The sequence below is a fragment of the Caloenas nicobarica genome, chromosome 10 (genome assembly GCF_036013445.1).
Source record: "Caloenas nicobarica isolate bCalNic1 chromosome 10, bCalNic1.hap1, whole genome shotgun sequence".
Lineage (NCBI taxonomy): Eukaryota > Metazoa > Chordata > Aves > Columbiformes > Columbidae > Caloenas > Caloenas nicobarica.
In genome coordinates this window covers 1,748,545-1,818,558 of record NC_088254.1, presented here as the reverse complement: position 1 = coordinate 1,818,558, position 70,014 = coordinate 1,748,545, and the positions used below count along the sequence as shown (strand labels likewise).

The following is a 70,014-nucleotide window of genomic DNA, read 5'->3' as shown; positions in this document are numbered from 1 at the left end:
GTGGCTTGATGTCACAGAAGAAGTGATGAATGTGGTTGTGGCCACAGAAACTCAGTTGAGAGGTCATGACTGAGTGTACCATGGCATGCACAAAACCAATGGACCAGCTGGCCGTGGCCAGCAGCAGACAAGTCCGGGGGCTCATGACAAGGGTGTAGCGCAAAGGATTGCAGATGGCCACATAACGATCGTAGGCCATGGTGGCCAGGAGCACAGCCTCAGTACTGCCCAGGAAGTGGAAGAAGTGGAGCTGGGCCAAGCACCCACCAAAAGAGATGGGCTGATGCCCAAAGAGAAGGCCACTCAACATCTTGGGAACAGTGACTGTGGAGTGGACAATGTCCAGGCAGGACAAGTTCCCCAGGAAGAAGTACATTGGTGTGTGAAGCCGGGCCTCAGCTATCACCATGGTCACAATGGCACCATTTCCCAGAAGACTGGTCAAGTAGAGCAACAGGAAGAAGATGAAGAAAAAATACTGCAGCCCCTGCATGTGGGTGAAGCCCAAAAGGATGAATTCACTGAGCTCCGTCTGGTTCAGCATTGCTAGAACAATAAGAAGCAAAAGCAAAATGTCAAGGTTCCCCAGTTGTGAGCAGCAAGAGATTTACAAAACATCAGACATATAACCAAACAGAAAAGAAACTAACATGGACAAAAATAACTTTAATGTAATCTTCTCCTACTTCCTGTATAGAACCAAGGAAATCTTAAAATAAAGCCTTCCACCTATGCATAAGAGCAGAAGATGTAAGATGTAAAACAGGACTACATCCTCACCTTCAGCCACATTCATATTTCAATTGTCCTCATCTGTTAACTTCCTGCTGCAACCGGTGATCTCATCAATAAAGCTTCTAACTCATCATGTGAATCACTCCTGACGGTTTCTTTCCACTATTGTGCCTACATTTCATTAAGCCAATCTCAACTTTCACATTTGTAATGCTTACCATCTTTCCCAGACAGTTCTGAGATCTGAAAAATTGCACAATTTCCAACTTTGTATCAACAGCCAGCAGAAGGTGCTCCAAGGTACCATACAATCATCAGCATTTCTTCTGGATGCTGATGAGAATAAAGGAAGAGGCTGCCTGAGCTTGTGATCACAAACCGGTTTTGCTATTGGACTGTATACTTTGCCTAAAGAATGTCTCTTGGTTGCTCAGTAGCAGACGAATGGGACAAAAGGCAACATCTCATCTCCCACAATACTGTGATGGAGCAAGACTTGACTTGCAGGAGACGAGTTACCTGGTGCAAGTTCCAGAGAAATGGGCTCATCCCACTGAAAGCCGGTCGTACTGCCCCACTGAGACCACATGGTCAGTTCTGTCAGCATTGTTAGTCTTCTGAAATGCAAATGAGTACACACTTGCTTTCACTTTTTCTCTCTTTCAGGTAAGTTTGTTTATGGCTCTGGGTAATTCCCAGCCCTACAGAACAAAGAACAAACTCCTGACATTATTTTACTAGAGCAAGCAGGCACGGCTATTTCTGGCTTACAATAGAGACTGCAAATCTTACAAGATGAGTAGTCTTCTCTGAACATTCCGTGCAGTGATGATTAAGATGGATGAATCCAACTAATGAAAAATATAATTACTTGCAAAATGTGTCTTGTATAGAGGTTAGAACATATATAGATACATCTCACAGTCTTTTTTGCCCATTTTGTTGTACTATATACTTCTATTGAAAATAGGTGATTTTTGAAAGGCATTATGAGAGGTCTCCAGGTCAATCACTCTTTTTCTCATACTTCCTTAGCTTAGTTTTTCAGCAGGAAAACAGGAAACAAACAGAGAACTTCCAAACTGATTTAACAATAAAAGAACATGAGCATGCAGCACAGATGCGTCCACTCTGGAACACTGATCATATTTCTTGGAAAATACTTTTAGTCTGATCTTTGAGCAAGCTCTATTGGAAACATTAGATTTTATAATATTACAGCCTTATCAACATTTTGATGAGTCACCTGCACTGGAAGAGTTAGAGATGCCATTCTCTGTGCAATACCAGTGCTTCAGTTTCTTATATGTGATTTGCACCTTTAGGCACCAAAGCCCTTCTCAGTGAAATGCATCTGCAGAAAGACAGAACTCCATTAAGTGTGCTCCATAACATCCTCTGGTTCTGCCTGTTTTTCAACCACAGGTGATCTAATCTCTTTCCTCTCTTCTTTCTAAACATTTTTTCTTCTCTTTCTAACACTTCCCTTCTGTTTCCCAGATGCTGACTAATATTTTCTATGATTAACTGATGAACACATCCAGTCAAAAGAAAATAGTTCTCCCAAACGTCTTCTTTTTTATTTACAATTTTATTGTTATTGTTATTTTATTTTTATTCTAACTGAAACACAAATGCAAAGACAAGATTTTTTCATGCTGAAGTTTTCTTATTTTTCCAGCTATATAAATTGCATAATATAGAAAAAGATAATTCTGCACGAACCTCACCTCACTGTCAATCAGCACTTTTCTCATTGCAGTAGGGTCCTCTGATTGAGATCCAGAAAGCAAAGCTGAGGACAAAACAGTGTATTTTGTGGAGTTAAGAGTATTTCTGCTCTCCTTATTTCTGTGGTATCTCCTTGGCATTCTTGTAGCTGAGAGATCACTGCTGCAGCTGTGATGACAATGATTAGTATGAGTTCTCAGGGGCTTGTAGTTATCTGGGTAGGCTACAAGGAGGAAACTTTGCAAATGCTACCAGAAATCTCTGATGACTTAGTTAGAGGAGGAAAAAAGGAGAAAGTCTTTTTCTCATGTCCAGAACATGCAAAATATCAACAACATCATGTGGGAGTTAAATTTCTGATAGCTTTGATCAGTCTCCTGAGATGAGATTTCTGATTCAATGGTGAATTGCACAGCAACATAATGTGTAGATGAGTACCTGCAAAGAAGAAGAGTGAAAATAAAGCAGCCCACAGAGACTAGATAATAACAAAACCTTCTCAAAACTAATCAAGCCAACCAACCTGCCCTCACCCCTGCTTCCAAAAAAACCAAAAACCAGCTTCTCACAATTTTGTGTCATTGGTGAACTTACTTAACATTCCATTAAGCCCTGCATTTAAGTTGTTTATGAAGACATCTGGCCCTAAGACGAATCCCTGCAGAACCCTCTAGTAGCTGCTCACCAGCCCGACAAACCCCTGTTTACTAGAACCCTTTGAGCCCGAACTGTCAGCCCATTTCTTGCCCAATGCACGGTTCTCTGGGTCCCCCAGAGCCTGTCTTTGGTGTTGTAGACCCAGGTGAAGAAAGCATGACATCTCTGCTTGTCTGTGTCCCTGTTTATGAAGTGACCATGCTCATCAAGTCATGAGTATGGGTGTGAGATCCAGAGAGTACATAGACTCATTAAAGGGTAGAGGAAAACACAGGCATGGGATGATAAGACATCAGGTACAGGTTTGACGTGTAAGACCAGACAGCAATAAATTTCTCACCAATGGTCAGATAAAGAAACTCAGACCTAGCTGGACAAGCAGTACTCAAGCAGAACACATACAGAAGATCTAGATGTAACATGGAGCTGCAGATGAGTGAAGAAAGAGCAACACTTAAAAGCATGTTTCCAAACATGCAGAAATTGCTCCAGGTGCATCCTACAGGGAGAAAGGAACTAACAATATCAATATCACTCCTCCTGGAGAAGGATTCCAGATGCTGACCACATGCTGTAACACCCTCACCAAAACCAGCAGAGTTACACCACTGACCTGAGGACCCAGCAGGACAGTGTGAAGGTGACCATAGCCCCAGAAAAAGGATCAGACACTAAGAAATGTGGATATATTTCAACTGTTCTATTACTATTATTGAAACGTTTTCTGTAGAGATAATTTCCTTTTCTGTAATAATTAGATCTGGAATAATAATGATTCTTACATTAGACTGTTAAGATTTTTTATATATATATATACGTAAGTTATGCTCTGCCCATAAAAACAGAGACCAGTTTTCCAAGTCCACTTGCCAGGTGTCCTGGTTTAACCTGAGATAGTGATATAACCATGATAGCTGCTCGCTCATTCCCCCGCCTCCACCACTCAAATACAGGAGAGAATCAAAAGGGAAAGGAGAAACTTGGACTGAGATAAACACAGTTTAATAAAATAGCAAAATATTAATACACTAGGAGTAAATATATGCATATAAAATAGAAACAGGTTATAAAATAAAAGATACTCAGTGTAATTCCTTGCAAACTCCATCCACACTGAGGAACCAGTCCCAGGAAGCAGCAACCTGGTCCAGAAGAGCTGGTTCCGGAGAGAGAAAAGAGAAAAAAGGCAGAAAGGGTCAGAAGCCTTTGCAAAATGGCAGGATGGCAAAAGGCTGAACTAAAGAAAATCCCAAACAGCACTCTCCCCAAGAGGTTTCCATCTGGGCTCTGACAAACAGAGCACGAGAGTGACAGAGAGAGAAAAAACAGCTATGCCCGACTCTCCTTAAATATGAAATATGAGGGTAATGGGATGGAATACTCTTATTGATCAGTCCAGATGTCAGTCAAGGTCTGTCCCATTTATGCCCCCCTTATTAGCCACCTCACACCCGTGGGCAGAGCTCAGAACGTCCTTGGCTCACAGACCAGAACAATTAAAAACTGTAGCTCTGTGCTGGGGTGATTTCTCTTGTTCTCAAACTAAATTCAAACAACGACTGTGCGAGCTATGAAAAAGAAAGGTTTCTAACTGCATGAAGAAAATTAACTCATTTTCAGTCAAACCAGCACACAGATCTTCAAAGACACACTGCAGTATCCCAAAACATTGACAGTGCTGAGAGTCCAAGGGAGCAAGAGGTAAAGGCACAAGTGTCCCCTCCAAACCTACATGGATGTCTTCATGTCTGCCAGCATGGAATCATAGAATCACAGAAGAGTTTGTGTTGAAGGACCTTCCCAGCTCCCCCAGTGCCACCCCTGCCATGAGCAGGGACATCTGCACCAGCTCAGGTTGCTCAGAGCCCCGTCCAGCCTGGCCTGGGATGTCTCCAGGGATGGTTCATCCACCACCTCTCTGGCCAACCTGGGCCAGGCTCTCACCACCCTCACTGTAAATAATTTCTTTCCTGTGTCCAGCCTGAATTTCTCCTCCTCTAGTTTGAAACCATCACCCCTTGTCCTATTGCAACGGGTCCTGCTAAAAAGTCTGTCCTCATCTATCTTATTGGCCCCTTTAGGTACCGAAAGACCACAATAAGGTCTCCCTGGAGCCTTCTCTTCTCCAGGCTGAACAATCCAAATTGTCTCAGCCTTTCCTCATAGGAGAGGTGCTCCATCCCTCAGATCATTTCTGTGGCTCCTCTGGCCCCTCTCCAACACATCCACAACTTTTCTGTGCTGAGGGCTCCAGAGCTGGACGCAGGACTGCAGGGAGATCTCACCAGAGCAGAGCAAAGGGGCAGAGTCACCTCCCTTGACCCGCTGGACACAGTGATTTTGATGCAATTGGTACGATTGTTCTTCCGGGCTGCAAGTGCACATTGCTGTTTCATGTATCATCTTTCATACCCCAGCACCCCCAAGTCCTTTTCCTCAGGGCTGCTCTCAATGCCTTCATCCCCAGCCTGTAGCGATGCCGGGGGTTTCTGCAACCCAGACGCAGGATCTTGCACTTGGCCTTGTTGAACCTCATGAGGTTCACATGGGCCCACTTCTCAAGCTTGTCCAGGTCCCTCTGGATGGCATCCCATCCCTCAGGCATGTCAAGTGCACCCCTCAGCTTGGTGTCATCTGCAAACGTGTTGAGGGTGCACTCGACCCCACTGTCTATGTCATTACATCAGCAACTGGAAGAGATGGGGTAATCCTGTTCCTGTCAAGAGAGAGAAAATCAGGGTTGAGAGGATGAAGGTGGGTGGGTTATATGCATGCGGTAGGTACACAGGCCATTTGTGAACAGTGGGCCAGGTCTTTATGGTCCTTTGCCACTTAGAATCCCACTAGCAGTGGGATCCAGAGGGGCTGCATGCCGCTGAAAATAGCTGAGCCTGACAGACAGGCCTTAGAGGTGAGACTGAGTGCTGAGACTTGAACTTCACTGGTAAGACCTGAGAGGACAAGAGAGGTAAGGGGGAGAGGAGGGGAAAGGAGGTGAAAGGAGAGAAAGTAATTTACTCAAGAAATTAGAAGATTTCCAGAATTTTACAAATATTATAGGACGCAGCTGTTAGCGAAAGATGGTATCAACAAAAATATTTAATTTTGCATGTGGTTAGGTATAAAAGGTCAATGTTAAAAGCCTCAGAAACGGTACACAGATTGCAACTGGATACTCTATTTGTTTACCAAAAAGCAGTGCTATGATTGCAGGGCTGAGGGGAAAGAACTCTCTCTATTCCACCAGTCTTTCAGAAGAGGGATATTCCAGTCAGAATACATAATTCATCCCCCAACCTTTGTACAGCTAAGAGTATGTGCAAGGTAGAACATACGCATCACCTACCACTTTGCCAAAGGAAAAAAAAAAGTGTAAAAAAGATGAGAAAACTAAATGACAGGATCACGATAAATGGATAGAAGAGCTGAATTAAATTCTTCATACCATGCTAAACTAATCCATAGTGAAGCAGTCAGGAACATGGATGCCAAACTTCTTATATGTGAATCTTGGTCCATAGATGTAGATACCTTTGCTGCCAACTGAAAAGTCCCAATTTATGACTTGTTGCCACGTATAAATTCTAAAAAGAAAACAGAGGTTGTCCAGTGTATCTTTCTGCTTAGTGAAAGCTCCACAGTTTGTATTCAGCTCCACAGAGACCTCCAAACTTACCTGTCTTCAGCACAGGGACTGGATTCAGTTGCCTAAACGTAGATCTGTAGTGCAATTCTTCACAAGATAAGGTATCTTAGGATGATGGATGTGACCCAGAACTTAAGATAATCCCTTATCCTTCTGTGATGATATTTAGAGCCCAGGTGGCACACTCCATAGGGTCTAAACCATTTCTCTACACCTGTGTACACATTTCTGAATACGAGTCCAAGAATGCCTCTATAAAAGACAGAAAACCAGAGGCACTTCCCAGTGCCATCCCAGTTGTCTTGATAACTACTTTGTACAGGATGATTGGTGTCTGGAGGTGCTTGTAATTTATCATTTTCTTGGGGCATTTTAAAGTGATGTCAGTTCTTCATAAATTATGTCAAAGTTGCATGACATTCAGGAATTACTATGTTAGGCTGGGATTTGCTTGGAGTTCTATATCACTAATGCTTTTTTTCCTTTTTCTTCTTCTCTCTTGAGTCTTCTTTCTTGATGAAATATGGTTCTTAATGGGCCAGATATGACTTCTCCACAAAGTATGCCAGCAGGTGTAAGTAACTCACATGCTTGTGCTTTGAAGCTGTGCAGAAACAACACTTTGTCATGCACAGGCTGCCTTCCCTTCCAACAGCAAGATAAAGGGCATCAGCATGGAGTCTTCCTCTGGCTAGAGGGTCCTTCATTTCTATTCACTGAAGAATCAGCTGAAGAACAACTCACAGAGGATTTCCATTTTATTTTTATTTTAGACACATTATAATTAGTAGCTGTAGGAGTATACTAGTTTATTTTGTTATTTTATTAAGCTGTTTTTATGTCAATCCGTGAATTTCCGCCTTCCATTTTGCTTCTCTCCCCTGCTTGGAGAGGGAGGACAGGCGGACTGAGTGAGCGTCTGTCATGGCTTTGATCACTCGCTGGGGTTAAACCACAACAGCTTGGAAAAGGTTCACAGCATGAGTTGCTCCGTCGCCTTCCCAGGGACCAAGGTGAAGCTGGGCAGCCTGTAGTTCTCCATGTCCTCCTTCTTCTCCTTTTCAAAGACAAGAGTGACATTTCCATTCCTTCCTTCCTCAGACATCTCTCCCAGTCACAGTGAGCATTCAAAGATTATGGAGTGTGGCTCATGATGCCATTGGCCAGCTCCCTCAGCACTCATGGGAGCATCCCGTCAGGGTTCATGGACTTATGTATGTCTGGTATTCCCTGACGTGATCTTCTTTCACCAAGGATATGCTGTCCATGCCCCAGACTCTCCCCCTGATCTCTAGGGCCTGGGATTCCTGAAGCCTGGTCTTGCTAGTAAAGACCAAGGCCAAGGCGGCATTCAGTACTTCAACCTTTTCTGTGTCCTGTGTCACCAGGTTCCCCAACTCATTCAGCAATGGGCCCACATTTTCCCTAGTCTGCCTTTTGTCACCTATGTACTTACAGAAGCCTTGCTTGCTGTCTTTGGCATCCCTGGCCAGATTCAATTCAATTTCAGCTTTGGCTTTCATAACCGTGTCTATTGCATGCTCAGACAGAGCATGAACATCTGAAAAAAAAGAATTCTTAATTATCTCATGCACTTTCACCACGCAAAGAGGCAGATAGATGACTTAGAGAATATACCTGTGTGGCTGATGAAAAATCCCTTCAGCCATGCACAGGCATGCACGCACATGCACCACACACTGGAGGAATGCTCTGAAGAGGCAGGCGGAGCCCAGGAACCCTTGAGGCTCAGAGGAGGAGGATGGAGCAAGCGTTCACAGCTGTTGCAAAAGAAACCAAGCTGGAGGATTTATTTGTTTGGTTTTGGTTTTTTTGACAAACGAGCAAAAACTATAACAACCAGTTGTACTTAAGGAAATGCAGACATAGAGCAGGGCAAAAGTCATTTTAGGATTATGTTAAAGTAACATATCTTGAGCATTTATGAGGGTCAGTCTGAATTGCCCGTGATGCCAATTTGAAAGTGATCTCCCTGAGTTGGAAGCTTTTCATCTTCTTTTCTCCCCTGTCCTGTCTGTCCTGTTGAGGAGGGGGAGTGAGAGAGTGGCTGGGTGTGAGCCTGGCAGCTGCTCAAAGCCAGGTCACCACACACGGATAAAGACATTTGCATTCACACGGATGAGAGAATGAGAGAATTCACAGAAATGAGAAAGCCACATAGCTCATGACAGACCAGCAGCAGGATGAGATCCTGCTGTACATGGTGCACGCTCAGGGAGTTGGGGCTCAACTCAACCCTCTTTGCAACGGGAGAATATTAATGGCTCCTCTGTGATGTTTCCCAGCTGCACTGGTACAACTTCTTCCACTTGCTTGACTTGTCTTCCTAGATTTTTCAGGATGCAAACCCAGGCTTTACAGAGTTGATTGAGTGTCAAATGCCTCAGTCTTGAATTCACATCACCTAATTTTTCACCTGTCTTACATGGAGTTACCACACCCTCATGGAGAGTGCTTCAGATGACCAGAAGACATCTACCAAAAGAAATCTACAAGTTCCAGAATAAAGTGGACAAAAGCATTAAAAAAATAAGACGCCTAAAAATAACTGCAAATGTGTGTTATTGTATGGCTTGCTGTAGTTAGGGCCATGTAATACACTGGTATCACATTGCAATGCTCTATATTCATAACACCATTACTACTCAAGTATTTGTTACGATGTCTTAGTATAGCCCACAGACTTAAAAAAAAAATCACTTAACACATGATTTCATCATGCTAAGAAGTTGCTGTCTGGAGATTTGATCCTACTGAGAGCAAAGGAAAATTCAAATACCTCCAGCCATTCGCTGTAGGAGCCTTTGGAATCAGAGGCAAGGTGCAGCTGCCTACAGATGAAATCAAAGTGATTTTTCTTTTCCTTTTTCTCTCTAGTCATAGTTTCTCACCCTCTCTGCCTTGGGAATTATTGCCTCTACTGAAGAGAGAGTGAAAACTCTACCTGTTTTAGTAAGATAAGGTAACATTTAAATTTTTGTTCTTCATTCTTACTTGATTCCTATGGCAGAACCAAGACATAAGTGTGTTTCCATGGGTTATTTTTCTAATTGGAGCCTGGAACTGCTATTATGATATACAAGGGGAAACCATCCCACCTACCTTCAACACAGATTTTTACATCTGAATTAGTCACTCAAACAAGAGAAATACGAACCTCCGTGGCATCAGTGATTCATATTATTTGAGATGCCGCCGGTGGTGAAACATTAATTATACTGACAGTATACCTGCTTATTTCTATTGTCTATAGAAAACTTTGGCAACTGTGGCTGCCAATTTTGCTGATACATGTTGAACAAAGGAATCACAGCATTTATATTTTATCATGTCCCCATTTTCTCTTTCATCTTTGTCTTTCGAAAATCAGCCAAGTATATTTTGGCTGAAACAGTCCAGGAAGTTTCCCAGAGAAATAATTCTGTTAGCAGATCTGCTGAGATGGCAAATCCCAGAAAATGGCAGCAAGGTGTAGATGCTGGTGACCACTTTTATGTGGGCAGCCGTTGGTATGCTGAGCATCTTTTAACTTCCCAGACCTTCTCTTTAATGAAAACTCAGAATATGAATTTTATATGATTTGGTGAAACAAAAGTAAGTATGTGAACACTTCTATGAATTCAAAGTTGTTTAGGTTTGGATCGTATTTTGCAGGGTTAGCAGTGAAAATAATGCAGGTAGATCACTTCTGCTTGAGTCAGACCAGGAGGTGGAAAGCCACAGGATCTCCACATCACCTGGCTTAAAGCACTAATAGTATTTCATTTAATTCCAGCTATCAAAAAGTCGGGTCATCGTATACTCACTTCATTATTAATGACACCTCCAATCCTGGCATCCTTGGACATCTGCCTTAGAAGGAAATGAACTGTGCTTCTGTCTTGTGCTGTATTTCCCACCATTAAATACAAAGCAATTCCAAGATGACTGGCTCACATTTAGATGCCTTCAGACATTTGGATGCTGAAATTTACTGAGAGACATCCAGCCCATCCACAGTGAATTCTTCTGTCACATCATAGATCCCAATCTTATACTAAGGTGACCTGCCCTTTGGAAGTATTCATTTCTTTCTATATAAAACAAAGACAGAATGGTCATTGGAAATTTGTATGTCTATTTTCTGTTTACCTAATTTAGAGAAGATGAATCCCAGCCTGTGACTGTTAAAGATGAACTTGTATAGGTTGCCCAGATGAGATATTTTTCCACTGGGACCACTGTCATATTCGATCCAAGTTTCATCTCATTCATATTTTAAGCTCCATTTTACTTGCAACTGTAGCTATTCCTGAGACCATAAGTCTGTCCCAAGCTACTAATGCTTTTGTTGTGTGTTTTGTCTTGCTTTTTCTCTATTAGGACAGGAGCTGTTGAGGAAATGAAGCCAGGAAACCAAACTGTCGCTACTCACTTCTTACTTTCAGGGTTTGCCTTCCATGGCAAGATGCAGCTCCTGTTTTTCATGCTGATTTTCATCATGTTCCTGGCCACGTTGATAGGGAACTCTCTAATTGTTGTGATCACAACTGTTGACCCTGTCCTACAGACGCCAATGTACTACCTCCTAAAGAATCTTGCCTTGACAGAAATCTGCTACAGCCTCACCATTGTCCCCAAGATGCTTGCAATTCTGCTGGTGGAGAGAAAAATTATTTCCTTCACAGCTTGTGCCTTGCAGCTCAACTGCATTATTCTTTTTGTCACCTGTGAGTGTTTCCTCTTAGGAGCAATGGCTTATGACCGGCAAGCAGCAATATGCCACCCATTGCATTATGCCACCATGATGAACAGGGATCGCTGCTTCAAGATGGCCATTGGGTCTTGGCTGTCTGGTGTCCCTGTGGCTCTGGGCTTCACCACATGGTTATTTACCCTGCCCTTCTGTGGGAGAAACACAGTCGATCATTTCTTTTGTGATGTTTCTCCTTTGCTGAAGCTGGTGTGTGTAGACACAGCCTTCTTTGAACTACTGATTTTTATTGCTATTGTCCTAATAGTCATGATTCCCTTTTCTCTGATAGCCATCTCTTATCTTTGCATTATCCATGCTGTTCTTCAGCTACCCTTGGCTGTGGGCCAGAGGCGAGCCTTTTCCACCTGTGCAGCTCACCTGGTGGTAGTGACTCTTTTCTACAGCACAACTGGCATCATTCACCTGCGACCCAAGTCCAGCCTTTCATCCAACATGAAGAAAACAGTTTCCCTGTCTTACACAGTTGTCACTCCCATGCTCAACCCCATCATCTACAGCTTGAGGAACCAGGAAGTCAAGCAAAGCCTGAGGACATGCATTGACAAGTGGTTACTTAGGGAGCAGATGACTGTTTTTTCACTCTCCAGGTGATGGATTCCTTGTAGATGCAAAGATTATAGGAGTTTCCCTACTGAAATAATTAAACGGTATTTATGAATGAAGTGAAATGCTTTTCAAAAGGCCTGTTTTATTTGAGCAATCCTTTGCAGTTAAATCCTTGAAATATCTGTCCTTTTTTACCTGGCATATTGGAATAAATTATAGTTGTTCTTATCCTCCCCTACCACTATACCTCCATGTCCATTGAGTAGACAAACTCTCTGGCTTGGGAAACAGATGGTTGCTTTCCTCTTCATCAAAGCAAAAGTTATAGCCTGGAATTTTCCCCCTCAAAAAAGAGCCCTCAATAATGAGTTGAGAAACAAGTTAGTACCTTAGGATTGGAGGGGAGGAGCTGTGTCTCCTGGAAGTGTCCTTGCTACTGGTGGGAGAGACTGGGTTCTAGTCTAGACTTGATCTGATTTTTTTCCACTCAGAACAAAGATCTCTTTCCCAAACTAACTAGTAACTTGCTCAGTTCAAAACAGAAAGGGTAAGCTGAAGCATTGCCAGCTCGCTGCAGTAGCTTTGTTTTAATTAGTTCCCTTCTCATGTAGACTGAGGAGTGGATCCATAACTCATTGAACCTGGTACTTTCTGTCTGATTCTTTCTCTGGCTTGCCAGAAGGAGTGTTCATTAAAGTGAAATGTAACTTCTGTTTGTATTTTCTCTCAGCTTATTTCAATCTCATTTCAGTTCCAATTCTAGACTTGCTTATACCCAAGCAGCTTTTTCTCTTCCAGTTTGTGTCATTAATACCTAATTCACATCACTGCAGGAGATTGGGGAATGAAGGAGTGAAGTTTAGCCTGGGAAGAATAAGGAGAGGTGGGGGGAAGGTGTTTTTGTTTTGTCTTTGTTTCTCACCATCCAATCTATTTTAATTGGCAATAAATGGATTAATTTTCCCCAAGTCAGCCTGTTTTGCCTTTGATGATAATCAGTCAACGATCTTCCCATTCTTATCTCAAGAGATTTTTCATCTTATTTTCTCCTTCTGTCCTGCCCTGTTGAGGAGGGGACATGAAAGAAGAGCTGGGTGGGAGTCCAGCTGCAGCCCAATCCACCACAGTAGAAAAATAGCAAGTGTTGCTAAGAGTGGATTTTGGGAATAAGAAACGGATAAAATAGGAAATAAAAAGAAAGTTATGGGGTAGAAGGATGAAATATTTTAATGCAGTGTGGGTTAGGCAAGTGGAAAGGTTTAAGTAGGCTATAGAAATAACACAATGTGTGAATGGTATGGTCAGAGGATACTTCAATGTTTCAGAGAACATTGCACCTGAGCATGATGCAGATGGCATGGAATGAGGGGTGGAGATTGTACTGTGTTGGGCTGGCATGGAGTCAGCCTTCTTCCTAGCAGTTCGTGTGGTGTGTGCTTCGCACTTGTGGCTGAAAGAGTGTTGAAAAAACACCAATATATTGGCTATTGCTGAACAGTACTTGTACAGAGTCAAGTCTTTCTCTCCACAAAGACCCGTAGTCTTGAGATAGGATGGAGACTGGGAGGGAACACAGCAGGACAGCTGGCCCAAACTGCCCAAATGCGTATTCCATACCATATGATGTTTGGCACAGCAAGAAAAGCTCAAGGAATGGAGGAGGAAGAGACCATGTTCATGGTTAAGGTGTTTGTTTTCACAAGCCACACTTAGACATTCTGAGCCCCTGCTTCCTAGGAAGTAGCTGGACATCTGCCTGATGATGCAAAGTAGTGAATTAAGTCCATTTTTGCTTGTGTGCACAGCTTTTTCTCTCCTTTTTAAACTGTCATTACCTTGATCAACAACTCTTTTCAGTTCCCTTTAATTTTCTCCCCATAAGAGAGGGGAGTGTGAAAGAGGTATGACGCTTATCCAGTTGTAGAAAATTTCAGAATAAACTGGGTCACCTGACATGTTAATAAGGGACAAATGATACAGGAAACATTGAGAAGAACCAAACCTTGTCAATCAATGACTCAATGAAGGGCAAACAGGGAGGAACAAAGGGAGGAAAGGGTATAAAACAGGCTGGTCCCATGAAAACAGGGCCAGTCAGTGCACTCATCTGGTTGAGCCCTGCATCTCATCTCTGCAGTCTGTCTGCAGTCTGTGGACACCCTGCAGCCTGTGGTGTCAGTGACTGGAGCGAGTGGGATTACAAACAAAGAATAACCAAAACTGTCTTACTATTAGAGTGGTATGTAGGGCAGCCAGGCCTTGGTATGGATCCCACAATTTTTCTGGGTGGCTGTTTTGCTTCAGAAAGGAAACCAGGAGCCCTTGGGGTGACTCCTGACTTTGAGATGCAAATTTGCGAAGTTTTTGGCTACAAAGATGCCAGAAACTCCTCCTTATCTGTGAAACGCCAATAAAAAGAAAACATCAGAAATCCAAAGAGATCAGAAATCCAAAGAGATCACAATGGATGGAACAAATGTGAGGTTTCACAAATTCTAATTCTAATATTTGAAAGAGATTTAGGAAACGTTGCCCAAACACTGCTTCAGTTCAGCTGAGGTTGCATGACTCAGGAGGTATTCCAGCTGTAAACTCTGTGCACTGAGATGGAGGTCTTTGTGTCAGGTTTTTTTTGTTGTTGTTTGTTTGGTTGGTTTTTTTGAGGGGCGGTGGGGTTTGGCTGTTTGGTTTTTGTGGACTCCTTCACTTTATCTTTTCTGTTTTACAGGTGGTCATCTACGCACGATGTTCAGGCAACACTTTGTTGCTCTGCAATTCATTGATTCAGAAATACCATCTCAGGAAAGTGATCAAAGCAATAGGATATTTAATTCCCACATGATGTTGTCGATATTTTGCACATTCTGGATATGAAGAAAAGACTTTATTCCTCCTTTAACTAGGTCATCAGAGATTTCTAGTAGCATTCGCAAGGCTTCCTCCATGTGTCCTACCTGAATAACTACCAGCCCCTGAGAACTCATAGTAGTCATTGTCATCACAGCTGCAGTATTGATCTCTCAGCTACAAGAATGCCAAGGAGATACCACAGAAAAAAGGAGAGCAGGAATTCTCAGTCTCTTAACTCCACAAAATATGCTAGTTTATCCTCAGCTTTGCTTTCTGACTCTTTCTGACTCCCTGACACCCAGGGCTGCCCAGGGCTGTCCCACACCCTCAGCCCCCTCTCTCTGCCACTCACACCTTCTCCTTTGCTTTCTCAGCTGGCACCACTCCCAAAGTGCCCCTCAGCAAGGTAGAGGGGGCTGTGGAGCAGCAGGCAGAGCACAGCACAGAGCTCCCCCAGCAGGCAGGGGATGACCTGGGGACAATGCTATTTCTCCCTTCCCACCAGGCAGCTCAGTCCCCAGCTTCCCAGACACAAGAGGGGACCTCCAGGGCTCTGCAGCTGGAGAGGAGGACAAGCCTTCTTTCCCCTAGTCTGGGAAACACCAATGCAATTGCCTCCAGAACCTGCGGCTTTCTCTGTCCCAGTCTGTCTGCTGCTGTGCCCACCTGTAGGTCCATCCAGGAGCAGGGCTGAGCAGCTCTTCCCAATGGGCGCTGTGTTGGTTCTGTGTGGTTGGGGGTTGGTGGTGGAGAGGAGAGCGGGTGCTGGGGGGTGGCCTCTGAGAGAAGACATAAGATGCTGCACACAGCTGGTTCCATTTCCACAGCTAACCTAACAGGACATTGCTGAGCCATCATCAAAATTTGTGGCCTCTACAAAAACATAATCCAGAAAGGGTAGAAAATGTTGCACAGAGGGAGGAAGAAGAAAAAAAAAAAAGTGTCAGAAAGAGCAGAGGGAAAATGCATACCCCCGGTGCCCTTTGGGTGAGTAGAGGAGTCTGGAGTGAAGGAGTGAAGTTGAGCCTGTGTAGAGGGGAGGAAAGGTGCTGGTCTATGTTTGTGTTTTTGTTAATTTCCCCCAAGTCGAGTCTGTTTTTCCCACAGCAGTTTTTGCTAAGCCCTGTCCCTGCGTTTGCCTTCACCTGGAAGCTTTCCCGTCCCATATCTCTTACTGGTCTCCCATGTGTGTGGCGAGATTCTTCCCCTCTGACCTGCTCAGGATGTTAGGAACAGAAGGAGGAGGACAGTGGTAAAGTGCAGCAGCAGTAGAGACTATTGCAACCAGCTGCGTTGGTGGTATAGTGGTGAGCATAGCTGCCTTCCAAGCAGTTGACCCGGGTTCGATTCCCGGCCAACGCAAGGAGGTTTTTCTTTCACTGGGATCCAGAGTGCTTGGCAGCTGCTCCTTGTCAAAGCCACAGAGCCTTGCTTCTCCTGCTGCCCATGGCAGCTCTGGCTCCACACCTCCCTGTCCCCCACTCAGGCAGCAACGGGCAAAGGAAAGTCTCCGCCCTGCTGCTGCATCCCAGCAGAACAGCCCCGTGTCCTGGAAGCTCCGCTCTGCAACCCGGGCAGGAGGTGATCAGAGCAGCACAGAGGCAGGTGCTGTCGTGTCTCTGTAATGCAGGGTCACAGGTAACAGCCTCTACTCTGGGCCTTTGTTCCCTGCCATCACACAGCTGCTTTTCCTGGGAAGATTCTCCCTCCCTGCTGCTCCTCACTTTCTGACTGAGAGATCCCAGATGGGGGCTAGTGAGAAATGCTGGTACAGCATCAGGGTCCATATGACTTGGACAACACCCACTGAGACCAGCGTATTCTTCCTGCTGAGATGGCTCCAGGCTGGGCTCAGGAGCTAGGAGATGGGGATTTTTGGGCTGACCCAGGGCTGGACCTGCCGCTGCTGGCTGCACCTGGCAAGAAAAGCACAATGCTATGTCAGAGTAAAGATGAGGATCGGGAATGCCAAGGTGTGGACCAAGGCATACGTTGTATTTCATGAAACCAGGTTTGCAATTTGAGGGCACAGTGGGAGGATGCCTGTTCTTTACATAATGTCTCAAAGTCAGACTGGAGTGAATTTGTCCTCCATCCTTCTTTATCTTTTCCATCTCTCCAGTACTGTCTGGTCAGGTGTGGGGTTGCATTCCCTTCGGAGGGGCTGCTGCTATGTACAGGGCCTGTGTTCAGAGCACAGTGTTATTTCATCTACAGCACTTTTTCTGACAAGAGATCCTGGTATGCACGGTAACTTGGTTTGAAATACTCTGTTTAACAATCAAGACTGCATATCTTGGAGACCTTATGTCCCCAGCCCATGTGCAGAGCCACTGACCTAGCTTGTCCAGACTCTGCATTGAAGAGACGTTCTGAAGTTTACTAGAAGTGGCTGTAGCAATGTTCTTGTTAGTTAAAAACTGAGACATCCTCATTTCTCTTGCAACTTATAGCCAAGGGAAACACAAGGAGCCTCTCACAACTAGACTCTTCACCTCAAGGATGTGAAGCTCCTCAAGTCTATGCTTCCAGGGTTGCTCAAAGAAAAAAAAAAAGTATAGAGGATTTGGCACAGTGTTTGCAGACTCCCACTCTGCCATCCCCTCCAACTCAGGACATTCTATAGTTCTGTGATGAGCAGTGCTACAAGAAGAGGCAGTTACAGAGAGCAGGATCATGATGGCCAGCACTTTCCCCCTTTCCAGTCCATACCCATCCCCTGGAGTTTACTCCCGCAACACCAATGAGAGAGAGAATCACAACGGCTGTTCTTCATATGAAGTTTGCAAAAAAAGCGGAGAGGACCTGTCACAAGGCCTGTATAGACATTCACATGTGGTCACTTGGAACACTGGTCTTTGACCACCCTCACAGGAAAACAGAGTTTGTGTGTGTGACATTTCCTTTATTTCCACCTCTGTCCATTGCTTCTTGCCCTCTTACTGGGTATATTTGATAAGAGCTCATATTACTCTGCCTCTCCATCCTCCCACACCAAGTGTTTGGAGAAATACATAAGGTGCCCCCTCAGCCTTCCCTTCCCCAGGCTACCCAACCCCAGCTCTCCCAGCCTGTCCTTGTATGGCAAATGAGCAGAGTCCTTAATCACCTCAGTGTCCCTGTGGCAGGGCTGGCAGATCCTCTAGCTGTGCAGAAATGGGACTCAGACACATGATGACATCTGTGGAGTCCCTGTAAGGGCACCTGGCATGCAGACATCAGGGTCTCCTCCTGCAGAGGAAGGACACCTTGCAGAAAGATTTCCACTTGCTGCTGGGAGCAGGTAGGACCAAAAGAGAGAGCAGAAGCAACTGCATTCAGTCAGGGGAAGACGTGCACCTGCCCCAATACTCATGCACCTGGAGAAGCAATGACTGCTGAGGGGGATTGCTGGAGAAGCACTGAGGAGAGAAATGCATCATCTGGAAGACTAAACAGAGACACTGGATATTCCTTTGTTCTTGGCTACCTGCTTGTGTGGAGGAGGACTGAGGTGCCACTTCCATCCAAAACATCAATGACTAGCAAAGTGCATCAGCAAAAGGAAAGGAGGGATAACCCTGACCACCAAATGCCAGGAGTTGGGCTGAGATTCAGGCTTAGAAAGGCAACTTCTCCCCGCCTGATTCTGAAGATGCCCTCCACAACTCAGCTAAGCACACATGTCCATTTTTTCCTGTCACCTCAGGAAGCGTTGTCATCTCAGCCCAGTTCATCAAGGGGCTTCTGTCTTCTGCCAGGAGGTACTCAGGGCAGGCACTGAGAAGTCGCTGCTTCCTGAGCACACATGCATGATGCTCTGGGTACACTGGCAGAAGACATGAGATCAGCTCTTGGATGATTTCAGTGGCCCGAGTCAAGACTGACCCTGAGAGAGATCACAAGGCTTGATAAGGAGGTTAAAGACTCACATTCCATTTCTGCAGTGCTTTTTGATTTTTCTCTTGCCTGCTTGCTTATTTGAGTGCTCTGGTGTCAGTCCAGGGATCTCTTTTCACAACTAGTGGTAAGAACAAGAGAGAAGCCAATGTTCTTCCTTGCAGAGCAGATGACTACATGAGGGAGGAAGAGGACAAACCACCATGATTCTCCAAGAATGCTGCTCAAAGTCTTTAATGAGAAGGAGCAAAAGCAGTGGCACAGAAGAGAGATGAAGAAACACGTCTGCAGGATTCAGGGAGACACAGAGAACAACCCATTTCCCAAGGACAAGCTCCACACAAAGCGCTTGCCTTTCCCCTTTCTGCTCTACCTGCTGGCAATCCCAGCCCAGCAAGAGCAGTCCCTAACTCCAGCACCCTCCCTCCAGCAGCAGCAGGTTCAGCAAAATAGAAGAGAACGAGCCCTTTCTCGAGGAGCTCAGAGCATAGCAGAGCCGGAGGAGGCACGGCGAGGCCTGATGTGCAGCCAGGAGCCGTGGGCACAGGTCCCTCCTGCCAGGTGGCATGAGGACACCCAGCCCATCTGCAAGCCCTGGCCACACTCCTGCTGTGCAGTCCCCATCATTCTTCCTGCTCCAGAAGAGATGGTGTACCAGGTTCAGCAATTCAGACGGCAGCGAGGGGGAGGCAGGCACAGCCCTGACCCCCCCAGACGAAGGGAGCCCCCAGAAGAGATGGGAACCCCCCCGGTGCTGAGGGTGCTCCCAACAGCAGCCGACAGAGAGGATCCCACGACTGTGTTCTGAGGGAAAGAGGTGAGGATGGGGCCCGGCAGGGTCACCACCACTGGGGAGGCCTCGATGGCCACTGTCGAGTCACCACAGCGGGCGACACAGGGCTCACTGCAGCTGCTTGCAAGTGGGGTTGGGCCACAGGAACCACAAGGTGGTGGGATACATGGTCTGAAGCAAGACATCTCTCGGTGAGGGAGGCAAAGCTGAAACAGAGAGCGGAGAGGGAACACAGAATCCCAACTTCAGCCGGTCGTTCTTGTCCTCAGTTCTCTCTGCCAAAACACTTTATTGCCCTCCGTCTGCATTTGGTGGTCCATGTCTAGAAAGCGATCTTGCTGACATGTACTACAGGCGTGACATCTCAGCTTAGCGCTAGATTTGAACGCCTAGGACCAAAGAAGTGCCTAACTGCTTGCTGATTCCACAAGGACCTCCTCAAGCATTACCCAGTGTAAAAGCACAGATGAAGGTTGATGCAACTATTCCAGCACAAATAGGCTGCGTGGAACAAGTGTCTCAGAAATCAGCTCTAGAAAACACACAATGTGCATAGAGCTGCCATGGCCCTCACCGTGCTCTCTGAGTTGCATGGTCCAGAAGGGCTGAACGGATTTTGGGACAGGACCCATCTCAGTGGATTTAAAGCCCCTGTGGAGAGCCTAATCAAACCCCATCTCCAGAACAACCAGTGTTGCATTGAAGGAGGCACTGGGTGCACTTGGCCATTTGGTTAGAGACCATCTGTCTAAAGTAGAAATTCTGCTGAGCAGACCTCCCTGCAGCTGAGCCCCATTCACCCCCTTGTGCTCAAAACAAACCCCCTCTTCCAAGCCCTCCCCAGCCAACCCCATCAAAAGGGAAAGAAGTGACAGCCCTTGAACAGTTCTATTGCAGGGCCAAGCTGAGGCAGCCCAAGGATCCACCTGAGTAGCCTCCATGATAGCAGTTCAGCCCACGAGGAGAGATGGAGCACACAGAGGCTTACCTCGTTCCTCGAGGAAAAGGAGGCAAGAGAGGAGGATGCAGAGCCTGGAGCAGCGCAGCCTTTTATGCTGTGTCCTAGAGCCCTGTGTGGCTGCAAACATTCCTTACTCATGAAGCATCTCAACTTATAGTAGCTGTCACTTGATGAGTCCTCGCTGGTGGTTAATTACTTGCTCCTTTCATCCCAAATGTTGTGCTCCTGTTTCATACTGCTGGACACCAAAGTAATTAATCTGTGTCCCAGCTTCATAAGGCAAATTACGTCCGAGGTCTAAGGCTAGTACTCAGGTAGATGTTATGTGGTCTTTTGTGATATGGATTGTCACATTGCATTCTTGATGGTGAGCACAACCACCAGTCACGGTGAAGTTCAGCTTTAAAGGACTCCTCAGTTCAATTCTCCAGTGTTTTCTGTGCCGACACACCATCTAACCCTGAGAGACATTTCTCCCCACAGGTCATTGTAGACGCAATGGACACTGTGGCTAAGTTGAAGCAGAACGTCAAGACTGTGCAATCTCATACAGGAGAAGAGATGCACCTCTACAGGAATGTGGCAAAGCTGAACAGCAAGGAAAGACTGTAGTGGGCTGGCGGGAAGTCCCTTGTGGGCTGGAGTGACAGCCACAAGGACCTTGTTCACACTCATCAGCCTCTACCACATCCAGGTTTTGTGATCAAAGAGATGCCCTTGTCCTTTCCTGAAAGAGACCCACACCCAAAGGGACCTGTTTTGCTCGGCAAGGAAACTCCAGAGCCCAGAGGCTTGCATGGGCTGCTTATGAGGAGAGGTACAGGGCAGGGAGCCAAATGCTCATGGCCATTTTTCTTGGATCAGGAATGGCATGGCCCATTCCGTGCATTTCAGACTACAAAGGGACATTGGATCAGCCTCCCAGAGCACCTGGGAAAAACCCTGAACTCCCGGCAAACACGAGTCACCCTGCTGTGAATTTCAGTGGACATGTTGTCCTGGCCTCAGGTGCACCAGCGATACCAGAAACCACCAGATACCTCTGGAAACCACTGGTGGTTCTATGTGATCTTGAACTGTTGCTGTCTTCCAAGGCATGGCCTTTTGCTGGCTGCTCAAGGACTCATGTGACAGTGTTAGGTTAACAGCTGGATTTGATTATCCTGAGACTCTCTTCCAATCAAAATGATTCTTTGATTCAGCATACCTGAGAATTACAACAATTGGAATGGATGTCTGGAGGTCCTCTGCTCCAACCTACTGCTCTGAGCAGACCAAATTCCCTGATAACAGCTTCTGACCTCCTGCTTTCTTGCAGTTACATCCATCTCCTGCTCCCCACCTTCTCATCTTTACTAGGCTCCACCACCCTAGTGCCGTCAGCCTTACCGTATGCATCATGTGCTCCAGTCCTCACGTTCTGCCTGGTCCTCTGCCACTACCTCTCTCCAGGAGATCCCAGGGTTATGGGGCGAGGTCTGGAGGTGGATGGGAAGTAGACACCAGGATTAGGAGTAAAGGCTCCTTCCAGGATTTACAGTGAAACTTCTGCTTGTACAGACTTTCCCTCTTCTTCCTGTCAGACCTTCTGCCCAGAAGGGGCTTCTAGTCAATGGCATGAAAGTTAAATGCGGACGAGGTGGCATTCACACATCCAGCCCTCATGTTCTTCATGGAGCACATTCAGGTCTCTCGGCTCATTCCGATCAAACCACGATATGGGTGGGTTTTAAAAGTGGGATGAAACAACCGGACTGAGAATGAGAAAGAGAAGTGGGCATCCCTGAGATGTCATTGTACTGACCGCATGAAGAAATCTATTCATCTCATCTCCCCAGACCTTACTCGGTAACTGCTAAACAGTGCTCACGGCCATCTCCTGGTGGCCCACGAGGGGCACAGTGCAGCCCTGGATGTGCTGTCGTAGAGACAGTGATCTTTCCAACGGTGGCAGAGTTCAGAAGTCAACAGGACAAGGCTCAGAGCTTCCTGAGCTAAGTGGGAAGCTTTGTCTGCTCAGAGCCCGAGATCTCCCCAGAGGTCCTCCAGCAGTCCCTTCTAACCATCATTATTCGAAAGAGCATGGTGTCTCAAGAGCCCTTGAACAGCAATCGAATGGCAATGCCTTGGAATTTGGCAGCAGCACAAGACTGCATAGAAGCAGCAGTTGATTCAGGAACGATGCTAAAAGGTGTGGAAATGCCTTTGATGAAAGCAGAACTTTTGGAAGAATGAGGCTATGACTCTGGTATCTCTGAGATGCCTGAGGCTGGGGCACTTTGTCCACTGGAGTCCACAGCATGATGACTCACGTTTGCCTGGAGCTCGGGGTTTTTCCCAACTCTTCCACATCATGATGAGTCCCAGGTGCTGTGCGAGACTGATCCAATGTCCCTTTGTAGTCTGAAATGCATGGAATGGGTCACCCCATGTGTGACCAAGAAAAAAGGCCATGAGCTTTTGGCTCCTTGCCCTTCGTCTCTCCTCAAAATCAGGCCATGCACGCCTCTGGCCTCTGGGATGAAATTACTGAGCAAAACAGGTCAATTTGGGTGTGGGTCTCTTTCAGAGATGGACATGGGCATGTCTTTGGTCAACCTCTTATGTGCTGACTTGCTCGTTTCCCCCAGGTTCTCCACTTCCCAAGCTGAACCCAGACCCCTGGCTGGAAGAAACACGAGGGCCTGGCCAAGTCATCAAGGGACATAGCTATGAAGATCCCATGGAGAGGTTACTTGAAAGAGACCTGCCTGTCCCCTTTGTTCTCTGGGCTCATGGGAAGGAAAAAACAGGCTGTGGCAGAGCCTGATAAGCATATTTGAGGACCTTGTGGTCCTCAGTCCTGGTTGCAAGCAACTTCCCTCCAACCCACAATGACCCTTCTCTGCCACTGAACTTTCCACTTCTCTGGAGAAGTGGCTTTATGCAGTCTTGAACTTTCCCACTTTCTCATGTGTGTCTCTGGTGACCCACTGGAGAAAGTACCACACTCACAAAGCCCTGATGCTGATAGAGAACTTCAACCACCCAGACATCTGGTGCCAAAGCAGCACAGCAAACTGCAAGCAGTCCGGGAAACTACTCGAGTCTATTAAGGACAAGTTATTATTACGGGTGATGGAGAGTTCATCCAGAGGAGAGGCACTACTTGGTCTGTTGTCTACTAATGTGGAAGAACTTATCTAGGTGTCAAGACTGTGGGCAGGACTGGCTGCAGCAATCATGGCCTGGAGGGATTCTCTGTCTTGAGAGATACAGGACGAGTAAAAAGTAGGGTCAGGACCCTAAACCTCAGGAAGGAAAACTTTCAGTTGTTTGGGGCACTTGTGCATAGGATCTCTTGGGAATCTGCACTCAGAGATACACAAGTGAACAAGAGCTGGGAGATATTGAAAGACATTTTTCTTAGACTGCTAGAACACGCAGTCTTGGTGTGCAAGAAATCATACAGGGGAAGCAGGAGGCCAGCTTGCCAAATACCTCTTAGCCAAACTAAGGGGGAAAACCTAAATGCACAGGCAGTGGAGGCAGGGATACACATCCTGGGGAGATTGGAGGGAAATAGCCCAGGAGTGCAAGGAGGGGTTCAGGAAGTCAAGAAGCCAAACTTGGTGTGGGATGTGAAAAATTATAAGATGGGTTTCTTCAGGTATGTAGGACAACAAGTGAAGAAACTGTACTTCCCTGATGAGTGAAATGGGACACCTGGCTACAACTGACATGGAGATGGTGGAGGCACTCAGCAACTACTTCCCTCCATCTTAACCACATGTGCCTAACCATGATACATAGTTCACAGAATGCAAAGGCATGGGCTGCGGCAATGATGTACCAGTAATAATAAAAATTAAAATTAAAAATTACATACATAAAAAAACCCAAAACAACAAACCAAAACCACAGAAACAAACCAAACACATAAAAAACCACCACACCAAACCCACATTTCAACATCAGTGGATAACAGAAGAGTTTTTAAGGTCGTCCACCTGTCTGGAGCATTTAGTATTGTCCCATACAACATCCTTGATTCCATAACAGAGAGGCATGCATTTGACAAGTGGACCACTCATTGTATAAGGAGTTGTCTGGATGGTCACACTCAAAGAGTTGCCATCTTTGTCTTGAAGTCTAAGTGGAGACCCGTGATGAGTCGTGTCTCTCAGGGGTTTGTGTTGGGACCAGTATTGTTCAACGTGTTTGTTGGGGACATGGACAGTGGGATCCGCAGTGAGTTTCAGATGACACCAAGCTGAGTGATGTGCTTGGTAAACCAGAGAGAAGGAGTGCGATCCAGAGGGACCTTGACAGAATGGAGAGAAGGGTTGTGCAAATGACATGAAGTTCAAGAAGGTGAAGTCTAAGGTCCTGCACCTGGGTCAGTGGAATTCCAACCATGGATACAGGCTGGGCCATGATGGGATTGAGAGCAGCCCTACGGAGTCGAAAATTTCAGATGAAAGAGGTGAGGGCATAATCACCACAATTCTTTGGAAAGCAGTAACTACTGGGTGATTAGATGCTTCATGAGTAGGGAATGTTTGTGGCCCCACGGGGCTCTGGGACACAGCATAAAAGCCTGTGCTGCTCCAGGCTCTGCATCCTCCTCTCTTGCCTCCCTTTCCTCGAGGAACGAGGTAAGCCTCTGTGTGCTCCATTTCTCCCCGTGGGCTGAACTGCTGTCATGGAGGCTACTCAGGTGGATCCTTGGGCTGCCTCAGCTTGGCCCTGCAATAGAACGGTTCAAGGGCTGTCACCTCTTTCCCTTTTGATGGGGTTGGCTGGGGAGAGCTGGGAAGAGAGAGGTTCTCTGAAGCACAAGAGGATGAACGGGGCTCAGCTGCAGGGAGGTCTGCTCAGCAGAATTTCTGCTTTAGGTAGATGGTCTCTAACCAAATGGCCAAGCGCACCCAGTGCCTCCTTCTGTGCAGCACTGGTTGTTCCGGAGATGGGGTTTGATTAGGCTCTCCACAGGGGCTTTAAATCCACTGAGCTGGGTCCTGTCCCAAAAGCAGTTCAGCCCTTCTGGACTATGCAACTCAGAGAGCACGGTGAGGGCCATGGCAGCTCTATGCATATTGTGTGTTTTCAAGAGCTGATTTCTGAGACACTTGTTCCATGCAGCCTATTTTGCTGAAATAGTTGCATCAGCCTTCATCTGTGCTTTTGCACTAGGTAATGCATGAAGAGGTCCTTGTGGAATCAGCAAGCAGTTAGACACTTCTTCGGTCCTAGGCGTTCAAATCTAGCGCTAAGCTGAGATATCATGCCTGTAGTACATGTCAGTAAGATCAATTTCTAGACATGGACCTCCAAATGGAGACGGAGGGCAGTAAAGTGTATCTGCAGAGAGAACTGAGGACAAGAATGACCGGCTGAAGTTGGGATTCCATGTTCCCTCTTGCTCTGTGTTTCAGCTTTGCCTCCCTCACTGAGAGATGTCTTGCTTCAGACCCTGTATCCCACCACCTTGTGGTTCCTGTGGCCCAACCCCACTTGCAAGCAGCTGCAGTGAGCCCTGTGTCGCCCGCTGTGGTGACTCGACGGTGGCCATCGAGGTCTCCCCGGTGGTGGTGACCCTGCCGGGCCCCATCCTCACCTCTTTCCCTCAGAACACAGTCGTGGGATCCTCTCTGTCAGCTGCTGTTGGGAGCACCCTCAGCACCGGGGGGGTTCCCATCTCTTCTGGGGGCTCCCTTGGTCTGGGGGGGTCAGGGCTGTGCCTGCCTCCCCCTCGCTGCCGTCTGAACTGCTGAACCTGGTATACCATCCCTTCTGGAGCAGGAAGAATGATGGGGACTGCACAGCAGGAGTGTGGCCAGGGCTTGCAGATGGGCTGGGTGTCCTCTGCCCACGGCTCCTGGCTGCACAACAGGCCTCGCCGTGCGTCCTCTGGCTCTGCTCTGCTCTGAGCTCCTGGAGAAAGGGCTCGTTCTCTTCTGTTTTGCTGAACCTCCTGCTACTGGGGGAGGGTGCTGGAGTTAGGGACTGCTCTTGCTGGGCTGGGATTGCCAGCAGGTAGAGCAGAAAGGGGAAAGGCAAGCGCTTTGTGTGGAGCTTGTCCTTGGGAAATGGGCTGTTCTCTGTGTCTCCCTGAATCCTGCAGACGTGTTTCTTGATCTCTCTTCTGTGCCACTGCTTTTGCTCCTTCTCATTAAAGACTTTGAGCAGCATTCATGGAGAATCATGGTGGTTTGTTCTCCTCCTCTTTTCTCACACAGTCACCTGCTCTGCAAGGAAGAGCCTTGGCTTCTCTCCTAATCTTAACACTAATTGTGAATAGACATCCCTGGGATGATACTAGGACACCAAAATAAGGAAGCGGGCATGAGAAAAATGAAAAAGCCTCAGGGAAATGAAGTATGAGTCTTTAACCTCCTTATCAAGCCTTGTGATCTCTCTCAGGGTCAGTCTTGACTCCAGCCACTGAAAGCATCCAAGAGCTGATCTCATGTCTTCTGCCAGTGTACCCAGAGCATCATGCATGTGTGCTCAGGAAGCAGCGACTTCTCAGTGCCTGCCCTGAGTACCTCCTGGCAGAAGACAGAAGCCCCTTGATGAACTGGGCTGAGATGACAACGCTTCCTGAGGTGACAGGAAAAAATGGACATGTGTGCTTAGCTGAGTTGTGGAGGGTGTCTTCAGAATCAGGCGGGGAGAAGTTGCCTTTCTAAGCCTGAATCTCAGCCCGACCCCTGGCATTTGGTGGTCAGGGTTATCCTTCCTTTCCTTTTGCTGATGCACTTTGCTAGTCATTGATGTTTTGGTGGAAAAAGGCACATAAGGTGCTCAGCAGCAAGCCAAGGCCTCCTCCACACAAGCAGGTAGCCAAGAACAAAGGAACATCCAGTGTCTCTGTTTAGTCTTCCAGATGATGCATTTCTCTCCTCAGTGCTGCTCAGCAGTCATTGCTTCTCCAGGTGCATGAGTATTGGGGCAGGTGCACGTCTTCCCCTGACTGAATGCTGTGGCGGATCCTCCTGGAAACTAGGCTAAGGGACATGGAAAACAAAGTGGTGACTGGTGATAGCCCACCTGGCTTCCCCTAGGGCAAATCATGCCAGACAAACTGAGTGACTCTGTATTGTGGGGTAGCAACATTGGTGGATAATGGAGGAGTGACGGATGTCATCTATTTGCGTGCAACATTTAATACTGCCCAACACAGCATCCTGGTCTCTGAAATGGAAAGACATGGATTAGAGATGTGGACCAGGCGTTGTATAAGGAATTGGCTGGATGGTCACACTCAAAGACTTGTGGTCAATGTCTTGAGGTCCAGGTGGAGACCAGTGATGAATGGTGTCCTCTGGGGTCCATATTGGGATCAGTATATTTTAACATCTTTGTCAGACAAATGGACAGTGGGGTTGAGTGCACCTTCAAGTGAGATTGCAGGTAACGCCAAGCTGAGTGATGCCATCCAGAGGGACCTTGACAGGCTAGAGCGGTGGGGTGTGCAAAGCTCATTAAGTTCAACAAGGCCAAGTGTGAGGTCCTGTGCCTGGCTCAGGGCAATCCCAAACATGGATACAGGCTGGGCCATGATGGGTTTGGGGCAGTCCTGCAGAGAAGGTCTTGGCAGTATTGGCAGATGAAAAAACTGAAACCAAGCTGGCACTGTGTGCTTGCAGTCCAGAAAGCCGGTTGTATCGTGGGCGGTGTCAGAAGCAGTGTGACCAGAAGATCAGTGGAGGTCATTGTCCCCCTCTACTCCACTTTATTCTGCTTTTGTGAGACCCCACCTTGAGTACTGGATCTGCTTGAGTGGCTCCAGAGGAGAACACAAACATTATCAGGGGTGTGGAGTAGTTCTGCTATGAGTATAGGGTGAGAGATTAATGGCTGAGGAGAGGACATGAGGAGTCAGACGAGAGGAGAGGACAGGAGAAGACAGGAGAGGAGAGGAGAGGAGAGGAGAAGAGGGGAGAGGAGAGGAGAGGAGTTAAATTAGAGAAGGAAAGTGGGATCTAATATGCTACTCCACAACTACCTTCATCCCTGGTTGTCTCCACAAAGTTGCCTATCCTTCTTCCCTGGAAGCAGTCAAGATGCTATCTGGGGCATGAAATCAGCATCATCCTCATAGTGATACTGAAAACTCAGAAAAAAATACTCCTTAACACTGTTTTGAAAGTGTTAAAAAGCAGGTACTTTGATTGCCGCGCACCAGACACTCCAAGGATCGTTCCTCTAATCGAGCACGTGTGCAGGACTCATGCTTCTTGGTATTTATTACACATACTAATTGCATATTCGTTTGTTTCTACCACTTAGTTCATGCATTAAACGTAGATTATTTAAATAAACGTGCCCTATGTCGGAAGTTCTTTTTTGGGATCCGAAGGTCTTCATCTGGGGTCTCTAGTGGCCCCCGGTGGTCTTCGCAGCATGGTACCCTTTGAATTACAAGTGTCCGCTCTTTGACCCTGTTTCTTGAGCACACACGTTGTCGTTTTGTTCTTCTACACAGAAAACATCACGTAGCTTTTCTTCATCTGGTGGAGCATTCTGCTTGCTCACCTTGGAAACGAAGGACATCCTGCTTTGCCTCATGTCCAGTCTCTATATAGCTACTGTATTCTGTATTAAGTTCATGTTACATTATACCTGGTCTTGTTACATTAGGCCTAGTGTTGCTACATTATGTCTAGTTGGGTTTCTAAATGGCTTTTGTTCCTTTTATCAATAGCAGGATATGGCAGGAGCCCATCTGAGGACAAGGCACTGGGACCTGCAGCCATAGCCCCTGTGGTGACAGCTGTCGAGGCTTCTGGAAGCCTGCCACCTGTCCTGCTCAGTGGAGGTCCCCAATGCAGGGCTTGGAGTGAAGCCTGGCCCTGAAGCCCCCAGGGAGCCAGGTGTCATTGCACGGGGCATGTGAGGAGCAGGAGAGAGAGGCCTGGAGCAGGTAGTTGTGGCCGAGCGGTGAAGGCGATGGACTAGAAATCCATTGGGGTTTCCCCGCGCAGGTTCGAATCCTGCCAACTACGGCCTGCAGTTCCCTTTTGGGCTGCTGGCAACTGACCATTCTGCAGCTGTGGGACTCAGCTCCACACTGGACCTGCCGCCCAGGGAGACAGTCATACCCCCTTGCCTACAGCACCTGTCCTCCTTCCCCACAGAACCTCTGGGATGAATGGGCAATCCTGCTCCCATTGCCAAGCTAGGCAAGTTGGGGGAAGGGAAAGGGCCAGTGCTGAGTAGGAGCCATGAAAAGGGCTCCACTGTTGTTGGTTCTTCACCAGAACTTCACAGCCTCATCTCACCTGACATCCCCAGCAGCACAGCCCCACCAGCTGTCTTCCCTACATCTGAAACTACAGCAGCTCATCTCCAAAGAGAGCCTGCATGCCATGGCCCTCATTGCTATCAAAGAAGGGAAGACACCTCATGGTTCTGAGATCATGCCAGCTTTCACAAAGTGCTCCTTGCTTTAGGTGTCATGACGACAGACTGGTGTGACAGGCCTTACCTGGCATCCTGGGGGAATTCTGCCTGACATATCCCAGCATTTGCACACAGAGACAGCTTCCCCAGGTTTCCATATTGGCCCAAAGATGAGATGGGGGGTTGGGGGTTTGTTTCTCCTCTCTCCCCCTTTACTGGGAAAGACACAGAAGTGCAAAAGAGGATGTGGTGTGACTGTGGCATCAGGATACCCTCGCTTTCCATTACAGACCCTGATGGGTGGATAGAAAAGAGCTGGAGGCTTCCCAGACGGCTTCTTTCAGATGTGTACAAGCTGCTCCCAACAGAACAGCAGTGGAGGAGGGGCTGCAGGTAGCTTGCCTGGGTGGGTTCTTAAAAGGAAAGGGAAACCCTGAGGGGCCCATGCAGAGAGGACCCAGAGAAGGAGAGAAAATCGCGTTGCTGGTGCGTGGTCTGTTCCGCACAGCCATGACACTGAGGGTAGTGGAAGCAGCACAAGCAAAAGGGAAGCTCAGGGAGGTTGGCAGCATTGATGAAGAAGGAAAGGGGCAGTAGAAGAGCAATCTGGATCTGAGCCAGGGACCTCTTGATCTGCAGTCATATGCTCTCTCCTGAGCAACAGCTCCTGCAGCAGGCAGGCTGCAGCTGCTCTCTCCATGCTCCCATCCGCACCCACATCCCAACCTTCTCCATCCTGCTTTTGCTTTTGCCTCCTCTGCTCTGCCTGCTTGCTGCGTGCTCCTGTCCATGGATGGAAGAGGCAATGAGCAAAAGCATTCTGAGAGATGCAGGTCTCAGCACTGCCACCTTGTCCCTCGCCTTCACCAACAGGTTCTACCAGCTCAGCCTGCCCAGAGCCTTCCTGGGACACCTCGCAGCATCTAAGACTGGCTACCACCCCGTCTGGCTGGGCCAGCCCTGCCCTGGGGTGACTGGGAGCCACCTCCACAGCCAGCAGTCTTGGGCAGGACAAGCTGAAGGCGTGGAGAGGAAAGGTTCCTCTGACTCGCTGGCACCCTGCACGGTGGCAGGGGCAGCCCTTGGCTGTCAGGGAGCAGCAAGGGCAGGGCTGCGTCAGAAGGAAGGAGAAGGTGGGAGCTGTGGGGGAGTGCAGCACAGCATGGGCTGGGCAAGGCCCTGCCAGCCAGTGTGAAGAACATGGCCCCAGCTGCTATACAACTTGCTTCCAGGAACCAACAGTGCCCAGGAGTAAGAGCTTTGACCTCAGGGTCAATGTGATCTGAAAAGCCAAACGCAAACTGCTCTCACTGGGTAAGAACATCCCACACAGCGCCTGCAGAGCCAGGCCGGGTGGTCAAAAAGCAACTCCTCAAGAGGGGCTATAGGCAGGAGATGTGGGGAGAAAGGCAAAGCCAGGCCCTTGCACTTGTCAGCCCGGGTGCGGGGGCACTGAGGTTTCCAGGGAGAGCTTGTTCCTGCCTGGTGATGGGTGCAGGGAAGAGGAGGGCAGGAGGCCTGAGCAGCAGCGCTGGTGCTGGCAGGGCCAGGCAGCGTCAGGCAGGGCTGGGAGGTCCCTGCAGAGGTGCTGTGGGGAGCAGAGTGGCGCAGCGGGAGCGTGCTGGGCCCATAACCCAGAGGTCGATGGATCGAAACCATCCTCTGCTACTTGCTTTTGGCCTCGCCCCAGCCCCAACAGACACTGCTTCTCCCTTGCAGCCTTCACCAGATGCCCCCTGCACTGCTGCCCTCCTGCCCTCTGGACACCCAGGGCTGTCCCACACCCTCAGCCCCCTCTCTCTGCCACTCACACCTTCTCCTTTGCTTTCTCAGCTGACACCACTCCCAAAGTGCCCCTCAGCAAGGCAGAGGGGGCTGTGGAGCAGCAGGCAGAGCACAGCACAGAGCTCCCCCAGCAGGCAGGGGATGTCCTGGGGACACTGCTGTTTCTCCCTTCCCACCAGGCAGCTCAATCCCCAGCTTCCCAGACACAAGAGGGGACCTCCAAGGCTCTGCAGCTGGGGAGGACAACAAACTTGGTAGTGTGGGAAACACCTCTACGACAAGTGGTGAGGGGAAGGCCTGTGTTGGACGCTGCCAGTTCCAGCCTTGCAGTGCACCTGCTGCATGATACAGCTGAGCCATCAGCAATGTGTGTGGCCCCTCTGTGAAAACATATTCCAGAAAGGGCAGAAAAAGCCGGGCTGAGAGAGGAGGAAGGAACAAAAAGGGTCGGAAAGAGCAAGGGAAGATGCATCCAGCTTGCACAGGTAAAGGAGCCTGATGTGAAGGAGTCTAGCTGGCCCTTGGACAGCGCAAAGGGAATGTGTTGTTTTATGCTTAATTTTTTGTTTTTCATGATGTGAATCCGTTTTAATTGGCAAAAAACCCAGGTCTTATGAGGAGAAAGCGAGATTCTCAGGGCTTAGCAGGCTGGGCCCTATAACAGAGGGCATGCCAGGCTTGTGCAAAGAGCTCTGGCATTCCCTTGCAAAGCCCTGTGAGTAGCGGGTGCCTGGTGGCCCTGGAGGAAGGGAGCTTGTACTTGGTGATGGTCAGGGAGCTGGAGAGAGTGCCAGGCTCACCCAGAATAATATGGCTGCACCAGAGTGGCCACAGGAGAAAGACAACAGGTGTTCAGCAGGTCCCATGGTGTAATGGTGAGCACTCTGGACTCTGAATCCAGCGATCTGAGTTCAAATCTCAGTGGGACCTCAAGTTTTAGCTCTCTCAGAGCTTTCCTCAGCATGCACACACCTGAACAGCCTTGCTGTTGGCTCACTTCTTTCATGCATTCCCATCATCCCTCCTCTCCTGTGCTCCCAGCCCTGGGACTGACATCAGTGCCCCTTCTCCTGCCCTGTGCCCAACAAACCTTGGCAGCTTTTCCGAGGTCTGGCCCTGCCCCCTCTCCGCTGCCCTCTTCCTGATGGCTGCTTCTGGATGAGGAGATCCAGCAGCCGCTCAGCAAATCACACAAGAGCTGAGGTGCAGATCATGCAGGCCAAGCCTGGCTCAAAGCAGGGTCAAGGAGTGGAGGCTGTTGAGGGCCTTATCTGTTTGGATGTTGCACATCTTCTAAGACGGAGAATCTACAACCTTGCCGGGAACCTTTTCCCCATCTTGACCACCACTGTTGCTGGCATTAAGTTTATTTCCACTCCTGTCCATTGCTTCTTGTGAAATCAATTTCTCTGAGGCTTTCCTGCCTTTCTCTTGCCTGATTGCTTATTTTTGGTGTTTGGGTGTCACGTCAGAGAATTCCAGCCACCCCGGCGCTGTTCCAGCATGAGGACGCAGTCATTGTCATAGGAAAGAGCAGGTAATCCCTCTTTCTTGCAGGGTTGCTGAACAACTGGCAGAGGAGGAGAACAAGCCACCATGAGCCTCCAGCTATGCTGCACAAAGTCTTTAATGAGAAGGAGCAAATGCAGTGGCACAGAAGAGAGATCAAGAAACACGTCTGCAGGGTATGAGGGGACACAGAGAACAGCCCATTTCCCAAGGACAAGCTCCACACAAAGCGCTTGCCTTTCCCCATTCTGCTCTACCTGCTGGCAATCCCAGCCCAGCAAGAGCAGTCCCTAACTCCAGCACCCTCCCCCCAGTAGCAGCAGGTTCAGCAAAACAGAAGAGAACGAGCCCTTTCTCCAGGAGCTCAGAGCAGAGCAGAGCCAGAGGAGGCACGGCGAGGCCTGATGTGCAGCCAGGAGCCGTGGGCACAGGTCCCTCCTGCCAGGTGGCATGAGTACACCCAGCCCATCTGCAAGCCCTGGCCACACTCCTGCTGTGCAGTCCCCGTCATTCTTCCTGCTCCAGAAGGGATGATGCACTAGGTTCAGCAGTTCAGACGGCAGCGAGGGGGAGGCAGGCACAGCCCTGACCCCCCCAGACCAAGGGAGCCCCCAGAAGAGATGGGAACCCCCCCGGTGCTGAGGGTGCTCCCAACAGCAGCTGACAGAGAGGATCCCACGACTGTGTTCTGAGGGAAAGAGGTGAGGATGGGGCCCGGCAGGGTCACCACCACCGGGGAGGCCTCGATGGCCACCGTCGAGTCACCACAGCGGGCGACACAGGGCTCACTGCAGCTGCTTGCAAGTGGGGTTGGGCCACAGGAACCACAAGGTGGTGGGATACATGGTCTGAAGCAAGACATCTCTCGGTGAGGGAGGCAAAGCTGAAACAGAGAGCAGAGAGGGAACACGGAATCCCAACTTCAGCCTGTCGTTCTTGTCCTCAGTTCTCTCTGCAGATACACTTTACTGCCCTCCGTCTCCATTTCATGGTCCATGTCTAGAAACTGACCTTGCTGACATGTACTACAGGCGTGACATCTCAACTTAGGGCTAGATTTGAATGCCTAGGACCAAAGAAGTGCCTTACTGCTTGGCGATTCCACAAGGACCTCCTCAACATTACCCAGTGCAAAAGCACAGATGAAGGTTGATGCAACTATTCCAGCACAAATAGGCTGCGTTGAACAAGTGTCTCAGAAATCAGCTCTTGAAAACACACAATGTGCATAGAGCTGCCATGGCCCTCACCGTGTTCTGAGTTGCATGGTCTGGAAGGGCTGAACTGCTTTTGGGACAGGACCCAGCTCAGTGGATTTAAAGCCCCTGTGGAGAGCCTAATCAAACCGCATCTCCAGAACAACCAGTGTTGCACTGAAGGAGGCACTGGGTGCAATTGGCCGTTTGGTTAGACCATTTAGACCATCTGTCTAAAGCAGAAATTCTGCTGAGCAGACCTCCCTGCAGCTGAGCCCCATTCATCCCCTTGTGCTCAAAACAAACCCCCTCTTCCATGCCCTCCCCAGCCAACCCCATCAAAAGGGAAAGAAGTGACAGCCCATGAACAGTTCTATTGCAGGGCCAAGCTGAGGCAGCCCAAGGATCCACCTGAGTAGCCTCCATGACAGCAGTTCAGCCCACGAGGAGAGATGGAGCGCACAGAGGCTTACCTCGTTCCTCGAGGAAAAGGAGGCAAGAGAGGAGGATGCAGAGCCTGGAGCAGCGCAGCCTTTTATGCTGTGTCCTAGAGCCCTGTGTGGCTGCAAGCATTCCTTACTCATGAAGCATCTCAACTTATAGTAGCTGTCACTTGATGAGTCCTCGCTGGTGGTTAATTACTTGCTCCTTTCATCCCAAATGTTGTGCTCCTGTTTCATACTGCTGGACACCAAAGTAATTAATCTGTGTCCCAGCTTCATAAGGCAAATTACGTCCGAGGTCTAAGGCTAGTACTCAGGTAGATGTTATGTGGTCTTTTGTGATATGGATTGTCACATTGCATTCTTGATGGTGAGCACAACCACCAGTCACGGTGAAGTTCAGCTTTAAAGGACACCTCAATTCAATTCTCCAGTGTTTTCTGTGCCGACACACCATCTAACCCTGAGAGACATTTCTCCCCACAGGTCATTGTAGACGCAATGGACACTGTGGCTAAGTTGAAGCAGAACGTCAAGACTGTGCAATCTCATACAGGAGAAGAGATGCACCTCTACAGGGATGTGGCAAAGCTGAACAGCAAGGAAAGACTGTTGTGGGCTGGCGGGAAGTCCCTTGTGGGCTGGAGTGACAGCCACAAGGACCTTGTTCACACTCATCAGCCTCTACCACATCCAGGTTTTGTGATCAAAGAGATGCCCTTGTCCTTTCCTGAAAGAGACCCACACCCAAATGGACCTGTTTTGCTCCGCAAGGGAACCCCAGAGCCCAGAGGCTTGCATGGGCTGCTTATGAGGAGAGGTACAGGGCAGGGAGCCAAATGCTCATGGCCATTTTTCTTGGTTCAGGAATGGCATGGCCCATTCCGTGCATTTCAGACTACAAAGGGACATTGGATCAGCCTCCCAGAGCACCTGGGAAAAACCCTGAACTCCTGGCAAACATGAGTCACCCTGCTGTGAATTTCAGTGGACATGTTGCCCTGGCCTCAGGTGCACCAGCGATACCAGAAACCAGATACCTCTAGAAACCACTGGTGCTTCTACGTGATCTTGAACTGTTGCTGTCTTCCAAGGCATGGCCTTTTGCTGGCTGCTCAAGGACTCATGTGACAGTGTTAGGTTAACAGCTGGACTTGATTATCCTGAGACTCTCTTCCAATCAAAATGATTCTTTGATTCAGCATACCTGAGAATTACAACAATTGGAATGGATGTCTGGAGGTCCTCTGCTCCAACCTACTGCTCTGAGCAGACCAAATTCCCTGATAACAGCTTCTGACCTCCTGCTTTCTTGCAGTTACATCCATCTCCTGCTCCCCACCTTGCTCATCTCCACTAGGCTCCACAACCCTAGTGCCGTCAGCCTTACCGTATGCATCATGTGCTCCAGTCCTCACGTTCTGCCTGGTCCTCTGCCACTACCTCTCTCCAGGAGATCCCAGGGTTATGGGGTGAGGTCTGGAGGTGGATGGCAAGTAGATACCAGGATTAGGAGTAAAGGCTCCTTCCAGGATTTACAGTGAAACTTCTGCTTGTACAGACTTTCCCTCTTCTTCCTGTCAGACCTTCTGCCCAGAAGGGGCTTCTAGTCAATGGCATGAAAGTCAAATGTGGACGAGGCGGCATTCACACATCCAGCCCTCATGGTCTTCATGGAGCACATTCAGGTCTCTCGGCTCATTCAGATCAAGCCTCGATATGGGTGGGTTTTAAAAGTGGGATGAAACAACCGGACTGAGAATGAGAAAGAGAAGTGGGCATCCCTGAGATGTCATTGTACTGACCGCATGAAGAAATCTATTCATCTCATCTCCCCAGACCTTACTCGGTAACTGCTAAACAGTGCTCACGGCCATCTCCTGGTGGCCCATGAGGGGCACAGTGCAGGCCTGGACGTGCTGTCCTAGAGACAGTGACCTTTCCAACGGTGGCAGAGTTCAGAAGTCAACAGGACAAGGCTCAGAGCTTCCTGAGCTAAGTGGGAAGCTTTGTCTGCTCAGAGCCCAAGATCTCCCCAGAGGTCCTCCAGCAGTCCCTTCTAACCATCATTATTCAAAAGAGCATGGTGTCTCAAGAGCCCTTGAACAGCAATCGAATGGCAATGCCTTGGAATTTGGCAGCAGCACCAGACTGCATAGAAGCAGCAGTTGATTCAGGAACGATGCTAAAAGGTGTGGAAATGCCTTTGATGAAAGCAGAACTTTTGGAAGAATGAGGCTATGACTCTGGTATCTCTGAGATGCCTGAGGCTGGGGCACTTTGTCCACTGGAGTCCACAGCATGATGACTCACGTTTGCCTGGAGCTCGGGGTTTTTCCCAACTCTTCCACATCATGATGAGTCCCAGGTGCTCTGCGAGTCTGATCCAATGTCCCTTTGTAGTCTGTAATGTATGGAATGGGTCACCCCATGTGTGACCAAGAAAAAAGGCCATGAGCTTTTGGCTCCTTGCCCTTCGTCTCTCCTCAAAATCAGGCCATGCAGGCCTCGGGCCTCTGGGATGAAACTACTGAGCAAAACAGGTCAATTTGGGTGTGGGTCTCTTTCAGAGATGGACGTGGGCGTCTTTGATCATCCTCTTACGTGCTGACTTGCTCGTTTCCCACAGGTTCTCCACTTTCCAAGCTGAACCCAGACCCCTGGCTGGAAGAAACACGAGGGCCTGGCCAAGTCATCAAGGGACATAGCTATGAAGATCCCATGGAAAGGTTACTTGAAAGAGACCTGCCTGACCCCTTTATTCCCTGGGCTCATGGGAAGAAAAAAACAGACTGTGGCAGAGCCTGATAAGCATATTTGAGGACCTTGTGGTCCTCAGTCCTGGTTGCAAGCAACTTCCCTCCAACCCACAATGACCCTTCTCTGCCACTGAGCTTTGCCTCATCTCTGGAGAAGTGGCTTTATGCAGTCTTGAACCTTCCCACTCTCTTGTGTGTGTCTCTGGTGAGCCGCTGGAGAAAGTACCACACTCACAAAGCCCTGATGCTGATAGAGAACTTCAACCACCCAGACATCTGGTGCCAAAGCAGCACAGCAAACTGCAAGCAGTCCGGGAAACTACTCGAGTCTATTAAGGACAAGTTATTATTACGGGTGATGGAGAGTTCATCCAGAGGAGAGGCACTACTTGGTCTGTTGTCTACTAATGTGGAAGAACTTATCTAGGTGTCAAGACTGTGGGCAGGCCTGGCTGCAGCAATCATGGCCTGGAGGGATTCTCTGTCTTGAGAGATACAGGACGAGTAAAAAGTAGGGTCAGGACCCTAAACCTCAGGAAGGAAAACTTTCAGTTGTTTGGGGCACTTGTGCATAGGATCTCTTGGGAAACTGCACTCAGAGATACACAAGTGAACAAGAGCTGGGAGATATTGAAAGACCTTTTTCTTAGACTGCTAGAACGCTCAGTCTTGGTGTGCAAGAAGTCGTACAGGGGAAGCAGGAGGCCAGCTTGCCAAATACCTCTTAGCCAAACTAAGAGGCAAAACTTAAATGCACAGGCAGTGGAGGCAGGGATACACATCCTGGGGGGATTATGGGGAAATAGCCCAGGAGTGCAAGGAGGGGATCAAGAAGCCAAGGAGCCGAACTTGGCGTGGGATGTGAAAAATTGCAAGATGGGTTTCTTCAGATACATAGGACAACAAGTGAAGAAACTCTACTTCCCTGATGAGTGAAATGGGACACCTGGCTACAACTGACATGGAGATGGTGGAGGCACTCAGCAACTACTTCCCTCCATCTTAACCACATGTGCCTAACCATGATACATAGTTCACAGAATGCAAAGGCATGAGCTGCGGGAATGATGTACCAGTAATAATAAAAATTAAAATTAAAAATTACGTATATAAAAAAACCCAAAACGACAAACCAAAACCAAAGAAACAAACCAAACTCAAAAAAACCACCACACCAAACCCACATTTCAACATCAGTGGATAACAGAGGAACGTTTAAGGTCGTCCATCTGTCTGGAGCATTTAGTATTGTCTCACACAACATCCTTGATTCCATAACAGAGAGGCATGCATTTGACAAGTGGACCACTCATTGTATAAGGAATTGTCTGGATGGTCACACTCAAAGAGTTGCCATCTATGTCTTGAAGTCCAAGTGGAGACCCGTGATGAGTTGTGTCTCTCAGGGGTTTGTGTTGGGACCAGTATTGTTCAACATGTTTGTTGGGGACATAGACAGTGGGATCCGCAGTGAGTTTTAGATGACACCAAGCTGAGTGATGTGCTTGGTAAACCAGAGAGAAGGGGTGCGATCCAGAGGGACCTTGACAGAACGGAGAGAAGGGTTGTGCAAATGACATGAAGTTCAAGAAGGTGAAGTGTAAGGTCCTGCACCTGGTTCAGTGGAATTCCAACCATGGGTACAGGCTGGGCCATGATGGGATTGAGAGCAGCCCTACAGAGTAGAAAATTTCAGATGAAAGAGGTGAGGGCATAATCACCACAAAGGCTTTGGAAAGCAGTAACTACTGGGTGATCAGATTCTTCATGAGTAAGGAATGTTTGTGGCCCCACGGGGCTCTGGGACACAGCATAAAAGCCTGTGCTGCTCCGGGCTCTGCATCCTCCTCTCTTGCCTCCCTTTCCTCGAGGAACGAGGTAAGCCTCTGTGTGCTCCATTTCTCCTCGTGGGCTGAACTGCTGTCATGGAGGCTACTCAGGTGGATCCTTGGGCTGCCTCAGCTTGGCCCTGCAATAGAACTGTTCAAGGGCTGTCACCTCTTTCCCTTTTGATGGGGTTGGCTGGGGAGAGCTGGGAAGAGAGAGTTTTCAGAAGCACAAGAGATTGAACGGGGCTCAGCTGCAGGGAGGTCTGCTCAGCAGAATTTCTGCTTTAGACAGATGGTCTCTAACCAAATGGCCAAGCGCACCCAGTGCCTCCTTCTGTGCAGCACTGGTTGTTCTGGAGATGCGGTTTGATTAGGCTCTTCACAGGGGCTTTGAATGCACTGAGCTGAGTCCTGTCCCAAAAGCAGTCCAGCCCTTCTGGACCATGCAACTCAGAGAGCACGGTGAGGGCCATGGCAGCTCTATGCACACTGTGTGTTTTCAAGAGCTGATTTCTGAGACACTTGTTCCATGCAGCCTATTTGTGCTGGAATAGTTGCACCAGCCTTCATCTGTGCTTTTGCAGTGGGTAATGCTTGAGGAGGTCCTTGTGGAATCAGCAAGCAGTTAGGCACTTCTTTGGTTCTAGGCATTCAAATCTAGCGCTAAGCTGAGATGTCATGCCTGTAGTACATGTCAGTAAGATCAATTTCTAGACATGGACTTCCAAATGGGGATGGAGGGCAGTAAAGTGTATCTGCAGAGAGAAGTGAGGACAAGAAGGACAGACTGAAGTGGGGTTTCGTGTTCCCTCTCCGCTCTGTGTTTTAGCTTTGCCTCCCTCACTGAGAGATGTCTTGCTTCAGACCATGTATCCCACCACCTTGTGGTTCCTGTGGCCCAACCCCACTTGCAAGCAGCTGCAGTGAGCCCTGTGTCGCCCGCTGTGGTGACTCGACGGTGGCCATCGAGGTCTCCCCTGTGGTGGTGACCCTGCCGGGCCCCATCCTCACCTCTTTCCCTCAGAACACAGTCGTGGGATCCTCTCTGTCAGCTGCTGTTGGGAGCACCCTCAGCACCGGGGGGGTTCCCATCTCTTCTGGGGGCTCCCTTGGTCTGGGGGGGTCAGGGCTGTGCCTGCCTCCCCCTCGCTGCCGTCTGAACTGCTGAACCTGGTACACCATCCCTTCTGGAGCAGGAAGACTGACGGGGACTGCACAGCAGGAGTGTGGCCAGGGCTTGCAGATGGGCTGGGTGTCCTCTGCCCACGGCTCCTGGCTGCACATCAGGCCTCGCCGTGCCTCCTCTGGCTCTGCTCTGCTCTGAGCTCCTCGAGAAAGGGCTCATTCTCTTCTGTTTTGCTGAACCTCCTGCTGCTGGGGGGAGGGTGCTGGAGTTAGGGACTGCTCTTGCTGGGCTGGGATTGCCAGCAGGTAGAGCAGAATGGGGAAAGGCAAGCGCTTTGTGTGGAGCTTGTCCTTGGGAAATGGGCTGTTCTCTGTGTCTCCCTGAATCCTGCAGACGTGTTTCTTCATCTCTCTTCTGTGCCACTGCTTTTGCTCCTTCTCATTAAAGACTTTGAGCAGCATTCTTGGAGAATCATGGTGGTTTGTTCTCCTCCTCTTTTCTCACACAGTCATCTGCTCTGCAAGGAAGAGCCTTGGCTTCTCTCCTAATCTTAACACTAATTGTGAATAGACATCCCTGGGCTGATACTAGGACACCAAAATAAGGAAGCGGGCATGAGAAAAATGAAAAAGCCTCAGGGAAATGAAGTATGAGTCTTTAACCTCCTTATCAAGCCTTGTGATCTCTCTCAGGGTCAGTCTTGACTCCAGCCACTGAAAGCATCCAAGATCTTACCTCATGTCTTCTGCCAGTATACCCAGAGCATCATGCATGTGTGCTCAGGTAGCAGCGACTTCTCAGTGCCTGCCCTGAGTACCTCCTGGCAGAAGACAGAAGCCCCTTGATGAACTGGGCTGAGATGACAACGCTTCCTGAGGTGACAGGAAAAAATGGACATGTGTGCTTAGCTGAGCTGTGGAGGGCGTCTTACGAATCAGGCGGGGAGAAGTTGCTTTTCTAAGCCTGAATCTCAGCCCGACTCCTGGCATTTGGTGGTCAGGGTTATCCCTCCTTTCCTTTTGCTGATGCACTTTGCTAGTCATTGATGTTTTGGTGGAAAAAGGCACATAAGGTGCTCAGCAGTAAACTAAGGCCTCCTCCACACAAGCAGGTAGCCAAGAACAAAGGAATATCCAGTGTCTCTGTTTAGTCTTCCAGATGATGCATTTCTCTCCTCAGTGCTGCTCAGCAGTCATTGCTTCTCCAGGTGCATGAGTATTGGGGCAGGTGCAGGTCTTCCCCTGACTGAATGCTGTGGCGGATCCTCCTGGAAACTAGGCTAAGGGACATGGAAAACAAAGAGGTGACTGGTAGTAGCCCACCTGGCTTCCCCAAGGGCAAATCATGCCAGACAAACTGAGTGACTCTGTATTGTGGGGTAGCAACATTGGTGGATAATGGAGGACTGACGGATGTCATCTATTTGCGTGCAACATTTAATACTGCCCAACACAGCATCCTGGTCTCTGAAATGGAAAGACATGGATTAGAGATGTGGACCAGGCGTTGTATAAGGAATTGGCTGGATGGTCAAACTCGAAGACTTGTGGTCAATGTCTTGAGGTCCAGGTGGAGATCAGTGATGAATGGTGTCCTCCGGGGTCCACATTGGGATCAGTATATTTTAACATCTTTGCCAGACAAATGGACAGTGGGGTTGAGTGCACCTTCAAGTGAGATTGCAGGTGACGCCAAGCTGAGTGATGCCATCCAGAGGGACCTTGACAGGCTAGAGCGGTGGGGTGTGCAAAGCTCATTAAGTTCAAGAAGGCCAAGTGTGAGGTCCTGTGCCTGGCTCAGGGCAATCCCAAACATGGATACAGGCTGGGCTATGATGGGTTTGGGGCAGTCCTGCAGAGAAGGTCTTGGCAGTGTTGGCGGATGAAAAATCTGAAACTAAGCTGGCACTGTGTGCTTGCAGTCCAGAAAGCCGGTTGTATCGTGGGCTGTGTCAGCAGCAGTGTGATCAGAAGGTCAGTGGAGGTCATTGTCCCCCTCTACTGCACTTTATTCTGCTTTTGTGAGACCCCACCTTGAGTACTGGATCTGCTTGAGTGGCTCCAGAGAAGAACACAAACATTATCAGGGGTGTGGAGTAGTTCAGCTATGAGTATAGGGTGAGAGATTAATGGCTGAGGAGAGGACATGAGGAGTCAGACGAGAGGAGAGGACAGGAGAAGACAGGAGAGGAGAGGAGAGGAGAGGAGAAGAGGGGAGAGGAGAGGAGAGGAGTTAAATTAGAGAAGGAAAGTGGGATCTAATATGCTACTCCACAACTACCTTCATCCCTGGTTGTCTCCACAAAGTTGCCTATCCTTCTTCCCTGGAAGCAGTCAAGATGCTATCTGGGGCATGAAATCAGCATCATCCTCATAGTGATACTGAAAACTCAGAAAAAATACTCCTTAACACTGTTTTGAAAGTGTTAGAAAGCAGGTCCTTTGATTGCAGCGCACCAGACACTCCAAGGATCGTTCCTCTAATCGAGCACGTGTGCAGGACTCATGCTTCTTGGTATTTATTACACATACTAATTGCATATTTGTTTGTTTCTACCACTTAGTTCATGCATTAAACGTAGATTATTTAAATAAACGTGCCCTATGTTGGAAGTTCTTTTTTGGGATCCAAGGTCTTCATCTGGGGTCTCTATTGGCCCCCAGTGGTCTTTGCAGCATGGTACCCTTTGAATTACAAGTGTCCGCTCTTTGACCCTGTTTCTTGAGCACACACGTTGTCGTTTTGTTCTTCTACACAGAAAACATCATGTAGCTCTTCTTCATCTAGTGGAACATTCTGCTTGCTCACCTTGCAAACGAAGGACATCCTGCTTTGCCTCATGTCCAGTCTCTATATAGCTACTGTATTCTCTATTAAGTTCATGTTACATTATACCTGGTCTTGTTACATTAGGCCCAGTGTTGCTACATTATGCCTAGTTGGGTTTCTAAATGGCTTTTGTTCCTTTTATCAATAGCAGGATATGGCAGGAGCCCATCTGAGGACAAGGCGCTGGGACCTGCAGCCATAGCCCCTGTGGTGACAGCTGTCGAGGCCTCTGGAAGCCTGCCACCTGTCCTGCTCAGTGGAGGTCCCCAATGCAGGGCTTGGGGTGAAGCCTGGCCCTGAAGCCCCCAGGGAGCCGGGTGTCATTGCACGGGGCATGTGAGGAGCAGGAGAGAGAGGCCTGTAGCAGGTAGTTGTGGCCGAGTGGTGAAGGCGATGGACTAGAAATCCACTGGGGTTTCCCCGCGCAGGTTCGAATCCTGCCAACTACGGCCTGCAGTTCCCTTTTGGGCTGCTGGTAACTGACCATTCTGCAGCTGTGGGACTCAGCTCCACACTGGACCTGCCGCCCAGGGAGAGAGTCATACCCCCTTGCCTACAGCACCTGTCCTCCTTCCCCACAGAACCTCTGGGATGAATGGGCAATCCTGCTCCCATTGCCAAGCTAGGCAAGTTTGGGGAAGGGAAAGGGCCAGTGCTGAGTAGGAGCCATGAAAAGGGCTCCACTGTTGTTGGTTCTTCACCAGAACTTCACAGCCTCATCTCACCTGACATCCCCAGCAGCACAGCCCCAGCAGCTGTCTTCCCTACACCTGAAACTACAGCAGCTCATCTCCAAAGAGAGCCTGCACGCCATGGCCCTCATTGCTATCAAAGAAGGGAAGACACCTCATGGTTCTGAGATCATGCCAGCTTTCACAAAGTGCTCCTTGCTTTAGGTGTCATGACGACAGACTGGTGTGACAGGCCTTACCTGGCATCCTGGGGGAATTCTGCCTGACATATCCCAGCATTTGCACACAGAGACAGCTTCCCCAGGTTTCCATATTGGCCCAAAGATGAGATGGGGGGGTGGAGGTGGGTTTCTCCTCTCTCCCCCTTTACTGGGAAAGACATCGAAGTGCAAAAGAGGATGTGGTGTGACTGTGGCATCAGGATACCCTCACTTTCCATTACTAGACCCTGATGGGTGGATAGAAAAGAGCTGGAGGCTTCCCAGACGGCTGCTTTCAGATGCGTGCAAGCTGCTCCCAACAGAACAGCAGTGGAGGAGGGGTGCAGGTAGCCTGCCTGGGTGGGTTTTTAAAAGGAAAGGGAAACCCTGAGGGGCCCATGCAGAGAGGGCCCAGAGAAGGAGAGAAAATCGCGTTGCTGGTGCGTGGTCTGTTCCGCACAGCCATGACACTGAGGGTGCTGGAAGCAGCGCAAGCAAAAGGGAAGCTCAGGGAGGTTGGCAGCATTGATGAAGAAGGAAAGGGGCAGTAGAAGAGCAATCTGGATCTGAGCCAGGGACCTCTTGATCTGCAGTCATATACTCTCTCCTGAGCAACAGCTCCTGCAGCAGGCAGGCTGCAGCTGCTCTCTCCATGCTCCCATCCGCACCCACATGCCAACCCTCTCCATCCTGCTTTTGCTTTTGTCTCCTCTGCCTGCTTGCTGCGTGCTCTGGTCCATGGATGGAAGAGGCAATGAGCAAAAACATGCCGAGAGATGCAGGTCTCAGCACTGCCACCTTGTCCCTCGCCTTCACCAACAGGTTCTACCAGCTCAGCCTGCCCAGAGCCTTCCTGGGACACCTTGCAGCATTTAAGACTGGCTACCACCCCGTCTGGCTGGGCCAGCCTTGCCCTGGGGTGACTGGGAGCCACCTCCACAGCCAGCAGGCTTGGGCAGGACAAGCTGAAGGCGTGGAGAAGAAAGGTTCCTCTGACTCGCTGGCACCCTGCACGGTGGCAGGGGCAGCCCTTGGCTGTCAGGGAGCAGCAAGGGCAGGGCTGCGTCAGAAGGAAGGAGAAGGTGGGAGCTGTGGGGGAGTGCAGCACAGCATGGGCTGGGCAAGGCCCTGCCAGCCAGTGTGAAGAACATGGCCCCAGCTGCTATACAACTTGCTTCCAGGAACCAACAGTGCCCAGGAGTAAGAGCTTTGACCTCAGGGTCAATGTGATCTGAAAAGCCAAACGCAAACTGCTCTCACTGGGTGAGAACATCCCACACAGCGCCTGCAGAGCCAGGCCGGGTGGTCAAAAAGCAACTCCTCGAGAGGGGTTATAGGCAGGAGATGTGGGGAGAAAGGCAAAGCCAGGCCCTTGCACTTGTCAGCCCGGGTGCGGGGGCATTGAGGTTTCCAGGGAGAGCTTGTTCCTGCCTGGTGATGGGTGCAGGGAAGAGGAGGGCAGGAGGCCTGAGCAGCAGCGCTGGTGCTGGCAGGGCCAGGCAGCGTCAGGCAGGGCTGGGAGGTCCCTGCAGAGGTGCTGGGGGGAGCAGAGTGGCGCAGCGGGAGCGTGCTGGGCCCATAACCCAGAGGTCGATGGATCGAAACCATCCTCTGCTACTTGCTTTTGGCCTCACCCCAGCCCCAACAGACACTGCCTCTCCCTTGCAGCCTTCACCAGGTGCTCCCTGCACTGCTGCCCTCCTGCCCTCTGGACACCCAGGGCTGTCCCACACCCTCAGCCCCCTCTCTCTGCCACTCACACCTTCTCCTTTGCTTTCTCAGCTGACACCACTCCCAAAGTGCCCCTCAGCAAGGCAGAGGGGGTTGTGGAGCAGCAGGCAGAGCACAGCACAGAGCTCCCCCAGCAGGCAGGGGATGTCCTGGGGACACTGCTGTTTCTCCCTTCCCACCAGGCAGCTCAATCCCCAGCTTCCCAGACACAAGAGGGGACCTCCAGGGCTCTGCAGCTGGGGAGGAGGACAAGCCTGGTAGTGTGGGAAACACCTCTACGACAAGTGGTGAGGGGAAGGCCTGTGTTGGATGCTGCCAGTTCCAGCTCTGCAGTGCACCTGCTGCATGATACAGCTGAGCCATCAGCAATGTGTGTGGCCCCTCTGTGAAAACATATTCCAGAAAGGGCAGAAAAAGCCGGGCTGAGAGAGGAGGAAGGAACAAAAAGTGTGGGAAAGAGCAAGGGAAGATGCATCCAGCTTGCACAGGTAAAGGAGCCTGATGTGAAGGAGTCTAGCTGGCCCTCAGACAGCGCAAAGGGAACGTGGTGTTTTATGCTTAATTTTTTGTTTTTCATGATGTGAATCCGTTTTAATTGGCAAAAACCCCAGGTCTTATGAGGAGAAAGCGAGATTCTCAGGGCTTAGCAGGCTGGGTCTTATAACAGAGGGCATGCCAGGCTTGTGCAAAGAGCTCTGGCATTCCCTTGCAAAGCCCTGTGAGTAGCGGGTGCCTGGTGGCCCTGGAGGAAGGGAGCTTGTACTTGGTGATGGTCAGGGAGCTGGAGAGAGTGCCAGGCTCACCCAGAATAATATGGCTGCACCAGAGTGGCCACAGGAGAAAGACAACAGGTGTTCAGCAGGTCCCATGGTGTAATGGTGAGCACTCTGGACTCTGAATCCAGCGATCTGAGTTCAAATCTCAGTGGGACCTCAAGTTTTAGCTCTCTCAGAGCTTTCCTCAGCATGCACACACCTGAACAGCCTTGCTGTTGGCTCACTTCTTTCATGCATTCCCATCATCCCTCCTCTCCTGTACTCCCAGCCCTGGGACTGACATCAGTGCCCCTTCTCCTGCCCTGTGCCCAACAAACCTTGGCAGCTTTCCCAAGGTCTGGCCCTGCCCCCTCTCCGCTGCCCTCTTCCTGATGGCTGCTTCTGGATGAGGAGATCCAGCAGCGGCTCAGCAAATCACACAAGAGCTGAGGTGCAGATCATGCAGGCCAAGCCTGGCTCAAAGCAGGGTCAAGGAGTGGAGGCTGTTGAGGGCCTTATCTGTTTGGATGTTGCACATCTTCTAAGATGGAGAATCTACAACCTTGCCGGGAACCTTTTCCCCATCTTGACCACCACTGTTGCTGGCATTAAGTTTATTTCCACTCCTGTCCATTGCTTCTTGTGAAATCAATTTCTCTGAGGCTTTCCTGCCTTTCTCTTTCCTGCTTGCTTATTTTTGGTGTTTGGGTGTCACGTCAGAGAATTCCAGCCACCCTGGCGCTGTTCCAGCATGAGGACACAGTCATTGTCATAGGAAAGAGCAGGTAATCCCTCTTTCTTGCAGGGTTGCTGAACAACTGGCAGAGGAGGAGAACAAGCCACCATGAGCCTCCAGCTATGCTGCACAAGGTCTTTAATGAGAAGGAGCAAATGCAGTGGCACAGAAGAGAGATCAAGAAACACGTCTGCAGGGTATGAGGGGACACAGAGAACAGCCCATTTCCCAAGGACAAGCTCCACACAAAGCGCTTGCCTTTCCCCATTCTGCTCTACCTGCTGGCAATACCAGCCCAGCAAGAGCAGTCCCTAACTCCAGCACCCTCCCCCCAGTAGCAGCAGGTTCAGCAAAACAGAAGAGAACGAGCCCTTTCTCCAGGAGCTCAGAGCAGAGCAGAGCCAGAGGAGGCACGGCGAGGCCTGATGTGCAGCCAGGAGCCGTGGGCACAGGTCCCTCCTGCCAGGCAGCATGAGGACACCCAGCCCATCTGCAAGCCTTGGTCACACTCCTGCTGTGCAGTCCCCGTCAGTCTTCCTGCTCCAGAAGGGATGATGCACCAGGTTCAGCAGTTCAGACGGCAGCGAGGGGGAGGCAGGCACAGCCCTGACCCCCCCAGACCAAGGGAGCCCCCAGAAGAGATGGGAACCCCCCCGGTGCTGAGGGTGCTCCCAACAGCAGCTGACAGAGAGGATCCCACGACTGTGTTCTGAGGGAAAGAGGTGAGGATGGGGCCCGGCAGGGTCACCACCACCGGGGAGGCCTCGATGGCCACCGTCGAGTCACCACAGCGGGCGACACAGGGCTCACTGCAGCTGCTTGCAAGTGGTGTTGGGCCACAGGAACCACAAGGTGGTGGGATACATGGTCTGAAGCAAGACATCTCTCGATGAGGGAGGCAAAGCTGAAACACAAAGCAGAGAGGGAACACGAAACCCCAACTTCAGCCTGTCATTCTTGTCCTCAGTTCTCTCTGCAGATACACTTTACTGCCCTCCGTCTCCATTTGGAGGTCCATGTCTAGAAATTGATCTTGCTGATATGTACTACAGGCGTGACATCTCCGCTTAGGGCTAGATTTGAATGCCTAGGACCAAAGGAGTGCCTAACTGCTTGCTGATTCCACAAGGACCTCCTCATGCATTACGCACTGCAAAAGCACAGATGAAGGTTGGTGCAAGTATTCCAGCACAAATAGGCTGCATGGAACAAGTGTCTCAGAAATCAGCTCTTGAAAACACACAATGTGCATAGAGCTGCCATGGCCCTCACCGTGCTCTCTGAGTTGCATGGTCCAGAAGGGCTGAACTGCTTTAGGGCAGGACCCAGCTCAGTGGATTTAAAGCCCCTGTGGAGAGCCTAATCAAACCCCATCTCCGGAACAACCAGTGCTGCACTGAAGGAGTCACTGGGTGCACTTGTTTGTTTGGTTAGAGACCATCTGTCTAAAGCAGAAATTCTGCTGAGCAGACCTCCCTGCAGCTGAGTGCCATTCATCCTCTTGTACTTCAAAATACCTCTCTCTTCCCAGCTCTCCCCAGCCAACCCCATCAAAAGGGAAAGAGGTGACAGCCCTTGAACAGTTCTATTGCAGGGCCAAGCTGAGGCAGCCCAAAGATTCACCTGAGTAGCCTCCATGACAGCAGTTCAGTCCAGAGGGAGAGATGGAGCGCACAGAGGCTTACCTCGTTCCTCGAGGAAAGGGAGGCAAGAAAGGAGGATGCAGAGCCTGGAGCAGCACAGGCTTTTATGCTGTGTCCCAGAGCCCCGTGGGGCCACAAACATTCCTTATTCATGAAGCATCTAATCACCCAGTAGTTACTGCTTTCCAAAGCCTTTGTGGTGATTATGCCCTCGCCTCTTTCATCTGAAATTTTCTACTCCGTAGGGCTGCTCTCAATCCCATCATGGCCCAGTTGTACCCATGGTTGGAATTTCACTGACCCAGGTGCAGGACCTTACACTTCGCCTTGCTGAATTTCCTGTCATTTGCACAACCCCTCTCTCCATTCTGTCAAGGTCCCTCTGGATCGCACCCCTTCTCTCTGGTTTACCAAGCACATCACTCAGCTTGGTGTCATCTGAAACTCACTGTGGATCCCACTGTCCATGTCCCCAACAAACACGTTGAACAATACTGGTCCCAACACAAACCCCTGAGAGACACGACTCATCACGGGTCTCCACTTGGACTTCAAGACAAAGATGGCAACTCTTTGAGTGTGACCATCCAGACAATTCCTTATACAATGAGTGGTCCACCCGTCAAATGCATGCTTCTCTGTTATGGAATCAAGGATGTTGTGTGGGACAGTACTAAATGCTCCAGACAGGTGGACGACCTTAAACGCTCTTCTGTTATCCACTGATGTTGAAATGTGGGTTTGGTGCGGTGCTTTTTATGTGTTTGGTTTGTTTCTTTGGTTTTGGTTTGTTGTTTTGGGTTTTTTTAATGTATGTAATTTTTAATTTTAATTTTTATTATTACTGGTACATCATTCCCGCAGCCCATGCCTTTGCATTCTGTGAACTATGTATCATGGTTAGGCACATGTGGTTAAGATGGAGGGAAGTAGTTGCTGAGTGCCTCCACCATCTCCATGTCAGTTGTAGCCAGGTGTCCCATTTCACTCATCAGGGAAGTAGAGTTTCTTCACTTGTTGTCCTATGTACCTGAAGAAACCCACATTGTAATTTTTCACGTCACGCTCCAAGCTCGGCTCCTTGTCTTCCTGATCCCCTCCTTGCACTCCTGGGCTATTTCCCCATAATCCCCCCAGGATGTGTATCCCTGCCTCCACTGCCTGTGCATTTAAGTTTTCCCTCTTAGTTTGGCTAAGAGGTATTTGGCAAGCTGGCCTCCTGCTTCCCCTGTACGATTTCTTGCACACCAAGATTGAGCATTCTAGCAGTCTAAGAAAAAGGTTTTTCAATATCTCCCAGCTCTTGTTCACTTGTGTATCTCTGAGTGCAGTTTCCCAAGAGATCCCATGCACAAGTGCCCCAAACAACTGAAAGTTTTCCTTCCTGAGGTTTAGGGTCCTGACTCTACTTTTCACTCGTCCTGTATCTCTCAAGATTGAGAATCCCTCCAGGCCATGATTGCTGCAGCCAGGCCTACCCACAGTCTTGACACCTTAGATTAGTTCTTCCACATTAGTAGACAACAGACCAAGCAGTGCCTCTCCTCTGGATGAACTCTCCATCACCAGTAATAATAACTTGTCCTTAATAGACCCGAGTAGTTTCCCGGACTGCTTGCAGTTTGCTGTGCTGCTTTGGCACCAGATGTCTGGGTGGTTGAAGTTCTCTATCAGCATCAGGGCTTTGTGAGTGTGGTACTTTCTCCAGTGGGTCACGAGAGACACAAACAAGAGAGTGGGAAGGTTCAAGACTGCATAAAGCCACTTCTCCAGAGATGTGGCAAAGCTCAGTGGCAGAGAAGGATCATTGTGGGTTGGAGGGAAGTTGCTTGCAACCAGGACTGAGGACCACAAGGTCCTCAAATATGCTTATCAGGCTCTGCCACAGCCAGTCTTTTTCTTCCCATGAGCCCAGAGAACAAAGGGGACAGGCAGGTCTCTTTCAAGTAACCTCTCCATGGGATCTTCATAGCTATGTCCCTTGATGACTTGGCCAGGCCCTCGTGTTTCTTCCAGCCAGGGGTCTGGGTTCAGCTTGGGAAGTGGAGAACCTGGGGGAAACGAGCAAGTCAGCACATAAGAGGTTGACCAAAGACATGCCCATGTCCATCTCTGAAAGAGACCCACACCCAAATTGACCTGTTTTGCTCAGTAATTTCATCCCAGAGGCCATAGGCGTGCATGGCCTGATTTTGAGGAGAGACGAAGGGCAAGAAGCCAAAAGCTCATGGCCTTTTTTCTTGGTCACACATGGGGTGACCCATTCCATACATTTCAGACTACAAAGGGACATTGGATCAGACTCGCACAGCACCTGGGACTCATCATGATGTGGAAGAGTTGGGAAAAACCCCGAGCTCCAGGCAAACGTGAGTCATCATGCTGTGGACTCCAGTGGACAAAGTGCCCCAGCCTCAAGCATCTCAGAGATACCAGAGTCATAGCCTCATTCTTCCAAAAGTTCTGCTTTCATCAAAGGCATTTCCACACCTTTTAGCATCGTTCCTGAATCAACTGCTGCTTCTATGCAGTCTTGTGCTGCTGCCAAATTCCAAGGCATTGCCATTCGATTGCTGTTCAAGGGCTCTTGAGACACCATGCTCTTTCGAATAATGATGGTTAGAAGGGACTGCTGGAGGTCCTCTGGGGCGATCTCCTGCTCTGAGCAGACAAAGCTTCCCACTTAGCTCAGGAAGCTCTGAGCCTTGTCCTGTTGACTTCTGAACTCTGCCACCGTTGGAAAGGTCACTGTCTCTAGGACAGCACATCCAGGGCTGCACTGTGCCTCTCGTGGGCCACCAGGAGATGGCCATGAGCACTGCTTAGCAGTTACCGAGTAAGGTCTGGGGAGATGAGATGAATAATTTCTTCATGCGGTCAGTACAATGACATCTCAGGGATGCCCACTTCTCTTTCTCATTCTCAGTCCGGTTGTTTCATCCCACTTTTAAAACCCAGATGGGCTGGGTGTCCTGTGCCCACGGCTCCTGGCTGCACATCAGGCCTTGCTGTTTGTCCTCTGGCTCTGCTCTGCTCTGAGCTCCTCGAGAAAGGTCTCGTTCTCTTCTGTTTTGCTGAACCTCCAGCTACTGAGGGGAGAGTGCTGGAGTTAGGGACTGCTCTTGCTGGGCTGGGATTGCCAGCAGGTAGAGCAGAATGGGGAAAGGCAAGCGCTTTGTGTGGAGCTTGTCCTTGGGAAATGGGCTGTTCTCTGTGTCTCCTTGAATCCTGCAGACGTGTTTCTTGATCACTGTTCTGTGCCACTGCTTTTGCTCCTTCTCATTAAAGACTTCGAGCAGCGTTCGTAGAGAATCCTGGTGGTTTGTTCTCTTCCTCCCTCATGTAGCCATCTGCTCTGCAAGGAAGAACATTGGCTTCTCTCTTTTTTTTACCAGTAGTTGTGAAAAGAGATACCTGGACTGATACCAGAGCACTCAAAAAAGCAAGCAGGCAAGAGAAAAATCGAAAAGCACTGCAGAAATGGAATGTGAGTCTTGTGATCTCTCTCAGGGTCAGTCTTAACTCCGGCCACTGAAAGCATCCAAGAGCTGATCTCATGTCTTCTGCCAGTGTACCCAGAGCATCTTGCATGTGTGTTCAGGAAGCAGTGACTTCTCACTGCCCGCCCTGAGTACCTCCTAGCAGAGGACAAAAGCCCCTTGATGAACTGGGCTGTGATGACAACGCTTCCTGAGGTGACAAGAAAAAATGGACATGTGTGCTCAGCTGAGTTGTGGAGGGCATCTTCAGAATCAGGCGGGGAGAAGTTGCCTTTCTAAGCCTGAATCTCAGCCCGACTCCTGGCATTTGGTGGTCAGGGTTATCCCTCCTTTCCTTTTGCTGATGCACTTTGCTAGTCATTGATATTTTGGATGGAAGTGGCACCTCAGTCCTCCTACACACAAGCAGGTAGCCAAGAACAAAGGAATATCCAGTGTCTCTGTTTAGTCTTCCAGATGATGCATTTCTCTCCTCAGTGCTTCTCCAGCAATCCCCCTCAGCAGTCATTGCTTCTCCAGGTGCATGAGTATTGGGGCAGGTGCACGTCTTCCCCTGACTGAATGCAGTTGCTTCTGCTCTCTCTTTTGGTCCTACCTGCTCCCAGCAGCAAGTGGAAATCTTTCTGCAAGGTGTCCTTCCTCTGCAGGAGGAGACCCTGATGTCTGCATTCCAGGTGCCCTTACAGGGACTCCACAGATGTCATCATGTGTCTGAGTCCCATTTCTGCACAGCTAGAGGATCTATCAGCCCTGCCACAAGAACACTGAGGTGATTAAGGACTCTGCTCATTTGCCATACAAGGACAGGCTGGGAAAGCTGGGGCTGGGTAGCCTGGGGAAGGGAAGGCTGAGGGGGCACCTTATGTATTTCTCCAAACACCTGGGGTGAGAGGATGGAGAGGCAGAGTAATAAGAATGAGCTCTTATCAAACATACGCAGTAAGAGGGCAAGAAACAATGGACAGAGGTGGAAATAAAGGAAATGTCACACACACAAACTCTGTTTTCCTGTGAGGGTTTTCAAAGACCAGTGTTCCAAGTGACCACATGTGAATGTCTATACAAGCCTTGTGACAGGTCCTCTCCACTGTTTTTTGCAAACTTCATATGAAGAAGAGCCATTGTGATTCTCTCTCTCATTGGTGTTGTGGGAATAAACTCCAGGGGATGGGTATGGACTGGAAAGGGGGAAAGTGCTGGCCATCATGATCCTGCTCTCTGTAACTGCCTCTTCTTGTAGCACTGCTCATCACAGAACTATAGAATGTCCTGAGTTGGAGGGGATGGCATAGTGGGAGTCTGCAAACACTGTGCCAAATCCTCTATACTTTTTTTTTCTTTGAGCAACCCTGGAAGCATAGACTTGAGGAGCTTCACATCCTTGAGGTGAAGAGTCTAGTTGTGAGAGGCTCCTTGTGTTTTCCTTGGCTATAAGTTGCAAGAGAAATGAGGGTGTCTCAGTTTTTAATTAACAAGAACCTTGTTACAGCCAATTCTAGTAAACTTCAGAACGTCTCTTCAATGCAGAGTCTGGACAAGCTAGGTCAGTTGCTCTGCATGTGGGCTGGGGACATAAGGTCTCCAAGATATGCAGTCTTGATTGTTAAACAGAGTATTTCAAACCAAGTTACCATGCATACCAGGATCTCTTGTCAGAAAATGTGCTGTAGATGAAATAACACTGTGCTCTGAACACAGGCCTTGTACATAGCAGCAGTCCCTCTGAAGGGAATGCAACCCCACACCTGGCCAGACAGCACTCGGGAGATTGAAAAGATAAAGAAGGATGGAGGACAAATTCACTCCAGTGTGACTTTGAGACATTATGTAAAGAACAGGCATCCTCCCACTCTGCCCTCAAATTGCAAACCTGGTTTCATGAAATACAACGTATGCCTTGGTCCACACCTTGGCATTCCCGATCCTCATCTTTACTCTGACATAGCATTGTGCTTTTCTTGCCAGGTGCAACCAGCAGCGGCAGGTCCAGTCCAAAAATCCCCGTCTCCTAGCTCCTGAGCCCAGCCTGGAGCCATCTCAGCAGGAAGAATACACTGGTCTCAGTGGGTGTTGTCCAAGTCATATGGACCCTGATGCTGACCAGCATTTCTCACTAGCCCTCATCTGGGATCTCTGGGACAGAAAGTGAAGAGCAGCAGGGAGGGAGAGTCTTCCCAGGAAAAGCAGCTGTGTGATGGCAGGGAACAAAGGACCAGAGTAGAGGCTGTTACCTGTGACCCTGCATTACAGAGACACGACAGCACCTGCCTCTGTGCTGCTCTGATCACCCCCTGCCCGGCTTGCAGAGGGGAGCTTCCAGGACACGGGGCTGTTCTGCTGGGATGCAGCAGCAGGGCTGAGACTTTCCTTTCCCCATTGCTGCCTGGATTGGGGGACATGGAGGTGTGGAGCCAGAGCTGCCGTGGGCAGCAGGAGAAGCAAGGCTCTGTGGCTTTGACAAGGAGCAGCTGCCAAGCACTCTGGATCCCAGCGAAAGAAAAACCTCCTTGCGTTGGCCGGGAATCGAACCCGGGTCAACTGCTTGGAAGGCAGCTATGCTCACCACTATACCACCAACGCAACTGGTTGCAATTGTGTCTACTGCTGCTGCACTTCACCACTGTCCTCCTCCTGCTCCTAACATCCCGACCAGGTCAGAGGGGAAGAATCTCGCCACGCATATGAAAGACCAGTAACAGATATGGGACAGGAAAGCTTCCAACTGATGGTAAACGCGGGGACACGGCTCAGCAAAAACCGCTGTGGGAAAACCAGACTCGACTTGGGGGAAATTAACAAAAACACAAACATCAACCAGCACCTTTCCTCCCCTCTACACAGGCTCAACTTCACTCCTTCACTCCAGACTCCTCTACTCACCCAAAGGGCACCGGGGGTATGCATTTTCCCTCTGCTCTTTCTGACACTTTTTTTTTTGTTCCTTCTCTCTCTGTGTAACATTTTCTACCCTTTCTGGATTATGTTTTTGTAGAGGCCACAAACTTTGATGATGGCTCAGCAATGTCCTGTTAGGTTAGCTGTGGAAATGGAACCAGCTATGTGCAGCATCTCATGTCTTCTTTCAGAGGCCACCCCGCAGCACTCCCTCTCCGCTCCACCACCAACCCCCAACCACACAGAACCAACACAGTGCCCATTGGGAAGAGCTGCTCAGCCCTGCTCCTGGATGGACCTACAGGTGGGCACAGCAGCAAACAGACTGGGACAGAGAAAGCCGCGGGTTCTGGAGGCAATTGCATTGGTGCTTCCCAGACTACGGGAAAGCAGGCTTGTCCTCCTCCCCAGCTGTAGAGCCCTGAAGGTCCCCTCTTGTGTCTGGGTAGCTGGGGACTGAGCTGCCTGGTGGGAAGGGAGAAACAGCAGTGTCCCCAGGACATCCCCTGCCTGCTGGGGGAGCTCTGTGCTGTGCTCTACCTGCTGCTCCACAACCCCCTCTGCCTTGCTGAGGGGCACTTTGGGAGTGGTGCCAGCTGAGAAAGCAAAGGAGAAGGCGTGAGTGGCAGAGAGAGGGGGCTGAGGGTGTGGGACAGCCCTGGGCAGCTCTGGGTGTCCAGAGGGCAGGAGGGCAGGGAGAACCTGGTGAAGGCTGCAAGGGAGAGGCAGTGTCTGTTGGGGCTGGAGCGAGGCGAAGCCAAAAGCAAGCAGCAGAGGATGGTTTCGATTCATCGATCTCTGGGTTATGGGCCCAGCACGGTCCCGCTGCGCCACTCTGCTCTCCCCAGCAGCTCTGCAGGGACCTCCCAGCCCTGCCTGATGCTGCCTGGCCCTGCCAGCACCAGCGCTGCTGCTCAGACCTCCTGCCCTTCCTCCTGCCTCTACTCTGCATACACTTTTCCAACAGATTGAGCTCTGCATTAACGTTCTACAAGATTTTGGACCTTTGCCAGGGACATCTGGCTCACTCTAAACTCCCTGATGTGGGTCACATTTGAAGTGAGACTCTGTTACATTATTTGGTCCTGCTCTGGGCACAATTAAATTCTGGGGTCAATGTGGTTTGTCCTCCTACCTCTGAGATGGCTGATTCCCCTTCTAAGACTGTATTGTCCTACCCCCTGGGATAGTTTGGCCCTCCTCTGGGGTTGGTTTAATGCTCTTGGTACCCTATAAGTGATCTGTTGAAAGCATTTATGCTGTTATATTATTGAGAATTTTGCTTCATTAGCAATAAGTTTGTAATAATATATATTATTATACGATATTATCTATACATTTACTGCTGCTATTATTTTTGTTGTTATTGATTGTTGCTGTTATTGTTGCATTATTACTGATTGCTGCTATACTATTGATTGCTGATAATAATTTGTACTAGCTTGAGGTATATGTATTTGCTTTATTAATCATGGGTATACTTGCTAGTGGTGATTTTTGTAGTGTTTGTGGTAATCTATACTAAAGCAGAGAAATTTTGAGGATAAAGCCCCCATGTCCTTGTGTATTATGGAAGCCTACAAGCAGAGTCACAATCTGTACACAGCCACAGGCCATGTGTAACCCTTTAGGTCATGATGGCATCAACAGCTCAATGACACCTGCAGCTTTGGCTAGCTAAAGTGCATGCAGAATCACTTTCACCATATTAGTTCTTGATTCTACAGGCTGTGAATTCAGGCACCCAAGTCTCCTTCTGTAGGATCTGGCTTGCTCCTGTCTTTGTTCCCCCTCCTTATCTCCTTTATTACATACAAGAAAAAAAGTAATAGCAATTGTTGGACCTTCTACTGGGCTAGATTCACAGCAGCCACCCTGCTCCTGCCCCATGCACAAAATCTATGCAGGGCTTGTAAGAGAGATTATTAATATTATTGTTGGATGGATACCATCGTTCTGGCCTATACTGCCTCCCTCAAAATGGCATGACAAGCACACAAGTGCGATGAGGAACGATTGAGGGAACTGGGTCTGTTTAGCCTTAAGAAAAGGAGGCTGAGGAGAGACCTTATTGCTGCCGACAACTACCAGAAAGGAGGTTGGAGAATGGAGGGGGTTGATCTCTTCTCCCAAGCAGTAAGTGATAGGACAAGAGGAAATGGCCTCAAGTTGCACCAGGGGAGATTTAGACTGGATATTAGGAAAAAAATTTTCCTGGAAAGGGTTGTCAGGTGTTGGAATAGGCTGCCCAGGACAGTGGTGGAGTCACCACCCCTGGAGGGGTTTAAAAGGCGTTTAGACGAGGTTCTTAGGAACATGGTTTAGTGCTAGAGTTGGGTTATGGCTGGACTCAATGGTCCTGAGGGCCTCTTCGAACAGAAATAATTCTATGATTCTATGATATGATTCCATGACATGGAACTGTAGTCCAGGCTAATACTGAAGGTGCTGAACGTCTGTGTAAAGACCCACAGCACCTCAAAAAGAAGCACTTGTAAACCACTGCATCCCACATTAAGGCTGGCATTTGATGCCCAAGTATAAGTAGATATCTAGTGCTCTTAGAAATGTCCTTAATTCACAGGCATGAAGTGTGACAAAGGACCCGCAACAGATGTGTTCAGTTCTGGATCCACAAAAAAGTCAGGGTAGGATACTCGAGGACATTTAACATGTCTGTAGTAGTCCATGTAAATACAGATCAATTGTTTCATCATTCACCAGATCCCTCCAGAGGACTGATAATATCATGCTCAAGTTATATCCACCCAGAACATAACACATGCCAACTCTCTTCCGCTATACGGGAGCTCTGAATGATCAGAGGGTCATTCAGCTGCCTAACCAGAGCTGACAAGTACTTTCTTATCTTAGATCATCCAGGACACCTGCACGGGGCTGTCAGCTCTGCCTCAAGTCCTGCAAGAGGCACACATGCTGCTGTGTTAGAAGCCAGAGCCTGCATGGGCTACCATAAATATGGCATCTAAATATGTTGGAAGAAGCACCAGGTCCTTGAATATCTCCTGTTTCATTTAGATCTACACAATTAACTTCTTAATGTGTTAAACTACCTGAGATAATCAGTCAGTTTTCAAGTCTCTTGCAATATAGTGTCCTTCTGAGCTCTCTCCTTAGAAATAGGAGAGGCGGAGTAACCACATTCTGAGCCTTGTCCTTGATTTAATCACTTTCCTCCAGGAAAGAGTTTTTTCCCTAGCATTTTTTTCAGGGCAGATCTCATGTCTGGTCTTAGGCCATGGTGGCCAGAAGACTGGTCAAGTAGAGCAACAGGAAGAAGACAAAGTGCTGCAGGCCCTGCATGTTGGTGAAGCCCAAAAGGATGAACTCGCTGAGCTCTGCCTGGTTCAGCATTGCTAGAACAATAAGAAGCACAAGCAAAATATCAAGGTTCCACAGTTGTGAGCAGCAAGAGCATTACAAAACATCAGACGTAATCAAACAGAAAAGAAACTAACGTGGACCAAAATTAATGTAATCCTCTCTTACTTCCTGTCTAGAACCATGGAAATCTTAAAATAAAGCCTTCCACCTATGCATAAGAGCAGAAGATGTAAGATGTAAAACAGGACTACATCCTCACCTTCAGCCACATTCATATTTCATTTGTGGTCATCTCTAACTTCCTGCTACAACTCGTGATCTCATCAATAAAGCTTCTAACTCATCATGTAAATCACTCCTAAAGTTTCCTTTCCACTATTGTGCCTACATTTCATTAAGCCAATCTCAACTTTCACATTTGTAGTGCTTACCATCTCTTCCAGACAGTTCTTCCATCTGAAAAATTGTACGATTTCCAATTTTGTATCAACAGCCAGCAGAAGGTGCTCCAAGGTACTGTACAATCATCAGCATTTCTTCTGGCTGCTGATGAGAATAAAGGAAGAAACTGCCTGAGCTTGTGATCACAAACTGGTTTTGCTATTGGACTGTATACTTTGCCTAAAGAATGTCTCTTGGTTGCTCAGTAGCAGACGAATGGGACAAAAGGCAACATCTCATCTCCTGCAATACTGTGATGGAGCAAGACTGAACTGGCAGGAGACGAGTTGCCTGGTGCAAGTTCCAGAGAAATGGGCTCATCCCGCTGAAAGCCGGTCGTACTGCCCCACTGAGACCACACAGTCAGTTCTGTCAGCGTCGTTAGTCTTCTGAAATGCAAAGGAGTACGCACTTGCTTTCACTTTTTTTTCATATAGAACAAAGAACAAACTCCTGACATTATTTTACTAGAGCCGGCAGGCACAGCTATTTCTAACTTAAAATAGAGACTGCAAATCTTACAAGATGAGTAGTTTTCTCTGTACATTCAATGCAGTGATGATTAAGATTGATGAATCCAACTAATGAAAAAATAATTACTTGTGAAATATGTCTTGAATAGAGGTTAGAACATATATAGATACATATAGGTGATTTTTGAAAGCCATTATGAGAGGTCTCCAGCCCTATCACTCTTTTTCTCATGCTTCCTTAGCTTATATTTTCAGCATGAAAACAGGAAATAGAGAACTTCCAAACTGATTTCACAATAAAAGAACATGAGCATGTAGCCTAAAGGTAATTTATGCACATATGCATGCAGTGACCATATTTCTCTGAAAAGAGTTTTAGTTTGATCATTGAACAAGCTCCATTGGAAACTTTAGATTTGATAATATTACAGCCTTACCAATATTTTAGTCTGTCACCTGCACTGGAAGAGTTAGAGGTGCCATTCTCTGTGCAATACCAATGCTTCAGTTTCTTACATGTGATTTGCCGCCTTTAGACACCAAAGTCTTCCTCATTGAAATGCATCTACAGAAAAACAGCACTTCATTAAGGTGTGCTCCACAACGTCCTCTGGTTTTGCCTGATTTTCTCAGTCAACCACAGGTGGTCTAATCCCTTTCCTCTGTTCCCTCTAAATATTTTTTTTCTTCTCTTTCTAACACTTCCCTTCTGTTGCACAGGTGATGACTAATATTTTCTCTGATTAACTGATGAACACATCCAGTCAAAGGAAAATAGTTCTCCCAATCTTTTTTTTTTTTTTTTAAGACTCTACCTTAAATACAATGCAAAGACTAGATTTTTCATGCTGAATCTTGCCTAATTTTCCAACTATGTAAACTGCATAATAATAAAAAAATGTTAATTCTGCACAAACCTCACCTCACTGTCAATCAGCACTTTTCTTATTGTAGTAAGGATAAACTAGCATATTTTGTGGAGTTAAGAGACTGAGAATTCCTGCTCTCCTTTTTTCTGTGGTATCTCCTTGGCATTCTTGTAGCTGAGAGATCAATACTGCAGCTGTGATGACAATGACTACTATGAGTTGTCAGGGGCTGGTAGTTATTCAGGTAGGACACATGGAGGAAGCCTTGCGAATGCTACTAGAAATCTCTGATGACCTAGTTAAAGGAGGAATAAAGTCTTTTCTTCATATCCAGAATGTGCAAAATATCAACAACATCATGTGGGAATTAAATTTCCTATTGCTTTGATCACTCTCCTGAGATGGTATTTCTGAATCAATGGTGAATTGCAGAGCAACAAAGTGTTGGGCAACGTTTCCTAAATCTCTTTCAAATGTTAGAGTTAGAATTTGTGAAACTTCACATTTGTTCCATCCATTGTGATCTCTTTGGATTTCTGATCTCTTTGGATTTCTGATGTTTTCTTTTTATTGGCGTTTCACAGATAAGGAGGAGTTTCTGGCATCTTTGTAGCCAAAAACTTTGCAAATTTGCATCTCAAAGTCAGGAGTCACCCCAAGGGCTCCTGGTTTCCTTTCTGAAGCAAAACAGCCACCCAGAAAAATTGTGGGATCCATACCAAGGTCTGGCTGCCCTACATACCACTCTGATAGTAAGACAGTTTTGGTTATTCTTTGTTTGTAATCCCACTCGCTCCAGTCACTGACACTACAGGCTGCAGGGTGTCCACAGACTGCAGACAGACTGCAGAGATGAGATGCAGGGCTCAACCAGATGAGTGCACTGACTGGCCCTGTTTTCATGGGACCAGCCCGTTTTATACCCTTTCCTCCCTTTGTTCCTCCCTGTTTGCCCTTCATTGAGTCATTGATTGACAAGGTTTGGTTAATGCAAAGATAAGAGATGGCTATCAGAGAAAAGGGAATCAGGACTATTAGGACAACAGCAATAAAAATCAGTAGTTCAAAGAAGGCTGTGTCTACACACACCAGCTTCAGCAAAGGAGAAACATCACAAAAGAAATGATCGACTGTGTTTCTCCCACAGAAGGGCAGGGTAAATAACCATGTGGTGAAGCCCAGAGCCACAGGGACACCAGACAGCCAAGACCCAATGGCCATCTTGAAGCAGCGATCCCTGTTCATCATGGTGGCATAATGCAATGGGTGGCATATTGCTGCTTGCCGGTCATAAGCCATTGCTCCTAAGAGGAAACACTCACAGGTTACAAAAATAAAAACGCAGTTGAGCTGCAAGGCACAAGCTGTGAAGGAAATAATTTTTCTCTCCACCAGCAGAATTGCAAGCATCTTGGGGACAATGGTGAGGCTGTAGCAGATTTCTGTCAAGGCAAGATTCTTTAGGAGGTAGTACATCGGCGTGTGTAGGAGAGGGTCAACGGTTGCGATCACAACAATTAGAGAGTTCCCTATCAACGTGGCCAGGAACATGATGGAAATCAGCATGAAAAATAGCAGCTGCGTCTTGCCATGGAAGGCAAACCCCGAAAGTAAGAAGTGAGTAGCGACGGTTTGGTTTCCTGGCTTCATTTCCTCAACAGCTCCTGTCCTAATAGAGAAAAAGCAAAACAAAACACACAACAAAAAGATTAGTAGCTTGGGACAGACTTGTGGTCTTCAGGAATAGCTACAGTTGCAAGTAAAATGGAGCTTAAAATATGAATGAGATGAAACTTGGACTGGATATGACAGTGATCCCAGTGGAAAAAAATCTCATCTGGGCAACCTATACAAGATCATCTTTAACAGTCACAGGCTGGGATTCATCTTCTCTAAATTAGGTAAACAGAAAATAGACATACAAATTTCCAATGACCATTCTGTCTTTGTTTTATATAGAAAGAAATGAATATTTCCAAAGGGCAGGTCACCTTAGTATAAGAGTGGCATCTGTGATGTGACAGAAGAATTCACGGTGGATGGGCTGGATGTCTCTCAGTAAATTTCAGCATCCAAATGTCTGAAGGCATCTAAATGTGAGCCAGTCATCTTGGAATTGCTTTATATTTAATGGTGGGAAATACAGCACAAGACAGAAGCACAGTTTATTTCCTTCTGAGGCAGATGTCCAAGGATGCCAGGATTGGAGGTGTCATTAATAGTGAAGTGAGTATACAATGACCCGACTTTTTGATAGCTGGAATTAAATGAAATATTATTGGTGCTCTAAGCCAGGTGATGTGGAGATCCTGTGGCTTTCCACCTCCTGGTCTGACTCAAGCAGAAGTGATCTACCTGCATTATTTTCACTGTTAACCCTGCAAAATACAATCCAAACCTAAACAACTTTGAATTCATAAAAGTGTTCGCGCACTTACTTTTGTTTCATCAAATCATATAAAATCCATATTCTGAGTTTTCATTAAAGAGAAGGTCTGGGAAGTAAAAGGATGTTCAGCATACCAATGACTGCCCACATAAAAGTGGTCGCCAGCATCTACAGCTTGCTGCCATTTTCTGGGAATTTATCATCTCAGCAGATCTGCTAACAGAATTATTTCTCTGGGAAACTTCCTGGACTGTTTCAGCCAAAATATACTTGGCTGATTTTTGAAAGACACATAGAGAGAATAATAGAATCAGTTTTGTTTTCTTTTGTTTTTTCTTCCTGTATTTACACCATTGGGATGGAGATAATGTTGTCCACAACATCTAAAGTTTAGTTTTACTCTAAGAGAACTAAGGATTAACACTTTCTCTTTAGGATTCCTGTGCATGAATTGAGAATATATATATTTGTGTGTCACAAAAACCTCAAACTAATAGTGAGAAATAAATTGCTTCACCTCCCATGATGATATCTGTATGTACAGTGGGATTGTGGCTTCCATCTACAGATGAAGGAAGACTCTTGCTACCTACATAGCAGTAAAACTGTATCGCTAATAACAATAAAGTAGCTTAAGATTTCGGAGTGGTTGGGTTTTCAGGATTCCTGAAAATGCCTTTTTCTTTTCCTTAGCAAAGATGAAAGAGAAAATGGGGACAGGAGAAAGTATAGATGCTGTGATTCCTTTGTTCAACATGTATCAGCAAAATTGGCAGCCACAGTTGCCAAAGTTTTCTATAGACAATAGAAATAAGCAGGTATACTGTCAGTATAATTAATGTTTCACCACCGGCGGCATCTCAAATTATATGAATCACTGATGCCACGGAGGTTCGTATTTCTCTTGTTTGAGTGACTAATTCAGATGTAAAAATCTGTGTTGAAGGTAGGTGGGATGGTTTCCTCTTGTATATCATAATAGCAGTTCCAGGCTGCAATTAGAAAAATAAACCATGGAAACACACTTATGTCTTGGTTCTGCCATAGGGATCAAGTAAGAATGAAGAACAGAAATTTAAATATTACCTTATCTTACTAAAACAGGTAGAGTTTTCTCTCTCTCTTCAGTAGAGGCAATAATTCCCAAGGCAGAGAGGATGAGAAACTATGACTAGAGAGAAAAAGGAAAAGAAAAATCACTTTGATTTCATCTGTAGGCAGCTGCATCTTGTCTCTGATTCCAAAGGCTCCTACAGCGAACGGGTGGAGGTATTTGAATTTTCATTTGCTCTCAGTAGGATCAAATCTCCAGACAGCAACTTCTTAGCATGATGAAATCATGTGTTAAGTGATTTTTTTTAAGTCTGTGGGCTATATAAATGTGCAGTATGTTTTATGACATACTAGCAATCTAAGTATAGTATAAGGGAAGTTTCCTTCCACTTGTTCAGAATTGTGTAAGTAAGCAAAGCAATTGTTAACAGAAATAATAGGGTATTGGTTTTTTCTTTTTCTTCTCTAGTTGACTAATATTTGGGAGGAAAATGGAATTTGACATATGTTCATTTCTCAGTAGCTGAAAATACTTCTAAGAGATCATAACAAATACTTGAGTAGCAATGGTGTTATGAATATAGAGCATCGCAATATGATACCAGTGTATTACATGGCCTTAAATACAGCAAGCCATACAATAACACACATTTGCAGTTATTTTTAGGCGTCTTATTTTTTTAATGCTTTTGTCCACTTTATTCTGGAAATTGTAGATTTCTTTTGGTAGACGTCTGCTGGTCATCTGAAGCACTCTCCATGAGGGTGTGGTAACTCCATGTAAGACACAGTTGAAAAATTAGGTGATGTGAATTCAAGACTGAGGCATTTGACACTCAATCAACTCTGTAAAGCCTGGGTTTGCATCCTGAAAAATCTAGGAAGACAAGTCAAGCAAGTGGAAGAAGTTGTACCAGTGCAGCTGGGAAACATCACAGAGGAGCCATTAATATTCTCCCGTTGCAAAGAGGGTTGAGTTGAGCCCCAACTCCCTGAGCGTGCACCATGTACAGCAGGATCTCATCCTGCTGCTGGTCTGTCACGAGCTATGTGGCTTTCTCATTTCTGTGAATTCTCTCCTTCTCTCATCTGTGTGAATGCAAATGTCTTTATCTGTGTGTGGTGACCTGGCTTTGGGCAGCTGCCAGGCTCCCACCCAGCCACTCTCTCACTCCCCCTCCTCAACAGGACAGGACAGGACAGGGGAGAAAAGAAGATGAAAAGCTTCCAACTTAAGGAGGTCACTTTCAAATTGGCATCACGGGCGATTCAGACTGACCCTAATAAATGCTCAAGATAAGTTACTTTAACATAATCCTAAAATGACTTTTGCCCTGCTCTATGTCTGCATTTCCTTAAGTACAAGTGGTTGTTATAGTTTTTGCTCGTTTGTCAAAAAAAACCAAAACCAAACCCAAACAAATAACTCTTCCAGTTTCCTTTCATATTGGGATGCTTTTGGTTTCTCTTGCAACAGCTGTGAACGCTTGCTCCATCCTCCTCCTCTGAGCCTCAAGGGTTCCTGGGCTCCGCCTGCCTCTTCAGAGCATTCCCCCAGTGTGTGGTGCATGTGCGTGCGTGCCTGTGCATGGCTCAAGGGATTTTTCATCAGCCACACATCTCTAAAGCATCTCTCTGCCTCTTTGCATGGTGAAAGTGCATGAGATAATTAAGAATTCCTTTTTTTCAGATGTTCATGCTCTGTCTGAGCATGCAATAGACACGGTTATGAAAGCCAAAGCTGAAATTGAATTGAATCTGGCCAGGGATGCCAAAGACAGCAAGCAAGGCTTCTGTAAGTACATAGGTGACAAAAGGCAGACTAGGGAAAATGTGGGCCCATTGCTGAATGAGTTGGGGAACCTGGTGACACAGGACACAGAAAAGGTTGAAGTACTGAATGCCGCCTTGGCCTTGGTCTTTACTAGCAAGACTTCAGGAATCCCAGGCCCTAGAGATCAGGGGGAGAGTCTGGGGCATGGACAGCATATCCTTGGTGAAAGAAGATCACGTCAGGGAATACCGGACATACATAAGTCCATGAACCCTGACGGGATGCTCCCATGAGTGCTGAGGGATCTGGCCGATGGCATCATGAGCCACACTCCATAATCTTTGAATGCTCACTGTGACTGGGAGAGATGTCTGAGGAAGGAAGGAAGTAATGGAAATGTCACTCCTGTCTTTGAAAAGGAGAAGAAGGAGGACATGGAGAACTACAGGCTGCCCAGCTTCACCTTGGTCCCTGGGAAGGCGACGGAGCAACTCATGCTGTGAACCTTTTCCAAGCTGTTGTGGTTTAACCCCAGCGAGTGATCAAAACCATGACAGCCGCTCACTCAGTCCACCTGTCCCCCCTCTCCAAGCAGGGGAGAGAAGCAAAAGGGAAGGCGGAAACTCATGGATTGACATAAAACCAGTTTAATAAAATAACAAAATAAACTAGTATACTCCTACAGCTACTAATTATAATGTGTCTAAAATAAAAATAAAATGGAAATCCTCTGTGAGTTGTTCTTCAGCTGATTCTTCAGTGAATAGAAATGAAGGACCCTCTAGCCAGAGGAAGACTCCGTGCTGATGCCCTTTATCTTGCTGTTGGAAGGGAAGGCAGCCTGTGCATGACAAAGTGTTGTTTCTGCACAGCTTCAAAGCACAAGCATGTGAGTTACTTACACCTGCTGGCATACTTTGTGGAGAAGGCCCATTAAGAACCACATTTCATCAAGAACGAAGACTCAAGAGAGAAGAAGAAGAAGGAAAAAAAAGCATTAGTGATATAGAACTCCAAGCAAATCCCAGCCTAACATAATAATTCCTGAATGTAATGCCACTCTGACATAATTTATGAAGAACTGACATCACTTTAAAATGCCCCAAGAAAATGATAAATTACAAGCACCTCCAGACACCAATCATCCTGTACAAAGTAGTTATCAAGACAACTGGGATGGCACTGGGAAGTGCCTCTGGTTTTCTGTCTTTTATAGAGGCATTCTTGGACTTGTATTTAGAAATGTGTACACAGATGTAGAGAAATGGTTTAGACCCTATGGAGTGTCCCAGCTGGGCTCTAAATATCATCACAGAAGGATAAGGGATTATCTTAAGTTCTGGGTCACATCCATCATCCATGTGGAGCTGAATACAAACTGTGGAGCTTTCACTAAGCAGAAAGATACACTGGACAACCTCTGTTTTCTTTTTAAAATTTATACATGGTAACAAGTCATAAATTGGGACTTTTCAGTTGGCAGCAAAGGTATCTACATCTATGGACCAAGATTCACATATAAGAGAAGTTTGGCATCCATGTTCCTGACTGCTTCACTATGGTTTAGTTTAGCATGGTACGAAGAATTTAATTCAGCTCTTCTATCCATTTATCGTGATCCTGTCATTTAGTTTTCTCATCTTTTTTACACTTTTTTTTTTCCTTTGGCAAAGTGGTAGGTGATGCATATGTTCTACCTTGCACATACTCTTAGCTGTACGAAGATTGGGGGATGAATTATGTATTCTGACTGGAATATCCCTCTTCTGAAAGACTGGTGGAATAGAGAGAGTTCTTTCCCCTCAGCCCTGCAAACATAGCACTGCTTTTTGGTAAACAGAGTATCCAGTTGCAATCTGTGTACCCTGTTTCTGAGGCTTTTAACATTGACCTTTTATACCTAACCACATGCAAAATTAAACATTTTTGTTGATACTGTCTTTCGCTAACAGCTGCATCCTATAATATTTGTAAAATTCTGGAAATCTTCTAATTTCTCAAGTAAATTACTTTCTCTCCTTTCACCTCCTTTCACCTCCTCTCCTCCTTACCTCTCTTGTCCTCTCAGGTCTTACCAGTGAAGTTCAAGTCTCAGCACTCAGTCTCACCTCTAAGGCCTGTCTGTCAGGCTCAGCTATTTTCAGCGGCATGCAGCCCCTCTGGATCCCACTGCTAGTGGGATTCTAAGTGGCAAAGGACCATAAAGACCTGGCCCACTGTTCACAAATGGCCTGTGTACCTATCGCATGCATATAACCCACCCACCTTCATCCTCTCAACCCTGATTTTCTCTCTCTTGACAGGAACAGGATTACCCCATTTCTTCCAGTTGCTGATGTAATGACATAGACAGTGGGATCGAGTGCAGCCTCAACACGTTTGCAGATGACACCAAGCTGAGGGGTGCACTTGACATGCCTGAGGGACGGGATGCCATCCAGAGGGACCTGGACAAGCTCGAGAAGTGGGCCCATGTGAACCTCATGAGGTTCAACAAGGCCAAGTGCAAGGTCCTGCACCTAGTTTGTAGAAACCCCTGGCATCGCTACAGGCTGGGGATGAAAACATTGAGAGCAGCCCTGAGGAAAAGGACTTGGGGGTGCTGGGGTATGAAAGATGATACATGAAACGGCAATGTGCACTTGCAGCCCAGAAGACCAATCGTATCTTGGGTTGCATCAAAATCACTGTGGCCAGTGGGTCAAAGGAGGTGACTCTGCTCCTTTGCTCTGCTCTGGTGAGACCCCCCTGCAGTCCTGCGTCCAGCTCTGGAGCCCTCAGCACAGAAAAGTTGTGGACGTGTTGGAGAGGGGCCAGAGGAGCCACAGAAATGATCCGAGGGATGGAGCACCTCTCCTGTGAGGAAAGGCTGAGAGACTTTGGATTGTTCAGCCTGGAGAAGAGAAGGCTCCAGGGAGACCTTATTGTGGCCTTTCGGTACCTAAAGGGGCCAATAAGAAAGATGGGAACAGACTTTTTAGCAGGACCCGTTGCCATAGGACAAGGGGTGATGGTTTCAGACTAGAGGAGGAGAGATTCAGGCTGGACACAGGAAAGAAATTATTTACAGTGAGGGTGGTGAGAGCCTGGCCCAGGTTGGCCAGAGAGGTGGTGGATGAACCATCCCTGGAGACATCCCAGGCCAGGCTGGACTGGGCTCTGAGCAAACTGAGCTGGTGCAGATGTCCCTGCTCATGGCAGGGGTGGCACTGCGGGAGCTGGGAAGGGCCCTTCAACCCAAACTCTTCTGTGATTCTATGATTCCATGCTGGCAGACATGAAGACATCCGTGTAGGTTTGGAGGGAGCACTTGTGCCTTTACCTCTTGCTCCCTTGGACTCTCAGCACTGTCAGTGTTTTGGGGTACTGCAGTGTGTCTTTGAAGCTCTGTGTGCTGGTTTGACTGAAAATGAGTTAATTTTCTTCATGCAGTTAGAAACCTTTCTTCTTCATAGCTCACACAGTCGTTGTTTGAATTTAGTTTGAGAACAAGAGAAAACACCCCAGCACAGAGTTATAGTTTTTAATTGCTCTGGTCTGTGAGCCAAGGACATTCTGAGCTCTGCCCCCAGGTGTGAGGTGACTAGTAAGGGGGGCATATGCCATCCTGCCATTTTGCAGAGGCATCTGGCTCTTTCTGCCTTTTTTCTCTTTTCTCTCTATGGGATTGGCTCTTCTGGACCAGGTTGCTACTTCCTGGGACTGGCTGCTCAGTGTGGATGGAGTTTGTGAGGAATTACATTGAGTATCTTTTATTTTATATTCTATTTCTATTTTATATACACATATTTACTAGTAGTGTATTAGTATTTTGTTATTTTACTAAACTATGTTTATCTCAATCCAAGTTTCTCCTTTCCTTTTGGATTGTGTCCCGTATTTAGAGGGTGAAAGCGAGGGGAATGAGCAAGCGGTTATTTGGTTATATTGCTAGCTCAGGTTAAACCAGGACAGCTGGCTAGTGGACTTGGAAAATTTGTCTCTGTTTTTGTGGGCAGAGCACACCATATATATATAGAGATACATACAGATATATACACATATCTATATCTATATCTATATCTATATCTATATCTA

At 48.0% G+C, this 70,014-nt stretch overlaps 3 protein-coding genes and 8 non-coding genes across 11 annotated transcripts in view; 8 read left to right on the top strand and 3 right to left on the bottom strand.

The window, feature by feature from the left end:
* The window catches only part of LOC135992555 (olfactory receptor 12D1-like), a 943-nt gene extending 399 nt beyond the window's left edge, over positions 1-544 (bottom strand). Inside the window, 1 exon segment of the mRNA XM_065641839.1 lies at positions 1-544. This exon segment is cut by the window's left edge and continues 368 nt beyond it. Within this exon segment, the coding sequence (XP_065497911.1) occupies positions 1-544 (544 nt within the window).
* Positions 545-11,168: 10,624 nt separating this feature from the next.
* Positions 11,169-12,137, top strand: LOC135992559 (olfactory receptor 10A7-like). The gene has a single exon (XM_065641845.1). It carries the CDS (start codon positions 11,172-11,174, stop codon positions 12,135-12,137), a length of 966 nt encoding a protein of 321 aa, XP_065497917.1. The 5' UTR covers positions 11,169-11,171.
* Positions 12,138-16,232: 4,095 nt separating this feature from the next.
* TRNAG-UCC (transfer RNA glycine (anticodon UCC)) lies at positions 16,233-16,304 on the top strand. The gene has a single exon. It is a non-coding gene; the product is annotated as a tRNA-Gly (tRNA).
* A 13,182-nt stretch (positions 16,305-29,486) lies between these two features.
* TRNAS-AGA (transfer RNA serine (anticodon AGA)) lies at positions 29,487-29,568 on the top strand. The gene has a single exon. It is a non-coding gene; the product is annotated as a tRNA-Ser (tRNA).
* A 1,993-nt stretch (positions 29,569-31,561) lies between these two features.
* Positions 31,562-31,633, top strand: TRNAM-CAU (transfer RNA methionine (anticodon CAU)). The gene has a single exon. It is a non-coding gene; the product is annotated as a tRNA-Met (tRNA).
* A 975-nt stretch (positions 31,634-32,608) lies between these two features.
* On the top strand, positions 32,609-32,680 carry TRNAQ-CUG (transfer RNA glutamine (anticodon CUG)). The gene has a single exon. It is a non-coding gene; the product is annotated as a tRNA-Gln (tRNA).
* Positions 32,681-43,808: 11,128 nt separating this feature from the next.
* TRNAS-AGA (transfer RNA serine (anticodon AGA)) lies at positions 43,809-43,890 on the top strand. Its single transcript has one exon. It is a non-coding gene; the product is annotated as a tRNA-Ser (tRNA).
* Positions 43,891-45,878: 1,988 nt separating this feature from the next.
* Positions 45,879-45,950, top strand: TRNAM-CAU (transfer RNA methionine (anticodon CAU)). The gene has a single exon. It is a non-coding gene; the product is annotated as a tRNA-Met (tRNA).
* A 975-nt stretch (positions 45,951-46,925) lies between these two features.
* TRNAQ-CUG (transfer RNA glutamine (anticodon CUG)) lies at positions 46,926-46,997 on the top strand. The gene has a single exon. It is a non-coding gene; the product is annotated as a tRNA-Gln (tRNA).
* Positions 46,998-55,206: 8,209 nt separating this feature from the next.
* TRNAG-UCC (transfer RNA glycine (anticodon UCC)) lies at positions 55,207-55,278 on the bottom strand. The gene has a single exon. It is a non-coding gene; the product is annotated as a tRNA-Gly (tRNA).
* Positions 55,279-58,845: 3,567 nt separating this feature from the next.
* On the bottom strand, positions 58,846-62,374 carry LOC135992580 (olfactory receptor 10A7-like). The gene is made up of 2 exons (XM_065641868.1): positions 61,645-62,374; positions 58,846-58,970 (listed from the first exon to the last, which is right to left on the bottom strand). Exons 1-2 carry the CDS (start codon positions 62,369-62,371, stop codon positions 58,846-58,848), a joined length of 852 nt encoding a protein of 283 aa, XP_065497940.1. The 5' UTR covers positions 62,372-62,374.
* Between the last annotated feature and the right edge of the window lie 7,640 nt (positions 62,375-70,014).

Bases quoted from the DNA above. Each gene is read 5' to 3' on its own strand.
- LOC135992580 (XM_065641868.1), bottom strand. From the start codon at position 62,371: ATGAAGCCAGGAAACCAAACCGTCGCTACTCACTTCTTACTTTCGGGG. The intron at 58,971-61,644 runs GTATAAAACGGG...TTATTGTTCTAG, and splicing joins AGGAACAAAGGGAGGAAAGG to CAATGCTGAACCAGGCAGAG.
- LOC135992559 (XM_065641845.1), top strand. From the start codon at position 11,172: ATGAAGCCAGGAAACCAAACTGTCGCTACTCACTTCTTACTTTCAGGG.